Source organism: Sarcophilus harrisii, chromosome 1 (genome assembly GCF_902635505.1).
Source record: "Sarcophilus harrisii chromosome 1, mSarHar1.11, whole genome shotgun sequence".
Taxonomy (NCBI): domain Eukaryota; kingdom Metazoa; phylum Chordata; class Mammalia; order Dasyuromorphia; family Dasyuridae; genus Sarcophilus; species Sarcophilus harrisii.
The window spans coordinates 585,139,489-585,211,577 of NC_045426.1; the positions used below are offsets into that span (position 1 = coordinate 585,139,489).

Genomic DNA, 72,089 nt, shown 5'->3' on the forward strand with positions numbered 1-72,089 from the left:
AGAATAGAGGAGTAGATGAAGCTGGGCTGGCTCTGGATGAGGAAGGCCAGAGAGCACTTGTTACAGGTAGAACCTCATCTGGAATAAAAATTTGCATTTGTAGACACTTTGAAGATATTCTCTACCCCAATTTTTCGTTATAATATATCCTAGTTTGTTATCCACAAGAATTAGCAATTCCCCCGCCCTGTTTTAGGCTGCAATGGTAGTCATTTTAGGGGTTCATGTTTCCTTTACAAGTCAGCTCCTTGAGATGATATTTGTTGACTTTTTTGTTTGTTGATCTTAAATGTGTACATACTGGTTTTTGTTGTATTACTGAATCTCACATAAGTAGTGAAACTGGAGCAAATATGAAGAGTATATAACTTGGATTACTCACAATGATGGTATCTAGTTGAGAAATGTTTCTTCTGTGTTTAAACAGAGCTAAATTATTTCTTGTGAGATCCTTACAATTTTACAATTTGGTTTGCCTACTCAGCTTCACTCTAGTTATCAATTCTTTGTGCTTAATTCCTTTTTCTTGTTTGCTACTTTCTCTGAACATACTTGACCTGTTATTAAGTTTGGAATTCTAGTAGGAGTGCCTTTTTAGTGGCAGAGAATCATAGAGGGAAATCTGGGGTGTTTTATGAAAAGTTCCTGAACTTCTTAAGGAGATTTTTCTCATTATAGGCAAAGAAATTTCAAATTTCAGTTCAATCCTGTGTAGAAAAAGACACTCAGAAAAAACTCTGGATACTCTGGTCCAGAGGCCAGATGGAGGGTTTCTCTGTGTTGAGAGAATCATGGAAGAATTTTTGCCCATGGCAGTTGGTTTCTTGCCAATGGGGGAGGGACTGACTTCTAGTCAACCCCTAGGTCCCTAATCAGTGTTCACACTTGCTCTGGAATTTTTGTTGGGCCTTATCTTTCCTTTCTGAAATGAAAAGCTTTTCTTTTCTGTTGGAATTAATGGTTATAAGAACTCTGTGAATGTGGATTCAGAGCAGGGGTGCATTAATGGAAAAAGGAATGTCTCAACCCCCCAGGACTCCAGGGGCAAGCACTAGGACAAATGATTTATCTTTGTCATCTGAGGGTAAGTCGGAAGAGTAAAAAATAGCTTACTCTGAGTCCTAAATCCTGAGAGCTCCACATGGTCTGAGCAGCTGTATAAAACTTCTAAGATAAAAAGCTGATTTTATCTTTTTTTCTTTTTTCTTTTGTTGATTGAGGAAGGCTGTTTTGAGCATCAAGAAAGGCGCTTATTGAGTACTAAATAAGCTGCAACTTTTCATAAATTTTGTGTAACATTCTTTGTTGAATCTGCATAAACCCTGTATTTGGGGACAATTGTAATTTTCATCTGTATATAGGATTGTACATAATTGCGTCTCATCTGTTTTGAGACTTGTATGGCACTGGAAAAGCAGTGCCATATCACCTTTCACTCAAAGGACAATGCTTATGCTTTCTAGGGAATCCCAGGATTACTTTTAACTGGGGACAATGACAATGTGTTCAAAATATATCCTGGTTGATTTGCTTAAAACAACAAAATATTCAAACAAAGGGTAGAGTGAAAAAACTGGCTACTAAGTCTTGTCTCTATGGGCATGTAGTGTGCCACCCAAAGCAGCTGTGCAGAAAGAAGCCAGAGAGTCTCCTTCCTAGGGTGTATTGAAAACATATAATAGAAGTGTCTTCAAGAGTCACCCCAATCCCTCGGAGCTAGAATCCTAGGGGGAGATGTAGAAGTCTGACTTTACAATAGCCCAGAGATTATTAATTTTATAAATATATGTAAAATAAAATACAACTTAACTGGGGGATGGGTAGAGAAGAGACATTAGTTGCAGGGGATGGCAGAAATAGCTTCATACTTTTACAATGAGGCTACAGACCCACCCTGATTAGAATTAGTGAATTCTCTTAAGAGGTGTTTATCAGATTTGCATTAACCTTTTTACATATAAATCACAACTCCAAATAGCACAAATCCACAAATTCGAATACATGCCACTTCAGGGGATTCATTATTTATATCGCTTGGGTCCTAACTGTATAAAGTAAGAAGTTATAATGCATAAGTAAAAAGGGTCAAAGGGGGCTTGGCAAATGCAATCAAGCTAAGTGTTGGTCAATTCAATAAGCATCTTTAAATTGTCTACTATGTGTCAGACACTGTGATAAACACTGCTCATGTGTATTCAATGTGTCTATTTGTGGCATTAATATAAGTGGAGCAAAATACACATTGTTGCGTTGTGCATTCAATGTGTCTATTTGTGGCATTAATATAAGGTGGAGCAAAATATACATTGTTGCGTTGTGCATTCAATGTGTCTATTTGTGGCATTAATATAAGTGGAGCAAAATACATTGTTGCGTTGTGCATTCAATGTGTCTATTTGTGGCATTAATATAAGCGGAGCAAAATACACATTGTTGCGTTGTGTATTCAATGTGTCTTTGTGGCATTAATATAAGCGGAGCAAAATACACATTGTTGCGTTGTGCATTCAATGTGTCTATTTGTGGCATTAATATAAGTGGAGCAAAATACACATTGTTGCGTTGTGCATTCAATGTGTCTATTTGTGGCATTAATATAAGTGGAGCAAAATACACCTTGTTGCGTTGTGCATTCAATGTGTCTATTTGTGGCATTAATATAAGGTGGAGCAAAATATACATTGTTGCGTTGTGCATTCAATGTGTCTATTTGTGGCATTAATATAAGTGGAGCAAAATACATTGTTGCGTTGTGCATTCAATGTGTCTATTTGTGGCATTAATATAAGCAGAGCAAAATACACATTGTTGCGTTGTGTATTCAATGTGTCTTTGTGGCATTAATATAAGCGGAGCAAAATACACATTGTTGCGTTGTGCATTCAATGTGTCTATTTGTGGCATTAATATAAGTGGAGCAAAATACACATTGTTGCGTTGTGCATTCAATGTGTCTATTTGTGGCATTAATATAAGTGGAGCAAAATACACCTTGTTGCGTAGGGGATAAATTAATTGGCTACTAGTTTTAAGTACAACCTTACATTGAGGTTAACACAGCTCTCGGCATCTGGCAGGCACGTAATGGTTGCTGAATGGATGGAGGGATTCAGAACCCAGGGCCCTGATACTGCCACTCACTAGTCCTGTGACCATATAAGCAGGTCCCTTATCTCCGTGCCTCAGTTTCTCCATCCGTTAAAAAAAAAAAAAGCCTTTGGGCAAGATGACCTTTTCCACGCAGAACATCCTCGCCGCCCCCCAACGGGAGAAGCGAGCTCAGGTCTGGGCCGAACTTCTTAAAGCTAAGGGGGAGAGCGGGCTCCTCCGCCCCCGCAGGTAGCAGAGCTCTTGCAGGGAGGTCCGCAACGCCATCGGGCAGGCGCAGGCTCCCCGTTCTCTTCAGGGGGCCTTTGGGAAGGCCGGTGCGCAGCCAGAACTTAGGCCGGACGGGGAGCAAGAGTGGCAGGAAGCACAAAAGTCACTTTTACCGTGGCCCTCTGCGTGAACGCGACACACACTGAATTCACAGGCAGAGTTCAACGCCGCCGCTCTCGCTCCTCTTTAGTCGTTGGCCCCGCCCCGTTTCCCCGGCCTCAGCTCTTTTCTCGCTCCCTCCCCCCGCTCCGCCTCCTCGTTGTCCCCAGACCCGCCCCTCGCCCGACCGCAGGCGCCGCTCGGTGCAGCGCGCGGGCGGGGCGGCGGCGTCGGCGGGCGCGGAGGGGTCAGCTGACTTGCTCGGATTTGGCACGTGACTCGCGTCGCTCGGTGCTCGGGCTGAGGGAGCCCGAGAGCTGGGAGATGGAGAGCTGAGCTGCTAGAGTCCTCCCGGGTTTCCCGCCTCCGCCGTCTCTTTTCTTCCTGCCAGCACCTCCGGTGAGTGACAGAAGCCCTGGCGGACGGAGGTGCCGGGGTGCGGTAGCCAGAGATGGGGTCGGGTGGGCTTCTTCCTTGGGCTGTCAGGCCGGGACGATGCGGCGGCGACACTGGCCGCCCGGCGCTTCCTCGCTCGCAGCTCGGCGGAGCAACCGCCCTGCGGCCGTGCGTCGTTGCTCCTCCGCCTGCCTGCCTGCGTCCCCAGCTGCACCCTGCGAGAGGCGGGCTTCGGACCGGGACCCGAGCGTCTCCTTCCTGTCCTCTGCTGCTTGTCTGTGGCCCAGACGGGCCGGGGGCTTGGGAAGATTGGAAGGCAGGCCTGAGATCTGGTCACCGGGGCCCTGGGCCCTTCATTTGCGCAGTCGGGGGAAGGGCAGAGGTCACCGGGTTCCTCGGGAGTCTGATTTGCCTGGGATTGCAAGGTCACGGTTCGGCCATTGCAGACTCAAAGCCCCTCACTTTGTGGGGAGTGCAGGGTCATAGGGCAGCCCCGGATAATTGGAAGTCCGAGGCACGAAAGCCCATCCGGGTCCCCTTCATTGGACCAACCCGGGCCATTTTGTTCCGTAACATCTATTCCTGCGTTTCTCTAATCAGTCTTGTCCATTTCCTTTCTTTTTCATTAGTTCCTTCCCTCTACGTGGAATCTAATGTATCTGTGCCTTTTCACGGCCACTCTGGCTTTCTTCAAGATTCAGCTCAAATCCCACTTTCTGTAGCAAGTCTTTTTCAGTGTCCTTCCCTTCTTTTCCTTCTGTGATTATGTCCCATTATATGGCATATTATCTTATATATACAATTTTCTTTTTATGTCTCCTTTCCTATTAAAATGTAATTCCTTAAAGATGCAGGGAGGAGCTTTTTTGCTTTGCTTTTTACCCCCAGTCCTTGGGACCTAGTAAATGCTTAATAAACGACTCTCCATGAACTACAGGCTATATCACCTTGAGATCCTTTTTTACATATTCTCAGAGTGGTGGAGTAGAGTAACATTTTAACTGGTCTCCCTGCCTCCAGTCTTTTCTAGTGGATAGGACACTGTCAGAATGATTATTGTAAAGCTCTAATCTTTATTCAAAAAGTATCTTGTTAAGTAATGTGCCAGTTGCTGGTGATAAAAACAAAAACTTTCTGACCTCAGGATGCTTATATTCTTTTGCTGAAAAACATCTAGTAGCACTCAGTTGTTTATCAAATAAAGTCCAGATGATAATTTGGAGGCAACTAGGTGATGTAAATAAATAGAACTTTGGTCTTGGAGTCAGGAAGATCTCAATTCAAATCCATCCTCAGAAACTATAGTTGTGTGATCCTAGGCAAGTTACTTAATTCTATTTGCCTTAGTTTCCTCAGCTGTATAATAGAGATAATAATAATTCCTATCTCACAGAACTATTGTGAGAATCAAATGAGATAATATTGTAAAGTGCTTACCAGGCACTGTGTTTGGCACGTAGAAGGCCATATAAAGTTGTGTTCCCTTCTCTTCCCCTAATTAAAGGCATCCAACAATCTGACCTGAATCACCTTTATCTTTCCTTATCTCCATTCACATAATCTATGTTCTTGTCAGATTAACATAGTAAACTATTTCCTGATATCCCTGTGTCCAAGTCTTTTCTCTGCTTTCACCAGATTCTCTATTCAAATTCTTCATGTGTTTAAGGGCCTAAGTACAGGTTAACTGTGCTTATATACTGTAACTACAAAGATGGAAATTAAAAATATTCCTTAGAAGGTTTAAGTAGAACAGGAAGAGTGATCAGTTTGGAATTAGAAGGATGTTTTGGAGTTAGAGGACTGGTTTCAAATCCTGATTTTCTAACTGGGTAGATTAGACTCCTTTCCAATTCTAAATCCTAGTGCTACAAAATGTGACTAAATAGCTTCTTATGGAGATACCTGAGTTAGAAGCTCCTGAACATATAGAACAAATTCTATTGTCTTTTGTTTCAATTTAAGTCAATTGGTATTTTGCTTCCAGCTCTGCCTGAAGCCCAGTCCTATGCTTGACCTTTTACCTAGCAAATTACCATTCAGGATGTTAGTTCTTCTCATATGTCTTGATTTGAGAAACAGTGAGCTTGTGTCCTTTGTTGACTTGTAAGGGGAGAGAATTTTAGGCTGAATTTTCTTTTAGGGGAGTAGGAAAATTGTGATCTTAATGACTTTACCTCTTTTTTTATACTTATTTTTAAAATATATTTAACTACCATTCAGGCAGCCCTTGAATTCTGAAGGTGGTGGGTTTCCAGAGGTTCATGGTAAGTATGTTAGAGAGGGAGAATAAGTTGAAAGACACTTCTGCAAAGATTTGCTATGCAAGTCTTAACTTAATGTTTTGTTTTGTTTTTATCAAGGAATTATTTCAAAAGTTGTGGAAATAATTTAAAGGGTCAGAAAATAAGTTTTTCCAGGCATTGGATAAAAATAATACTTCTTGTGATCAGAGTTATTATGAGAGAGTGACAATTATCTAGAACATTTTTCCTTCCTGAGTGTTGGTAGAGAGGCAGGAAAGAAAATAGAAAACAAATCCATTTATTGATACAGATACTGGGTTTCTAGACATCTCATATGCTTTTCACATCTGTTTTTTCATTTGTATATAATTACAAATTTCCATATGCAGATGCAATTTAGTTTATAGATGGGAAAATTGTTTTATTTAAGGATGGGATTAGAATTTAGGTCTTATAACTCTTCCCACTGTCCCTCATGGACACTGTCCACACTGTCTCCCATGGAGAGCAGGGGGTTCTTAACTGTGTGTGTGTGTGTGAGACAGAGAGAGAGAGAGAGAGACCCCTTTGGCAGTCTAATGACTTAGGAATCTTTTCTCAAAATAATGTTTGTGGCCTACTTCTTAATTCAAGGAAATGCTAAATTTCATTTAGAGGTTAATGAAAATAAAGATGTGATTTTTTTTTCCCCTTCATCCAATTCATGGACTCCCTCAAAAGTCTTAATTGATACTTTGAAAGTTTATGGACCTTAGGTTGAAAATTCTTGCTATAGAATAGACTGTTGTACTGTGTGTGTGTGTTCATCTTCATTATATGACACTAAGACCCAAATAATATTTGTCTTATGGAATAGCATAGTAGAAGAAAAAAACAATCCATGAAATTTATAGTAAGAAGACTTGGGATTTGAGTTCTGTTTCTTTTTTGTATTCTGGGACTTTGGACAAACTAATTCTCTGAGCATCAGTTTCTTTCTTTAAAAAAAAAAAAAAATTCGTACAATAATACTTGTACTATGTACCTCTCCACAAAGGATAGTGCTTTCTATATTTTTAGCAGCGCTATATAAATGTTGTGTGGCTATAAAATTTGATTCTGGGCTTTAAAAGAGGCAAGTGAACATCTTCAGCTGGATAGCACTTTGGAGTTGACAAGAGGCTGCCTTAAAAGACATAGCTAAAGTGGGTCCAATATCTGGGAAATCTGGAGCAAGTGCTAGAAAACAAGATGATATAGGAAAATAGCTGTTCATCACAGACCTTAGGCATGTAGGGTATCTGAGATTATACTGAGGATTGGGTTTAAGGTTGTGTATCAAAGATATTTTTCTCTGGGTATATTTTGCACAATCTAGATAAAATCAACAGCAAAAATAATAAGAATTTAACTAATATTACTATAAATTCTGTGTGAGATAAATGATTAGTGTATACTGTACTTCCGAACATTGAGTGGAAAACTGACTTTTGTGAATTTTACAGAATATTGGGAATAAATATATTTATTTTTAATAATGCCTTTTGAAATCCTGCAGCTAAATATTAGAATTTTACTAATATGAAATAAAATGTTAGCTCTATTTAAATTTAGAATTTTTCCTTTGTCTTTTTATAGACCTGAGTAAGCATCAACAAACATTTTTAGTCTAAACCCCTGCTATTGTAAAATTTGTTCATCATTAGTGTTTTCAAGATTTCCAAGAAATATGTATTATTATATTCTAGGCAAGCTAGTAATGACTTTCAACGGGACGAATTTAAAATTTCTGATTGGCAAAAATGAACTGGGAACTGAAAATTTCAAGCTCTGCTTTGTAAAATTAAACATACTTTAAAAAATTGGGCTTCTCTTTTAGAGAATCCTGTGAGTATTATTTGTTCCATCAGTATGATTATTTGTTGAAACTAAGCCTTGTATCTCTGTTTAAAATAAGATAAGTTGTGAAGTGCATTGGAAGTAAAAATGTTAGAAAGGTAAAAACAATGCTCTGTCTTCAGATATGTTTATGTCTCACAAGTGATTTGAAAAATATAGACTTGTATATACAAGTACACTTCTTCATGGTACAGCTGACAATTAAGGGTTATGTTTTTGCCCTGGCTCTTGTAAAAAAAGAAAAAAAAAGTTTGACTTTGCAGGATTTGAAGCCCTGTTCTCCAGGTTCTTAATTTTGTATCTATTTTTTAAAAATATGAACTCATAAAATCTTTTATTAAAGAATTTTTGATCACATATTGCAGTGATTGGCAAATATAATTAATTTCTGAAATAGGGGTGCCCCTCAATATAAATTAGATTGATTTGTAGAATTTTAGACTTAACCAAATGATAAAATAGGGAATAAATTCATTTTGCATAGGCTTTAAATTTTTTTTTTTATTTAGTCATTTTTGTTTTTACATAATCTTTATATCCAAGTATGTCCTTTTCCTTTTTCCTACTCAAGGAGCCATCTGTTATAACAGAAGAAAAAGAAAGAAGGGGGAAAAAAAAGCAGTTCAGCCAAACTAAGTAGGATATCAACTAAGCTTTTAACTTGGAAAAATTTTGATCCAGAATATCCTGTGATGATGATAGCATTTACTAGCAAAGGGTGTTTTTTTCAGTGCCATTCTACCAGACATTATAAATTCCCAAAGATATAAGGAAAAGGGAGTAGTAATCAAAGAGCAGCAGATATAGGTTCACAGACTTTCTAGGCAAGGAAAAAATCATTAGATCTAGGAATATTCATTGGCAGAGGGGAAATCCAGAATTTAGGATAGCACTATAGGAAAAGAAAGAAAATTAGGCTGCTGGATTAATTTAAATTTGCAATTCCTGGCACTAGTGTAGTATATCTTTCTCTTCAATGAAAATTCTCATTTGTTTTGTTAGGAATTTTTTTCCCCTGTAAGAGCACATGAACCCTCCTTTTTATAATGGAAGCCAAAGCGGAATTATGTTTCAGAGATTCACATTAGAACTACTCTGGGGAGAAAGAAGGTTGAAAATATATGCGTAAATAAAGTATATTTGCCAAGGATGGAATACAATTTTTTAAAATATTAAATACAATTAGCTGTTAAGAAATGAAAATCAGTAGGTCTTTAATAAACTTAGATAACATTTAAAATATTTCATTTAGAACCAAGAGAAATACATAAGAAGCATCTTCATTTGTAAAACACATATATTTTGATGAGTAACATGAAAATTTTCATTATGTAAATTCCTGAAATTTTTACTTGACAGTATATATGAAATCATTATCTAAATCATCAGAAGTGTAAACAAATTTATGAGCAAGAACTAAAAGATTAAGAGATTTTTTATTCAGGGTATCATTTAAAAAGAATCAAATTTTAAAAAATGTTTGATCTTCATTACATTTACATGTTTTGTAGCAATCACTCTAGTAGCATGCCTTCTGCATGCTTTAGTTATGATAAATGATTCATAATATGCTATACTGTTACAATTATGCCTTGTGCCACAACTAGAAAGGAGTGTGTTATTTCATTTGCATTTTGAGGTTATTCAGCTTCTACTTCGTTTTGAATTGTTTTGATAAGATTTTAATAATGTTTGCTAACTTGGTTATTAGAAAAAACAAAAGGAAGTTATTTGTACGCAGCCAATTTTTTTTAAAACTGTAGATATTATTTTCACTATACCTTCCCCACTCCAGTTTTTTAAGCTGAAAATTGATTTGCATTTCATAGTGAAAAGCATCAAAATAAGTGATATTTTGGATTACTGGTTTCAAGAGGGATTACTTGAAACCTTTGTGGATGTTCTAGGGAAAGGATCAGTAAACTAAAGATGTATAAGATTTTTTGAATAACTTTTGAATAAAAATGGTTTTTATATCTTAAGATAGTTATGTAATTATACAAAAACATTTTAAAATTAAAGTTTTAGATTTTAAAATGTAAAAATCATTCTTAGCTCATGGGTCATACAAAGACAGGTGGAGAGTCAGAGTTTTGCTGATGTCTGTTCAACAGTCTCTTTCCTTGAAATTACTTTATATATACTCACATATGGTATATACTGTTTCCCCTTAGTATGTAAACTCTTTGAAGACAGGAGTTACTTCAATTTTTTTTTTTTTTTTTTTGGTAGACTCAGGTCAATGTCTGGCCACTGGTAAGCATTAATAAATACTCTGGTGAGACGTTAAACAAATACAAATGCATATAATAATTAGCTTATAAGGTGTTTTATACACATCTGTGAAAAATAGCATGGAGAAAGTGGAGAAAACACTGAATTTGGGAGTAGAGAAGATTTATATTTCAGTCTTGTCTCTGATACTCTGTGTGCCCTTAGATAAACCATTTAATTTCTCTGAACTTCAGTTTTCTTATGTCTAAAGATGGAACAATATATAAGAACTATCCCCACAGCAGTTATAAAAATCAAATGTAATGTGTATCAAGTACTTTGTAAACATTAAAATACTATGTAAACATGAGCCATTGTTATTCTCTTTTGAATCTCAACAGCTCTATTTGGTAGGTAGTGCAGACATTTTTATCCTTATTTTATAGAAGGCTCAGAGAGAGTGATGTATTCAAGGTCATACAGTGGCTGCAGTGGGACCCAAATTCAGCTAACCAGGTAACTAACAGTGCTATTTTTACCATATCATATTGCTGTTTGCAATACTTAGAAGAATGTGTTAACTTTTAGTGTTTAACTAGTGAAATGGGGCACTGTACTCCTTTTCAGTGAACTTATCAATTCTTAGAGGGAAAAAAAGCAGTTTTTTGGGATTCTCATATGTGAAATCTAGAAAGCCATTTGGGAGCACTTCCTTTGATTTAATAATCTTGTGTTAGTGATCAGAGGGGAAATATAGAAGTTGGGAATGTTCTAAAGGCACTTTGGCTAAGGAATCACTAATGAAGAATGGGTAATATTAATCAAGGAAAGCTTTTTGGAGGAGGTGATACGTGAATTAATTTAAAATAGAAGGGAGTTGTTTCTTATGAGAGTGACTAAGTAAAATATTAGTTTTAGGAGAGACTGGAGATCCAGGACTATCACTATAAGGAAATATTGACTAAAACAATTTAGAAAGGAACTTACAAAGTAAACAGACCCCGGCAAGAGATTGAATACTAAAGGCAATAGGAATTGATAGGTTTATTTAGTTCTGCTCCAGACCCCTTATTATATAGATTTGAAAACAGGGGCTCAGGGAAGTGATATAACTAGTTCCAAGACACACAGATGATAAAGTTAAGATTTGTATCCATATCGTCTAATTGAAGCCAGAGAGGCCTCTTCCTACTGTAACATTTAGCCTCTCAGCAAGAAGAAAACAAAACTTATAATCATGACTGACATTTATATAGCATTCACAAAATTACATAGGATGTCTCATTTGATTCTTCCAATAGCCCTCTAGGTTAGTAATACATGCATTCTTTCCATTTTATAGATGAGGAAACTGAAGTTTAGAATATTTGTGATTGAGTGTGATTAGATGCTTAAAAGGCTTGCAAGCTTTCAAAGGAATTAGGCTGCTATAACCCAGGCTTTTGGAGCAACGCAGCTATGTGGTTTCTAACTTCCTCTCCTACAATTCCCCTTTTGGAAAGAAATAGTTAATATCTATGAGAAAGTACAGCAATTATCTGAGTAAATAAAACATATTTGGTTGAGATTGAATAAGATCTTTTGGCCTCCAAACTAATTTTGGCAGACTGCTTTCATAAATTCACCTGCCATTCTTGTTTGGTATCTGTGATTTACTGTTCTGCTTTCCCAGAAATCTTGTAGTTGCAGTTTGTTCATTTCCTGGGAAAAGCAAAATTATTAATCTTCATCTCATAGTTTCTTTATTCGATCTTTTATCTTACCAGAATTGGTTAATTTGCTAGCTGGTGAAAGTACATCTATTTTTGAGGATTTACAACTATATGTAGAAGACATGAAAATGAAGAAGTGACTTAAGTTTGGGAAAATACTAATTTAAAAGTATATATATCAGTAAAGGTTTTGAAATTTAAAAATCCAATATTAGATCTCTTGCAGAAACTGACAATATCATTTTAGTTCGTGGTAATGGTAAAATTAAATATTAAACTATTTAGGTATATTAGTAAAAGGTGACAATTTCTTGTAGAAATGAAATTACTATGGAGCCACACAAATGCCTTACCTAATATATTCATTTGATTATTAAGAGTGTTGACATTTATTATTGTCCCTTCACAGGTATTGTCTTAAACTTGTTCTTTGCCTTCACTTTTAACCTCTTCAGCACTCAAGTATTCTTGTAGATTTTGATCCTTCTTCTAACATCACTTTCCTTTCCTACCAATAATTGACTTCATGGTTAACTAGTTCTATCTATTTTGTCTCCTCTCCCCAGTTCTCCTAATCTATATCTTGCCACTGGACCCAGATGGTTTTTTTTGGGGGGAAGAGGCTGATGACTTTGCACAGCCCTCCCTCACTTTTTTCTCCATCCTTCCCTGACCACCCCCTGCCCAAGCAGCAGACAATCTAATATTAGTTATATATAGATTTGTTTATGCGCGCGCACACACACACACACACACACACACACACACACAAACATATTTCTCTTATTAGTCATGTTGTAAAGAAAAATCAGACTAAAAGGGAAAAAAACACGAGAAAGAAAAAGAAAAAAAAAAGATTAAAATAATATGCTTTGACTTGCGTTCAGTCTCCATAGTTCTTCCTCTGGGTTGGATTGGCATTTTCCATCCCAAGACTATTGGAATTATCTTGGATAACCACATTACTAAGAAGAACTAAATCTATCATAATTGATCATCATACAATCTTGCTGTTACTGTGTACACTGTTTTTCTGGTTCTGTTCACTTCACTTGGCATCAGTTCATGTAAGTCTAGGCCTTTTTGAAATCAGCTTGCTCATCATTTCTTGCTTTTTTTTTTTTTTTTTTTTTAAAGCTTTCTGTTTTCAAAATAATATGCATAGTTTTCAGCATTCACCCTTGTAAAATCTTGTGTATTAAATATTTTCTCTTGCCTTTTCCCCCGACCTCCTCCCTTAGATGGCAAGTAATCCAATATATGTTAAACATGTGCAATTCTTTTATACATATTTCTGCAATTATCATGCTGCACAAAATCAGATCAAAAGGGAAAAAGAAAGAGATCAAAAAGCAAGCAAATAACAACATCTTTAAAAAAGATGAAAATACTATGTTGTGATTGGCATTCAGTTCTCATAGTCCTCTTTCTGGATGCAGAAATGGCTTTCTCCATCACAAGTCTTTTGGAATTGGCCTGAATCACCTCACTATAGAAAAGATCACTTCCACCACAGTTGATCATCACATAATCTTGTGTCTATGTACAATGTTCTCTTGGTTCTCCTTACTTCACTTAGCATCAGTTCATGTATGACACTCCAGGCCTTTCTGAAATCATCCTGATGATCGTTTCTTAATAATGTTCCATAACATTAATATACCATGACTTGTTCAGCCATTTCCCAACTGGATGGACATCCACTCAGTTTCCAGTTCCTTGCCACTACAAAAAATCCTGGAGATAATTGTAGTCCATTGAGCTGATTGAATTCATGTTTGGAATTGCACTTATAAGAAGATCAGTTTTACAATTAAGTAGAGAATCGACTGGATTGGGGGCGGGAGGAGGAGAGACTAGTTGGGGAGGCCAAACAGAAGGCTATTGCAATAGTTCAGATTTGAGATGATGATGATTTTGACCCATGGTGGCAGTGTCAGAGGAGATAAGTAGTAAATACTTTATTGTTTTTCCTTTGTTTTTGAAGAAGACCATGACATTGGTGAGATAGTGTCATAACATGCAGTGAATTGGGTTTAAGTAAGTGAGGGCTGTGCAAAGTCATCAGCCTCTTTTTTTTTTCCCCCTCGAGAACCATCTGGGTCCAGTGGCAAGATATAGATTAGGAAAACTGGAGATGACCCTGGATGCCGGGTGTATAGGAAAGATTTTACAAAGGTAGAATCAATCATACTTTGCAACAGATTGGATATTAAGGGTGAGAGTATGTGGAATTGAGGATGACATCCAAGTTGCAGGCCTGAGTGACTAGAAAGATGGTAGTGCTGTTGACAATATAGAGGAATTTAGAAGAGGGGAGCGTTTGAGAAGAAAGATATTGAATTTCATTTTGGACTTGTTGAGTTTAAGATGTCAATGGGACAATTAGTTCCAGGTATCTCTTAGGCATTTCGAGATGTCAGATTGGAGGTTAGAGAGTTTAGGATTGGATGAGATTGATACCTGAATATTATCTACCTGGATGTTATGATTGAATCAATAGGAGCTGACAAAATTACCAAATTAAATAGTATAATGGAGGGAAAAAAAGAGGACTTTGGGTTAGTTAGTATGGCCTGGTTGAAGATATAGCAAAGGATACTAAGAAGGAACAAGAGGAAGACCATGACAGAGCAATGTCATGAAAACCTAGTGAGAATATAATGTCAATGAGGGGGAGAGTATGATCATGGAGAAGTGATTGACAGAAAATTTTGAAAACTTACCTTTTCTAAGTAGATATCACTTTTTGATCTTAAGTCCCAACATTTTAATTATCTGTGGGCAGACATTCTCTGATCTGAAATCCAAACCTAATCTCTCTTTTTTTTTTTTTTTTTTTTTTTTTTTATTTAATAGCCTTTTATTTACAGGATATATACATGGGTAACTTTACAGCATTAACAATTGCCAAACCTCTTGTTCCAATTTTTCACCTCTTACCCCCCCCCCACCCCCTCCCCTAAATGGCAGGATGACCAGTAGATCCAAACCTAATCTCTTGTCTGACCTCCCCAACTGCCTTTTGAACATTTCAAATTGGCTGTTCCATAGATATCTCAAACTTGGCATTTTCAAAACACAATTGATCTTTTTTTCCCTCCAAGCCCCTCCTTTCTTTACTGCTTTTCTTCTTGGTGCTTAATCCCTTTCAAACTTTCTTGTCTCTTCCAAAGACTTTGCTTAAGCAATAATCTCCCTTTTCTTTTATATCTTCCCTGTCTTCTTTCAGTCTGTTTATGAATCTATTCAGATTTATTACATCCATTAAAAAAAAAACTTTCATAGGATCATAGGTCTTGAGTTGGCCTGAAGGCCACTTAGTACAATTCCCTCATTTTAATGGTGAGGGAAACAGATCCAGAAAGCTTAGGTGATTTGAGTATGGGCATACAAATAATCACCAAAATTGCTATAAATATTTTTTGTGCACATAAATCCTTTTCCTTTTTGTTTTATTTCATTTGTGATACCAACATAGTAGTGATATTGCTAGGTCAAAGAGTAAGCATGATTTGTAGTCCTTTGCTCATGGTTCCAGATTGCTTTATATAATGGTTGAATCAGTTCATATCTTCACTGACAGTGCCTTCATGTCTCATTTCCCTCAGATTCCCTCCAACATTTGTCATTTTCCTTTTCTGTTTTATTAGCCAATCTAATGAGTATGAGGTAGTATTTCAATTGTTTTAAATATACATTTCTTTAATCCATACTGAGAGCATTTTTTTCATATTGCAATAGATGACTTTGATTACTTCATCTGAAAACAGTTCATATCTTTTGATCTTTTATTAATTAGAGAATGGCTCTTATTTTTATAAATTTGACTTATTTCTCTATATTTTTTAAAAGTGAGACTTTTATTAGAGAACTTGTTTCAGTTTTTTTTTCACAGTTAGTATTACCGTTATAATATCCACTATTGCTAACTATCTTTCCCATTTATTGTTTTCTCCCTTTCACCCTGTTCATCCTCAAAAGTGTTTTGCTTCTGACTACTCCTTCCCTAAATCTGCCCTCTTTTCTATAATTTTCTATCACCCTACCTACCTTGTTTTATACCCTCTCCCTCCTACTTTCCTGTAGGGTAAGATAGTTTTCTATATCCAATTGATGAGAACTTCTGATGAGAATAAGATTTGAACCAATTCTCATGAGAGTAAGATTCACTCCCTCTCTTTTACCTTCCCCCTCTTCCCCTCTATTGTAAAAGCTTTTCATTGCCTCTTTTTATGTGAGATAATTTACCCCCCACTCTACCATTTCTCTTTGCCTGTCTACCAGTGCATTCTTCTTTTATCCCTTAATTTTATTTTTTTAAATAAACCTTCACATTCAACTCATAGCTATGCCTTCTATATATACATATACTATAGTATACTATTTATACTACTAATAAGAAAGTTCTTGTAAATTACAGGTGTCATCTTCTCATGTAGAAATGTAAACAGTTTAACCTTACTAAGTCCCTTATGATTTCTCTTTCCTGATTACCTTTTTATGCTTCTCTTGAGTTTTGTATTTGAAAATAAGATTTTTAAAATTCAGCTCTGATCTTTTCATCAAGAATGTTTGAGCATCTTCTATTTCATTTAATACCCATTTTTCCCTCTGAAGGATTATACTAACTTTTCTGGAGTAGATGATTCTTGGTTGTAATGCTAGTTGCTTTGCTTTCCTGAATATCATATTCCAAGCCCTCTGGTCCTTTAATGTGGAATCTGCTAAATCTTGTCTTATTCTGATTATGGCTACACTATACTTGAATTTTTTTTTCCTGGTTCCTTGCAATATTTTCTTCTTGACCTGGGAGCTCTGGAATTTAGCTATAATATTCCTGCAAGGTTTTTGGTGAATTCTTTTCAATTTCTATTTTACCCTCTGATACTAGAATATCAAAGCAGTTTTCTTTGATAATTTCTTGAAAAATGATGTCTAGGTTCGTGGCTTTTAGGTAGTCCAATAATGTTCAAATTATCTCTCTGGGATCTATTTTCCAAATCAGTTGTTTTTCTAATGAGATAGTTCACATTATCTTCTATTTTTCTATTCATGTGGTTTTATTTTATTTTATTTTTATTTATCATAAAGTCCTTAGCACACATTTGCTCAATTCTAATTTTTAAGGAATTATTCTTTTAAGTAAGTTTTTGTACCTCCTTTTTCATTTGTCCAGTTCAACTTTTTATGGAGTATTTGTCTTCAGTGAATTTTTGTGCCTCTTTCCATTTGACCAAAACTGCTTTTTAAGTGGATGTTCTTACTGGCTTTTTGTACTCCATTTACCATTTAGCTTAGTCTGTTTTTTAAGGTATTATTTTCTTCAGTGGTGTGAGAGTGTGTGTGTATAAGTGTGTCTCTTGTTGACTTGTTTTTCATGATTTTCTTGCATCATTTTCATTTCTCTTCCCAATTTTTCTTCTATCTTTCTTGTTTTTCAGAATCCTTTTTGAGCTCATTTGTGGCCTGAGGACCAATTCATATTTTCTTGGAAGCTTTAGATGTAAGAGCTTTGATTTTGTTTTCTTTTCAATAAAGTGTTTTGATCTTCCTTGTCATCCTATTAACTCTCTGTGCTAAGAATTTTTTCCCCTGTTGTTTGCTCATTTTCCCAACCTATTACCTGACTTTCAACTCTTTGTTAAAGTAGGGTTCTGCTCCCAGGGTGGAGGATACGCTGTCCCAGGCTTCAGGAGTTTTGGGCAGCTGTTTTCAGAGATCGTTCTAGGAACTAAGTTTTCATTTCTTCCAAAGTGGTATCATCTAAGGAGAGATGTTTACCACTCTCCTGACCAGTGCTTTGATCTGAGTCACCCCAAGTATTCTTTTCTGCTCTGCAACTATGAGGAGGATCCCTGCTTCACTATGGCTGCAAACTCTGGTGTGCTAGTGCCCCATATCTTCTGGGACTGTGACCCGGGTTTAAGTATGGGCAAAGACTGATTGTTCTACCTCCCTATTGTCTGTGGGCTGAGAGCTTGGAAAGCCACTGCTGCTGCTCCTGATTCAATGACTTCCAAGGCCTACTCCTGGGTGCTTGTGGCCAAGGCTGTGCTGGTGTGGTCTGCATTGTATTGTGCTCTCTTCTTACCCAAATGTGACAGATCTCTCTTGCCAGCCTTCTCAGTTGTCTTTGGTGTCTGTAGGCTGAGAGGTCTGGAAACCTCCACTGCCTCAATCACTCTAAAACCGGTTGCTGGTTTGCTAGGGCCAAGGGCTCTTGTGCTGACTGCTTCATTCTTATACTGGTATAACTCACCATTATTCCTGGCCTTCTAAGTTGTCTTGGGTTGGAAAATTGTTTCACTTCATCTTTATGTGGATTCTGCTGTTTTAGAATTTGTTGAGAGTCATTTTTTAAAGATATTTGGGGGAGAGTGCAGTCAAATCCCTGCCTTTACTCTATCATCTTAACTCTCCTTAGCAGATAGCTTTTAGGTCTTTCTTCCTCCCTTCTTCTCCCTTTCTCTCTCTTTGCTTCTCCCTCTCCTCCTTCTTTTCTCATATATCATATGAGCTCTCTCTCCCCCTCCTTCTTCCCTCCCCTTTCCTTGAAACATCTTCCTTGGTGTTATTCCCTGACTTCCCTTCATTATGAGATTCAGTCAGCAGAAAAATGGAGGAGACTTGTATTTATCATAAGTGATTTATTTTGGCTCACATACCTCCAACTAGCAATTATGGAAAGCAGGCTTGCAACTTGCAGTTTAACTAATATTCTTTGCTTCTTCGTGAAAACTGTAGCACTCATTTTTTTGGATTTCCTAATTATATAAGAGAATAAAAATATTGGATTTCAGGGGTATAGGGGAATCCTCAAAATATATTATGGTTTTGGACCAATGTGGCAGGTATTCCAAGATAATTTGGAGGCTTAGATAATTTGTAAGTCGAGGCAAATTTTGTTATAATTGTAATGCTGATTAAAATGAGCTAAATTCCAAGAGAGGAAGATGGCAAAGAACAAAGCTCAAACAAATTAATTTATAGGGATTGAAAAACCTAATTTATATAAGGTTCTTTGTACAGGACAAAGAACAAACATGTAAATGTTTGGGGGTCAATATGATTGGTTGGAAGTATGGTAGTGGGGGTTAACACTCTCCCTCCCTTTTTTTTTTCCTCAGGAAACTAAGAAGTGCTTGTTGTCTGAATCCGGGTGTGAGATTGCAGTTTAGACTTTTGGATGACATATCCTCAAAGAATAGCTTAGTGGAATAAAGATATGAGGCCCAACTTCCTTTCTTTCACACACTTTCTCCAAGGTTGTGCCATATCATTCCTAGTGGTTAAGGTGAGATAGTTTGAGAACTGGACTACATCATTCCCAAGACTAGGTGACCTGGGGGTTTCTTGAAAAGCATTGGAGTGTCTACTATTATTGAGGTTTCTATTATATCAGAAATATATACTTATCTGATTAAGTCATGTCTTGTATAAATCTGCTAAACATCCTCAATTATCTTTTCTTCCCTTCCCCCCCAAAAAGAATGAAAAGCATTAACTTTTCCAAAACTGATCCCTTCCTTTACCTCCCTTCACCTCTACCACCCCACCCCCACCCTCCCACCCCCGAAATGTGACAGAGACATTTCTACAATAGCTGACTGGAACAAATAGCTTCAATTTTGTGCATTTTTGACATTTTAGTTCTTTTTTGTATAAATCTGAAAATCATAGATTTAAGAAATGTCAGTACCAACTGGATAATGAACCTTAGAAGCATAGAAGCTGGGAAGTATATTAGAGATTATTTATTTCAATCAACATATAATTCCTTTACAGCATTTCTGACAAAACGGTCACCTCTCCTTTTTGAAGCCCAGCTTTAATTGGTAGGCAGATTATCTGGCTCAGTACTTCTTCCCAGACAAACCTTTATTGGCTCAGTACTACCATGAATTTTGTGTCCTGGAGTCTGCTGTTCATTCTACATTGTCCAGTTTGTGCCCTTTTCCATTCAGCACTTCCTGTGCCTGAAGTTTTAATTTGGTTTTACTTCTCTCTCTTTCTATGGAACTGACATTCTCCCTGTATGGGAGAAACTTATTTCCTAGCATGTTTTTCTGGGACCAATGAACATATGAGGGTGTATTAGGATATTGTTGCTGATTTATGAGGTCAGTGAAATAGATTGACTAAATTTAATGTTTTCCAAGTGGAAAAATGAAGTCTCTTTGTTTATCTTAGTGTTTCCAGCTGGGCGTTAGTGGAAACTGCCCTGGACCAAAAGTCAGGGAATTCTTTGTCTGCTTTTAGAATTAAATAAGTGACCTTGGATAAATTACTTTAAATCTGAGTTTTTTTCCTCATTTATAGGTTGAAAGTATTAGAGTAATTGGCTTTTGAGGCCCTTTCTAGCTCTCTTGGTCTATGATACTAATATCCCAAATTTGTAGACTATAATTATTAGTATGAATAATTTATTCTAACATAATTTTATGTGTTGCTCTCATACAGGAAATTTTGTTATTTTATAAATTTGGTACTCCAAGTATTTTTATCTTTTATACTTAATCTGTATTCTTTAAAAAAATCCCTTTCCTGGTGAATTAATTTAATCACCATTTATTATTTGGAGACATTAATATTTTGTATGTATTCAGACTGTGAAATTGTTATATTAAGAAGCTGATATAATTTGGAAGTAAATTATATGTAACTGTGTCCTTTTTTATTTCAGTATTAATATTATTTTTGGAAAAATTCTTTGATAAGCATGAGTGAGTTCTGGCTTATATCAGCTCCTGGGGAGAAAACCTGCCAACAAACATGGGAGAAACTACACGCAGCAACAACCAAAAGTAATAATCTCTCTATTAATTCAAAGTTCAACATTCCTGACTTAAAGGTAATTGAATGAATGTATGCTTGCATGCATGAAATAAATGCATTCATTTAAAATCTCTTTTAAAAAGTTAATTTTGAGCTAGGTACAGGGGATTCAAATAGAAAAGACACATCCTACTATCAAGGAGCTAATATTCTAATGGAGGAGGGAGAGAGAAGAGGTAACAGCTTATGAGGCATCAGCTTCAGAACAGATGGAGAGGCCCGTAAGATGGAGTACATAGGTAGTAAGATTTAATATTCCTTAGTATGCAATGCCAAGTGCTTCATTTCCTGAAATATCCAGTATAAGCATTTCAGTATTTTATTTCCTCATTATTAAATCAGGAAAAGGCTGATAGTATTCAGTAGAGCTTTTCATAGAGAAAAGATAGTTGCATTTTGGGGAATTAAAGCATAAACCAGAATTTAATTCTCTGTTCAAACAGTTTTTGAAAGAATCTCCCTACTTTTGGGGGACAATATTAATATTTTACTTTTTAAAAAACACATTTCAATGGTGTTTGAGTAGGCATCATTGCTGCATAATAACTGAAGCATTCTGAACTTATTTTTCTACTTGACATTTCATACTCTGACTTAAGTTCAGTTTTATATATAGTTGTCTGGGATCTAATTTCTCTGCTACAACTAATGTGCTTATGGCTATCTATTAGGGTGTGTACATACATATAAATTTAGTTATTACTTATTATTACTATTCCTAGGAAGAAACTAGAAATAGGTCTTGAAATCAAGCAGTATTTTTATTATTAACATCTTTCTTTAAAATTGAAGTGTAGAAGGATGAGATACTAGTGAAAACATTTGATTTATTTATAATTCTTTGATGTTTTGAACTGAAAAATTTCATAGAATCATGGACTTAGAATTAGCAGGCTCTTCAAGACCTTTTAATTTACTCCCTAATTTTACATGTGAGGCAGTGAAGTCCATGGAAATTAAGTGACTTCTGTTGGATTACACAGGTTGTAAGCAACAAAGTTAAGACTTGAACCCAGCTCCTTTAAATCTAGCGAACTTTTCACTGTCCATGATGCACTTTCAAATTGCTGAGGAATACTTCCGAATATCATAGTACATTTAAAAATAAAACAACTTGAATGTGTTTTTGTTTTATGAAATTGAATATATTTGCTAAAATTGTGTTTCAGGACTTCATCTATATAATTATACCTTAACATTAAGTGGCAAAAACTGTTCTTAAATTGTGGCTAAACACAAAATTTCAGTTTTTCAAACATTGCTGTAATTGAGGTTCCAAATTTTTGTGCAATTTTATGATATCCACTGCTGATGTTTTTCATACATCTATGTTTTTCAGTATTGCTCTCGAGCGACAACAATTAAGTGACTTTCAACAACAACAAACACTCCCCCATCTCCTATCTCCCCCTCCCCCCTACAGCATAAGTAAGACAACTTTGATGAGAAGTAGAGGTCCTGGGATACAGATTCCACTTATAGTTTTGAAGTAATGTTTGCACTTTGCATTTAAGAAGAATGTAAGATGGTTTGATTGAGAATTGTCAGCTACAATACAATGACCATGAGCAAAACTTTGGAACTGCTCTGAATCAGGTGTTTTCTAGTAAAGCAGTTTAGCTATAGATGACTAGAAAACAACAGTCAGCCAATCAACAAGCATTTAGTTAAGTATTTACTTGAATGAATGTTCAGGCACTGTGCTAAATCCTGGAGTTACAACAGAAAGGGTGAATGTAGTTCCTGCCCTCAAAGATCTCTCATTCTAATGAGGGAGGCAACATTTATATGAGCAGATATGTCCAAAGTAAGTCAGTTAGCATTTATGAAATATCAACTATGTGCCAGGCACCACTGTGCCAAGTTCCAGAGCTGCAAAAGACCGTCTTTTGTGTCAGGCAGCTCAGTCTGTTGAGTGAAGCAACATTCACATGACTCTGTACCAATAAGATATATACATAATCAATAAGAGATAATCAAAAAAAGAAATTCACTAGCCTAAGAGAGAAGGCACTAGCATTAAGGGGGATTGAGAAAACAACCTTGTACAAATTAGAAATTTAAATGAGACTTGACCGAACACATGAAGCAAAGGTGAGAAGTGAGAGCTACTCAAGAAGGTCAGGTAATGAAGTACATAAATCCAGAAGAAGGAGCTAAGAGCACAGGAGTCAGTGTTGCAGGGTATCCTCAATACTTAGCACAGTTCCTGCCACATAATAATTGCTGAATGTATATTTGTTGATTGGTTAATAGAAATAGAATGAGACTCAAAATACTGCTTTTTTTGTCTTTGTCTTTTAGGTTGGCACACTGGATGTTTTAGTGGGATTATCAGATGAATTGGCCAAACTGGATTCATTTGTGGAGGGGTATTTTTTTTTTTTATTTTTTTTTTTTAATATTATGGAGTAGTACTTATTTACAACTTTTAGCCATTTAAGTTTAACAATAGATAATGCTCATCTAGATCATTTTGGAAAATGGTTATTTTTTAATGCTCAAGTTAAAATGAAAGGCCACCAGCAAAGACCATTTTAGGAAAGTTTTATTTCACATGCATTTCTTTTAATTCTGAACTTCAGAATTATACTGCAATTTTAGGTGAACCAGTAATTATATAGAAGTCTATTAACTTTACACACCTATTCTTTTATGAATTAACAGAAGCACTGTCTAGAACTGCTGTGATTTTTGTCTTTCGGGATTAGCTATTCTTACAAGATTTGGGGGGGGGGGTTAGTTTGATAGCATCATTTAAAAATTCACATTATATACTGGTCCTAAATATAGTTATAGCCACCAGTCAAGCAATTTTTGTCCCCTAAGACAATGGCTAATCCTGTTCCTTCTGTTAATTTTCTGTGGTTATCCCTTTTTGAATGAGCAGAGTTAATGGAGGTATCTTTTTCCAACTTCCATGACTTCTTCATCTAAAGAAAATATTTCTTTATGGCACTAGGCTTCAAAAGATATATCAACTAAGGCTCTTAATGATAAAATAAATAGTTCAATAGCATAACTTATTCTTAAATGCAAAAAAAAAAAAAAACCATCACCTAACAGGCCAGGTAGTAATGAAAATAACATTGATTTTCTCGCTGACATTCAATTCTTACACTAATACCTTAAGAGCAATAAAATCTGAGGGATATTAACTCCTTTACCAGATTTATAGATCTTATAGAGCAGGGCTTCTTAAAGTTTTTCCACTCACAACCCTGTTTCGCATGAGAAATTCTTATGTGACCCCAGGAAAAGAATAGGTATACAAATCAGACATTTACTGATAATAAATCATTATTTTGCTACCCATTCAGTTACGGACCCTCATATGGCGTCGCAAACCACAGTTTAAGGAGCTGGGCTCTAGATTAAGTAACATGCCTTACATAACTTTGCATGACACAGAACCTAAGAAACAGTTTCTTATACCTGAATTTAATTCAGCTCAATTCAGCTAACATTTAATCAATAAAATATTTCTGGAATTAATGGCTCATTTAATAACTTTTTTTCATTCTTCATGTTTAAAAACATTTCTTATTTTATTTTTAATTTATGGCATACAACAAACATTTCCAAAACATACTGTAATGAAAAAAGATGGTTGCACATGAAATTTTGAATTTATTTTATCCAACTTAATTTCCTTTTAAATATATCATGAATTATTTTCAGTTTTTTTTTTTTTTTTTTTTTTTGAGGCAGTTGGAGTTAAGTGACTTACTACACAGCGTTACACAATCAGGAAGTGTTAAGTGTCTGAGGCCAGATTTGAACTAAGGTCCTCTTGACTTCAGGCCTGGTGCTTTATCTACTATACCAACTAGCTGCCTTTCTTTTTTCACTTTTAATCTATCATATCTTGCTGAAGGTATTTCCAGTGTATGCCTAGATTCCATTCTTCCATCTTAGTTCTTGTGATTATGTATTTTATTCAATCTTGTGATCATTTAATATGTGCAATGTTAAACTGTTTTATGAAGTTGCAGAATTTTAGAGAAAGAAGGAATCTCAGAGATCACCTAACCTAACTCCTTTATTTATAGATGAGAGAAAATATTCTAAATTCTTTTCAGTTTTGCTTTATGATTCTTATTGACCATTGGTCTTAGTAATTTTTGATGGATTAATCATTCAAAGAGGTTAGGTAATTTATTGGAGATGGAACCAGAATTGAAAGTTCAGTATTCTTTCTATGAAATATACCTCTCCTATTAACCTTCTACCTGCTTTACTTTTCAACTAATATCAGACATTGTTGCTAAAGTCCCTTTATTGTTCAACTTCATGCATTTTTTTTTTGTTGAGGCAATTGGGGTTAAGTGACTTGCCCAGGGTCACACAGCCAGGAAGTATTAAGTGTCTGAGACCAGATTTGAACTCAGGTCCTCCTGACTTCAGGGATGGTGCTATATCATTGTACCACCTGGCTACCCCAGCTTTATGTGTTCTACTTTAGTTAAGGAATGCATCAGATCCAGTAATTTAATATTAAGAAAAATCAAAACAAAAATCTTATGGTCCATCTTACCTTTGAAATAGAGTTTGTAGAAGATAAGAACTAGATTTGCATATCATGTTGTCCATTATGGGCACTGCCATATTAAAAGAAGACATAGTTATTCATGATTATATGTTTTTATTGTACAAGTTTATCATTTTAGGTCTTATTTATTTGTACTATCTATTTCTCTAAAATAATTTTTGCCTTATTTGTTTTTTCCTCACCAAGAGTTGTTAAAAAAGTGGCTCAATATATGGCTGATGTACTAGAAGATAGCAGAGATAAAGTACAAGAAAATCTGTTGGCCAATGGAGGTAAGCTAAGTATTTTACACAGTCTCACTATTTCATAAATTAGATGAGTCACTACACTTAAAAAGCAAATGACAAAGTTAGCATGTAACATTTTGTATATATACCTTTATGTGGCAGAGTTGATTGTGAAAAGAATTTGAATGAATGGGCCCAATTATACCCTTTGAAATGTCACAGAAAATGTTCTATATGAGTGCTTTTATACCTTTGCGTTTTCCACAGTTCTCTTTACTTACTGCTTATTTAAAAGTAAAACTCAGGTTGTGTTTGAAAGAGCAAAAAGACCTCTACATGGTCCTAATTCAACACTCAGTACTTACTGTAACTTTTAATTCAAGAAATGCAATACTACCTGTGTCTAAAAGTGTAAAAACCTTTCTTAGCCTGAAGGGACTTACTTGCCACACTTTTAAGTTACACCAGGGAATCAATTACATAGCACAGGTAGACCATATTTGTCCCCATTGTATTTTAATATGTTAAACTCTTTTTTGGCTAGCAATAAGCCAGATTTAGTCAGAGAGCTGGAGTTTGCTAACCCCTGTGCCGTCATGGTGATACAAAAATAAAATATATCCTGCCCTCAGGATTTTGCAGTATAATAGATGTTCTAATGCATTAAGATAAGGAATTATGCTTAAAATCTGATGCTCTCTAACTTTCTTTCTTCTCCACTGGTGTGGCTATTTTATATATCCTTAGCTACAATAGATACTTTGACTAACATGTCAGCTATTCCTAGGGATAGATGCATTTTTTTAACAGAGAGGAAGTGAATAGATTTGGGGAGGTGTATGGGTCAGGATGGGTAACTTTGGAAGCTTATGGGAGCGGAATAGAGTGGACTGTCTACACCTCTTCTGGTTGATTAAGGTAATTTGGTAAAGAGAGGCCATTTGTTAATCAGAGCCTACTTTTTAATTTAAAGATTATGTGATACTTATCTTGTTTATGATTTTACTTCACTTGTCTAAGGCTTATCCTAAAAAGGACTCATCATCAGATTAAAAAGGTCTTTTAGGGTTATTAATAAGTAATTAATAGGGTCTTATGTAAATTGGAGAGGCCATATAATTAGTTTGTTAAAGGTTAGAATTCTGATTCCTACATTTTTTTTTAAGTGTAACCTTCAAACTTCTATAGTAATTTATGCTAATGAATTTATGGTTTATGTTACAAGGCCCTTTTTCTTATTAAGATAATAAATATTAAGCTTAAAATTTCATTGTTGAATCTTTAGTAACTAAATTTAACTTATTCCTATATTTCAGTTGATTTGATTACATATATAACAAGGTTCCAGTGGGATATGGCCAAATATCCAATCAAGCAGTCCCTGAAAAATATTTCTGAAATAATTGCCAAGGTAAGATCAGAGTTAAGATAGGACTTAAAATTTTTTATTTATTGGATAGATGACTAATTTTGATTCCATTTTGCAAAATTAGTTTGCTCAGGCCACTGATTGAACTGCTAAATAACATTACTGAAGACTAATTAATTATATTTTTATTTCATTACTTGAAAGTACATAAAAATATACTTTTCTTGGGTTTACTCAGGATACATTATGTGCTCATTAAATATAATTTTTATTTTTATTGTAAATTAGTCAAATCCTAAGGAAGAGAAAAAGGCTTAAAATAAACGAACCAGATACTTCTGAAATTGTCTCTAGAACAAATGGTTTCCCCAGAAATTTCAATGAGTCAGGGTAGTTAAGTGCCAGTTCATTGTTTATCAAGTTGTAATGACCTGAACAGTTTGACATCAGTTAGGACCTAAAGTGTCTTATTTAATTGCCCTTGCTCCCATTAAATTCTGTTGTATGGAATGCTGTTAAATTAAATGTTAATGAAAACAGAAATCAAGAAGAATTTTAACTCAAGTCCCTTTTTAGTATTTCAGTAAAAATGAACTGTTTGATGTTGTCTTTATAACCTAATTTCTTAAACTGTGGGTTGTGACTTCATATGGGCTCTTATAACTGAATGTGGAGGTTGTGAAATTATGATTTATTATCAGTAAGCATTTGATTTGCAGGTCATGTAAAAATTTCTGGTGTAAAGAGTTCATGAGTGGAAAAAGTTTAATTCCTGCTCCAAAATAGGTTGCTTATATGTTAATAATAGTAACTATCATTTCTTTAGGGCCTTCAGATTTGTAAGTACTTCATTGTTAGTTATTTGATCTTCACAACAATTCTGTGAAGTAGATGCTGTTATTATTTTCCCATTGGGGAAGTTGAGACTTAGAAGGAGCTAAGTGAGCTCTCTAGACCCATACAGTTTTTGAAGCAGCTGTTGAAATCAAATTTTCTGATTCCAAGTTTGGCATACTGTGGCACACATTTATTTTTGTTTGATGTATATAATAAGCATTTTTCCAGTGCTGGTTTTTCAAATTATTGAAATGAAAGAATAGAATAAAACTATAAATCACAAGAATTTAAATTTGTAAAATTTTAAATTTTTCATTTAAAAATGAAATTTTTATTAAATTGGAGGTGGAGCCAGGTTTAGAGTAGGAGTTTTTTGGTTTCTAACCCCAATTTCTTTACACAAGACCACACTTTGCTTGAGGGGGCACTTTATAATACTGAAAGTAGATTCTTTCTTCTATAGTCAATTGTTTTTTTCTGTGTGAATTGTCTGCTTTGTGAAGTATTCATGGCAAAGTTGTCTCTGCCAAGCTGGCTTCTCCTTATCTTCTGTTTTGTCTCCCTTTTAACAAATCCTTGACTCCTGTTGCTATATACCTGGGTGTGAAACAGATTTTATTGTCGTGAGAGAGACAATTCAGGAGGTAAATAAGCCATGCCAGAGAAAAATCTGTAGAATGAATTTGAAAATGAAACAGAAAATGGGATGGGAGGGATTTTTTTTTTTTTAATGGGCCAGATTTCTCTTTGGTTATCATACTATATAGTATTTACTTAAGATGGGAAAATTTGTTTAATTGAAAAAATAGAGAGATAGTAATAACAAGGAGAATAATACTTTATGAAGTGCATTTTGGTATACTTGAACCAACTTTTGGGATTAGGATCAGTTCTATCATACTTAGTGCTTTTGAGGCGTTAAATCTATTTACAACTTATAGTGGTATTGAACATTTTTCTTTTTCTTGCATAGAAAGTCGTAGAGACATATCCTTTCTATGAATGCTGAACCAGTGGGTAATTGAAAGCAAAAGCATAACCTTGCTGCCTTAGAGCCAGTACATTTAGGCATTTCAGAAGCCGGCAGTTACTGACAAAAAGGAAAAAGATGACCCATAATTCACTTAGTCTTAATAACTTGTCATAATTGACAGATTTATGTCTGATAAGGATAGAATGATTCTGATATTGCCTGCCTCATTTTACAGATAGGAAAGTAAGACACATAGATTTGTAGTTTACTTTATAATGTATCTATTACTGACTAGTTTTGAAAAGGCAGTTATATTATTTGATCCCCCCCCCCCCCACCTTCTATCTGGTTTAAGTGACTAAAGCACATTTAGTCCTTTTGCTAAAATTGTATTATGGAATGATGTCACATGATCAATGAGTCAGATCTTTAATGGTCAGATGAATTGTCTGCTTATGTTATTTTTCCTCCCATGATTTTGGATTCGGTCTGGGACAAATTTGTCATTTCTGTGATACTTGGAAATGGCACTTAACTGTATATCCTCAATTTCATTGAGACTGTCTTCTAACATAATTTGATGCAGTAATAGTATAGAATTATTACTGAATTTTTCTAAGTAATTTATTTTGGAAACATATAGTCTTTTACTGATTTTCATTTAACATATGTTTAAAATATCATATGAAATAAAATGTCTTTTTTTTGATGGAATAAAAGTATCACAGTATTTTGGTTTAATAGGAAACCAAATGTCTGGCTTCAAATTCTTTAATGGTATTTAAGTGTAGAAATAAGAAATTTACTGATAAAATTTCAACTTTTTTTTTTTGATTTTTTTTCTTTTTTAAAGGGAGTAAATCAAATTGATAATGACTTGAAAGCCCGAGCATCTGCATATAATAATCTGAAAGGCAGTCTTCAGAATTTGGAAAGAAAAAATGCGTAAGCCTCCCTATTCTTTATTTGAATATAAACAGTTGCTGGACTATTATGAAGAGTTTTGAAAAAGACATGGTCACACTCTAGTAACCCCAGCTTTCATATTTCCATGAGAAAATGGTGTTATTTTGACTAATGTAGAAAACTCATTAAGAAAATTTTTATAGAATTCACAAAAGCTAAAAGATAATGAGAATAAAATTTATGATGCTTGTTTAATAAATAATATCATTAAAGTCAGAAATGCAAAGATTTTACAGGCAAACTTTGTGCAGTTATTCTGAAATTTTAATGTCCCTATTGAATTTTAATAAATAAAATATTTTAAATATACAAGGCGTATTATTTGCCACTTAAATGACTCTTGCAAAATAATTTCTTGTAAAGTGAGAAATTGCTGGATGCAGTATTTCATGCCAATAATCCCTGTCACTCTCAATCAGTTCAGGCCTTTTGAGCTTCAATGGGCTAAGGAGGTCTGTCTCTGCATTAAGTTTAGCATTGGCATGGTGATCCCCCAGGAAAAGGGGGTCACCAGGTTGCCTCTTTTGTTGTTGTTAAGTCATTTCAGTCAAGTCTTGATTCTTTGGAACCCTTTTTTAGAGTTTTCTTGGCAAAGATATTGGAGTGGTTTGCCATTTCCTTCTCTAGCTTATTTTACAGATGAAGAAACTGAAGTAAACAGGGTTAAAGTTATTTGTCAATAAATAGTGTCAAATAATTAATAAGTTTCTGAGACCAGATTTCAACTCAGGAAGATAATTTTTCCTGATTTCAAATCCCGTGCTCTATCTACTTCACCATCTAGCTGCTCACCAGGTTTTCTAAGGGAGGACAAATTGGCCTTAGTTAGAAATGAAATCGATCAAAACTCCATGCTGAGGGAAGATCAGCTTTCTACTGCCCATAGTAGCCCATGTGTTTTCAGACCCAATCTTAAAAAAAAAAAATAAAGAAATTCTTACAAATGAAGATTTTTGCAGTGAAATAAGTTTGTATTTTTAAATCTTTATTTTTTTGCATGCTATGTGATTATAGCAAATGAGGTGGTTAATATTGGGGTTGGGAAAGATCAGGAAATCTTATAGTGAAAAGCCATAACTGAAAGACTTAAAAATGTGAATTTAAGAATTATTTGAAATGGGACATGATTGTTTATTAGATTGAAAGGTTAAGATACAATAGTAGATATTAGCAGATTTATTTTAGAGCAGGTATTCCTAGCCTGGGGTTTGTAAACTTGTAAAAAATATTACATGGTGGTGCGGTGGACAGGACATCTGCTCCAGTCTCATACACTTAATACTTAACTAGCTGGGTGATGCTGGGCATGTCACTTAACCCCAATTACCTTACCAAAAAAAAAAAAAGGGAACTGTATTTAACTGTATTAACTGTATTTAAGTGTAATTGGTTTCTGCTGTAGTACTATATATACATTTTATTTTATGCATTTAGAAACCTTACTCTGAGAAGTCCATAGGCTTTACAGACTGTCAAAGGGTCTGTGAACTTTTGCTTTAGAAGGAGAAAAATGTTGTAAATGTTTGCTTCGGATATGTATTATATGATTTGGTGGAATGAAGTATTGTAAAAATACAATAGAGAGGAATGTTGAATAAGAAAAGTTTCAGTCTTGGTTGTCATTAATTGTTCTTTATTAAAATAGTATTTCTGACATTCATAGAATGTTATTCATAATATCAATAAATGATATAAACAATGTTCTTTCCTTATTTCTGTTCATTTTATATGTGCATGTTTCCAAATTTAATGGCTCATTTGCTCTTCTTCCCTCCCTTTTTCCGTCTTCCCTTTCTTCTACAGCGGAAGTTTATTAACTAGAAGCCTTGCGGAAATTGTAAAGAAAGATGACTTTGTTCTTGATTCAGAGTATCTCATCACATTGTTGGTGGTAGTTCCAAAGTATGTGCTCATAACTCTTAAAATGCAAGAAAAAAATTATTCCATTTTTCCTTTATTTTAGTTTGAAATTGTTGGATCCCTTAGTCTATGAAACTAAATTACAAAATTTTGATTCTTCCATATTATCCACCACAGGAGAATTTATGATGGAAACCCAGTTATAAATTGAAATAGTCTATTTACATACATAATTTTAAATGTATATTTTTAGAATTATTGAAGAATTTGTTTAGATTTTTAAATTCTTGTCACCTTTTCAAGGAAAATAATTTTATTGTTTTCTAAGAAATCTTTAAAATTAAGCTGGTTTGTGTCCCTAAAATTAAGGTCTTAAGAAGATTCCTTTCAGCCTGTGATACCTGTTAAACTAAAGTTTAGTTGAAGTCTACATGATCCTGTCTTCAATACTTAGCTGTTTTCTCAAAAAAAGCTGATTAAGATTAGAAGTTAGCAGAGCCATTTATACTAATTCCTGTATTTTATCCTGTGGTCTTCCAAAAATGAGATCCTTAGTGTTCAGGCTAACAAGAGAGCTGCCAAGTAGTAAGTTTCCTGTCTTTCTGCCTCATATTATAATCTAATGAGGGGGAACCTCCCAGCAGTACAGCTGATTGAGAAGGAATGTAGAGTGATGATAACCTCATTGAGCTCACTTGTACCTTCTGCTGCTTGGATTGGAAGTAGTTTTATTTTTGTTCAGAGAAATTAACTACAGAATTCAGCATCAACTTATGGAAATAAAATTTTGATTTTTTGAAATTGGAAGATCAGACTGTTGTTAAATTTTTTTTTTTAGATCAAAGCTTCACTAGTCCTAGTTAATGTCTTATATATGTTTATTTGCATATGTATTATATTTGTATAATAAGTTAAGGGTGGGATCTGTGATTTCATCAGCAAAAGTGCCCTCTAATGTGGGTAAATATTTCTCTGTAATTGAGAGCCCAAAAGAGTTTCCCAGACAACTGAGAAGTTCAGTGACTTGTCCATGTCTCACGGCCAGGATGTGATGGGACTTGAACCCAGGTATTTCTGCTTTGAGGCCATGGCTGTCCAGAGTGCTATACTGCTTCTCACATGTGGTGTGTAATGTATAAAAATACTATTAGTTTTATGGCAAAAGCATTTATACCTTAATCTTGCTTTATAAATAAGGTTTGCCATTATACATGTTTGAAGGCTAGGAGACATTTTTGTTTTTGATTGATAGCTTGTTAGAGTGTTTAATTAAAAACAGGCTTCAAAGGCACCTTGCTTGGAAATTTAATCTATACTTATAACTCTCTTGAGGGTCAGAAATACAGTCTCTATGACCTACAGAGGAAATTGAACAATATTCTATGGGGTTACAGTCTTTTTTTCACTTAATCTATGTAACCTTGATGTTCCTTGCTTTAAATAGCTATAGCTTTTTCCAGTCCTCCAAAAGACAATTGAAAGAAAATGATATTCTAGACATGTAGTTACTTTACTTTAAATGAAGCACAGTTAGAAATAAGATTAGTAATCAAAAATACATACTTTCCATCATATTCTGTAAACTTAGATTTATGATCTGCTTTTGAAACATGAAATAAAGGAGTTCAGTCTTGTCCTATAGGCATTTGAAGTTCACTTTTGCTAGAAAAGTTGAAGACTTTAATTAGTAAAGTAGGTTTTGGACATTGGGGAACATATGTTCTTTAAATCTCTGAGAATCTTTTAGATATTCATAATTAGTTACTTTATAGATTTATTTTAAAGTAAAAATTTTTACTCTTTTCCCAACACTTGTTGCATGCTTCTTTTTTTTTTTGTAGATTAAACCACAATGACTGGGTTAAACAATATGAAACATTGGCTGAGATGGTAGTTCCAAGGTCCAGCAAGTAAGTTCTTATTGCATTGCTTTTTAAGGATTCTTGATTTTGTGAGTATAATTATAATCCAGCCTCTCAGCTGATGGATTTAGAGAAATATGGAAAGAATTGGACTTATGAAGGAAGATACTATCCACCTTCAGATACTATTCACCACAGAGGACTACTGGAAATAAATATAGTACAATTTTATATATACCTATATAAATGTATATGTATATATGATTGTAGATATTTATGTGTAGGTATGTGTATATAAATGAGTGTGTGTGTGTGTGTGTGTGTGTGTGTGTGTGTGTGTATTTGTTGTTGCTTCCAATATTTTCTCCTTAACCTGGGAGTTTTGAAACTTGGATATGACATTTCTGTAAATTTTCCTCCTGGGGAAAAATTCTAGTGGATTTTTTCTATTTCAACTTTACCTTATTTTAGAATTTCAGGGTGGTTTTCCTTGGTAATTTTTTGTAATATTTGTGTGAAGATTCTTTTTTTTTTATCATAATTTTCAGGCAGTCTTGACTATTCTCATTATTTCTTCTCAGTCTGTTCTCTAGATCAGAGAGATATTTCACATTCTTTTCTACTTTTTCATTCTTTTGATTTTGTTTCATTATTTGTGTCTTAGAATGTCATTAGCTTCCCTTTGTCCAATTCTAGTTTTCAAGTTTTTGGTTCTCTGTTTTAAGTTGGTTGACTTCTTTTCATTCTATTCTTGATTCTTGGATTGCTTTCATTTTTTTATCCTGATTGTTTCTCAGTCTCTTTAATTGGATTTTAAAATCCTTTTTAAGTTCTTAGAAATCTTTAGTACCATTTGACATTTCTGATTGAAAAATGAGAGACTTTTTTTTTTTTTTTTAGCTCCATTATCTTCTCTTGAATAACATAGTAAAATGACTTGGACTAAATTACCTCCATTCTTCCTTTCACTTTTATTTCCAAAAGCTAAGCCTTGTAAATAGAAGGGGCAGCAGAGTAAAAACAAATATGATCTGTCTGTTGTAAGCTGGAGCCCCTGAGCTCATAACTGAAACTCATTCTCTTAGCTGATTTTTTTCCCCTTTTAGAGTTCTTTCAGAGGACCAAGATAGTTACCTGTGCAATGTTACCTTGTTTAGAAAGGCAGTGGATGACTTCAGACACAAAGCCAGAGAGAACAAGTAAGAACATTTCTTTCAGTACTATTTAATTTGTTACAGTATTTCTACACATCATGGACTGTTCTTTTCTTTTTCCAATTTCAGGTTCATTGTCCGTGATTTTCAGTATAATGAAGAAGAAATGAAAGCAGACAAAGAGGAGATGACCAGACTCTCCACTGACAAGAAAAAGCAGTTTGTATGTGAATTTTATGATTAAGCATGAGAAAAACTTATGTTATGATGTTATGATCAGACCTAAAGAAAAACTAAAACTTACTTTTTTTTTTTTTGGCTTAAGATATGTTTTTTGTGCATTTTTTTAGTATATGATTTACTGAAAAGATTAACCAAAATGAAATGTATTTAGACAGTTAGTATAGAATAAAGGAAAGAATAGTGAATTTGAAGGTCAAGCAAGATAGTTTTAGATCCTACCTTGATACATTGCATGCCACTGTGGAGAAGTCAACTAACATTTTCTCATTCGTAAAATGAGAATAATACATTTGGACTTGCCTCACAGAATAGTTATGAGGAACAAATGAGATAAAGTATCTAAACCATTTTGTAAACCTTAAAAAAGTGCTGTATTTACTTTAAAAAAGTTATTCTCATTTTTTCAGTGGCGTTCAACTAGAATTGGTCTGGGGACAACTCTCTTCTTTTTATTTTTTATATTTAGTGTTTTATTATGCATTGTCATATAAATGGAAAAAATAACTGTAGTAATAAGCAAGTTAGGAAGAAAAGAGGAATTGGTAGGAAAGACATTGAATTCAATTTTATACATGCTAAGTTTAAGTCTTTAAGATATCCAGTTTGAGATTTTCAGTAAGCTGTTGGAGATGAGTAACTAGAGGTTAAGAGACATATTAGGATTGGATAAATAGGTGAATATCTTCTGGGTAGAGATGATGTTTGAACCCATGAGATCTGATGAAATCACCAAGTGAAATAGTGTGGAGGAAGATAGAAAGGACAGAGCTTTAAGAGACACCCAAGGATAGTGATTGCAACCTGGCTCAAGATCTAGCAGTGGAAGACTGAGAAGGAGTATTCAGACAGGTAGGAGGAAATCTAAGAGAGAGCAGTATCATGAAAACTGAGAGGGAAGAGAAACTAAGGAGAAAGGGGAGTTTGAAAGTGATGGAGGGGGCAAAGGGGTCAAGTCAGTAAGTATTTATTAAGTACCTACTGCATTGTAGGTACTGTGCCAAGTTCTGGGAACACAAATAAAGCAGAAAGAAAGACAATTCATGTTCTCAAGGATCTTATATTCTAATGGAAATAACACATAATAAATGGAGGACGTTCAGAATTGGAACTGGGAGAGGAATGAAGACATGGATGACCTTAAAACAAAGGTTTTGGGTGGAGTTGTTGGATTAAAAGAGGCAGCAAGAGTGGAGTGTGCTTCCAGTGTGGGAAAATGATAGGAATATAGGCAGAGAATTTTCATGTTGACCACAGAAACAATCAGGAAGGATGATAATTGAGAAAAGGTATTAAAGTTGATAATTAGGAGATTATTAGTAACTTTAAAGAGAACAGTTTTAATTGAATGATGAGACTAGAAGCCAGACTATAGAGAGTTTAGAATAAGAGGAAAGTGGAGTACCAGTTATGCAGTTGGCATCCTCATTGTATTTATTCATAAAAGGAAAGAGAGATCTTGGCCAATAATTAGCAGAGATTGGATGTTTTTTTTTTTTAGTAAGTTTTTTTTAAAGATGAGAAAAGGCATTAGCTTATTTGTAAGTAGTAGAGAAGCAGCCAGTAGATAGGGAAACAGTAAAGATTAGTGAGGAATGATAGAGGAGCAATCTGTTGGACAAATTGAGATGGAATAGGATCTCTTGTATGTACGAGTGTTTGCCTTTGCAAAGAGAATGGATTAGTGTTGGATGGGTGAAGGAGAAGCTAATGGAAGTCATCCTAGCTATGTGAAATGAGCAAGGGAATAAAAGGATGCTCCTGTTAAATGGTCTTATTTTAAATTTTTTCAATAAAATGTGAGGAAAGGTTCTCTGCTGAGAGGTGATGGAAGTGGAAGCCATAGGAAGTTTGAGGAGGAATGAGAAGGTGTGCAAAAGCTGCTGTGGTGACTAGAGAGGTGTGATCAGATTGCTTTGCTGCAGTGAGAGACCAATTGAGATTTTTGTATCATAAAATTTGTAGTGGCTTCAATACATAAATAGAAGCAAAGATTGTAAACAGTTTTCCATGTAGATATAGTAGTTGTAAATGTTGAATGATTACAGAAGACATTTTGACAGAACAGCAGTCTGATACCCAGCAAAGGTATGTAGGAAGAGATGAAAATACAAATTAATATTCTTTAATCTTTCCTCTCAAAATTAAATGCTCCAAAATTTTCTAGAGATCACATCCTTACATACCTCATAACTCTTTTTCCTCTTTCCTTTTCCTTTGAACAAAGGCACACTTGGCAAACATATCAAATAAAACTTGTCTAGGTGAGCCTCAGGTTTAGTAGTTAATGTTAGTATAGCTCAGCACATACAGAAGCCACCGCCAGGAACCCCAGTGGAAAGCTGGTAATTTAGAGCTTCCTTGAATCTGATTGGACATGAGTTCACACTGAGTAAATGGAGAACTTCTGCTTTAATTTGTTCTTTCAGCAGAGTGATTGAAATTAGAACCAGTTCTACCTCCTAAATGGTGGAAAATAAAGAAGTGTTGACAGCCTGTGCCCTGGTCATTAAGCTTCCAAATTCTGTACAGGGCCAGATTGATGATATCCTTTCAGATAAAGTAGTGCCTCTGTGTATAGTTATTGGCAGCATCTTCCGTGTTCAAGGTGGTGATAGGTTTCAGTATGAAATTCATTATTGGCAGTTGGTTTCTGGTCTGCTGACATGGTCCTGGGGGCATGCTTGTCAGTGCGCATTTCACTGAAGGGTTTGAAGGAAGTACCCTGGCCTGTCCAAAGCAGTCAGAGATGCATTCATGCAATACGAAGGGACACTAGGGTTTGCTGGGTTAAAAAGCAGCTTGGCAACGTTATTGCATAATAAATGGTGAAAAGGATAGTTTCAGCCAGGCATGGTGGCACACACCTGTAATCCTAGCTACTGGTGAAGCTGAGGCTGGCAGATCAGTAGTCTAGGCCAACCTGTGTTTAGCCAGGCCACAGAATGGTGAGCCTTAAAGAGGGGGGTACACACGAGGTTTCCTGAGGAGCTAACTGGATTAGTTTGGAAATTTGAACCTTTCAATTAATATAGTATGTTCCAAAAGTCTTAGTAAAGCGTTAAACAATTTTAAGTTTCAGCTGATTAAAGCTGCACTAAGACTGGGACACTCTGCATAGAACAACTTTGCAAAGAAACACAGCTTTGAGAAAGTTAAGAAAAACTCTCATCTATGAACTGGCCAACTACAATTCTAGAGGATAGATGACAATTGTTACTCCCTAACAGAGACGTGACGGATTTGAGACAGAATGAGATACGTGTTTTGGAGCATGATAAAGATACAAATTTCTTTTGCTTGCTTATGCTTATTTATTACAAAGATCCTGTTTTTTTCCATTGGGAAGAATTTGGGGAAGGAAGGTGTTGGGGAGAGGGAAGCTGGTGATAGAGTTGACCAAAAAAAGGAAGGAAAAAAAAGGCCATTAAGCAGTTTTTAAAATTCACAAAAGAGATCAGGAAGAAGTTCAGAAAGAAATAGATGAGTAAGAAAACTTTGTAACATGTTCAATAGCGAAGAGTGACATATGATGAGGAAAGAGAGAGAAGAGGGGCTCTTGGCAGTTGACTTTAATTTTTCCAATGACAGATGAGAGAAGGTCCTCAGTTTGACAAGATGGGAGAAGGGGCTACCATGGGAAATTTGGAAGGTTTGAAATAGTTATCTTTGTGATTGGGATAGTAACTTGATTAGAGGGATATAATAGCAAATGAGACTGTAACATATATTGGTGGTGGACCTCATCACCATAGTTGTGTGATTTTTCTCTTCCTCTATTCAGTAGCACATGCATAGAAGCCAAAGCAGGAAATGGGGGAAATAATCCAAGGTTGAGGCTGATATGGGCATGACCTGTGATAGAATAAAGAGAAAAGGACCTAACTGAAGTGTAAAGAGCATAGTGTGACTGAACTACTTACCAAGTGCTGAAGGTGATAGTTAGTGTACACTTAAAATGTTTTAAAGTCTGTAAAGCACTTTCTTAATATTAATTAAATAATTATATTACTTGTATTTGGTTGGAATATTAGGTAGATTATTTAAAGTGTATCTCAAAATATGTCTCTTAATCAGAATTTATAATATGTTATGATAATTGTGGGTTTTATTATCTGAATTTACATGAAAAAATTTTACATTGTCATTTCATTTCATTCAATCTTCATATTTCATTATATTTTCATTTCCTATAGAAAGGGGCTATAGATATCTACTCTCTTCCACTAATTTTTCAGATGAAGACCTCATTTTATTTGTCTTCTCCAAGGTCACACAATTAGCTCCTTCCCACTATTCTTAAGAACTTGTATGTAACTTGAATTCATTTTTTAAATGTATTAGGGAATCTCAATATTTAGAGGAACCATAAAGTTTTTCTTATCCAGTTTTAACAAATATCTCATATTATCTGCTTAGTACACTTTGAGTTTTGTCCTTTGGGCCTTAAAGTAAGACACGTGTACTCAGTATCATTTTTAGATGTCAATTCAACAAGCATTTATTAAATACCTGCTATTATTAAACATTGTAGTAGATATGCAAGGAAACAAACAAACAAAAAAGACATGATTCCTGTCCTCAAGGCTTAGTTATAAGCCTTTTATATAATTGTAATATAAATTACATAGTGGGGACAGCTAGGTGGTGCAGTGTATAGAGCACCAGCCTTAAATTCAGGAGGACCTAAGTTAAAATCTGGCCTCTGTCAATTAATATTTATTAGCTGTGTGACCCTGGGCAAGTCATTTAACCCCAATTGCCTCAGCAAAAAAAAAAAAAAAAAATTACAAAATGACATTAACAAAGTAAAAAGTGCTGTGAAAGTTTAGTGGAATAAAAATATTAAATTGCAATCCTTTCTCATTATGAATCAATTTCCATATGTTAATGTCTATTTTCAAGTTATAGAGAGGTGGCTAACATTTTAGTCTTTGCTTTAGATCAGAATGTCAGATAGTGATAATACTTTTAAAAATCTTGCTAACTGGGTAATTTGCATGTTTCTGTGGATTCTAGATAAGTAGTCTTTATTTTATAAATGTTTGGTTTTATTAATTATCATTTTCAAGAGCAAATGACTGGTTGTTCTTTCTATAGGGACCACTAGTTCGGTGGCTGAAAGTGAATTTCAGTGAAGCTTTCATAGCATGGATTCATGTGAAAGCATTAAGAGTTTTTGTTGAATCTGTTTTAAGGTAAAACATCTTAGTTGTTTTTACTAAGTCTAGCTCATGCTTTGGAATTGTAAAATTGGGGGAGGACAGATATAGTACTGTGTAAATAAGCATTTAAGCAGACTTAAATATTATATAATGGATTTGGTTGTGCCAAAAGTCATGATGGAATTGAAATGTACCTCAAAGAAAAAGTCTCATACCCTAATATAGTTCCGGATACAATGGATATATTCATTCTCTGACACCCTACTAGATAGGAGCCTAAATGTACTTGATTATTTGTTTCTCTTGTGACCTCTCATCTTGAAAGATCAAAAAGGTATTTCATTTTTGTTGAATAAAAGACTTAAGTTCTAAATATTTTTAAAGATAAACTAAATCATAATATAATAAATATTTGCTGATTCTGAGGAAAATAGACATTGAAAGCACAGTCGATTTTCTTGTGGTACATGTTTGTGATATAAATAGAAGTAAATCAAACACTTAATCATATTTCATATTAATTCAGTGACAATAGTTTTTCTATACCTCAGGCTTGAGGTCTATATTAGTGTTGCTACTATTAGAAACATTTTAATTGACTTATTGCTTGAGTGCTCTCATTGTTCTTATTTGTAATTATTCAGATCATCATAATAGATGCAATCTCATGATCATCGTCAAAAAAGTATTTATTAAACAGCAGCTAAGTGGCCACAATGGTTAAAATTTTGGAGCTGGAATCAGGAGCAATAGCTCCAAGTCTGGACTCAGAAATTTATAATCTCTAGTGACCCTGGCCAAGTGATCAAAAGAACCAAACCAAACCAAAACACAAACTATGTCTGCTTCAGTTTTCTCATCTATAAAATGGGGATAAAAGTAGCATACCTACTTTCCAAAGTTGTTTTTGAGGATAAAATAAAATATTTATTAAAAACTTTGTAAACCTTTAGTTTTAGTGCTTTGAAGTAATACATTTATATTCTAGTCATCATCATCATATTATTATTAAACAAATACTAAATTTCCGAGAAAGCACACAGTTTATTTAAAACATTGAATTATGCTTTAAGTAATATGAAGATAACTTTCATCTTCAAGAGAGAGAATGTAGTTTCTAAAGGGCAATTAAGAGAGCCAAATTAAGTATATTCCATAAGCATTTGTTGCTTATTTGAAAATTCCTATTTTAATGAAATATATTTATTCACTCTCAGAGATAAAGGTGCATTGAGGTCTGAGAGCCTGCATTTTCTTAATAGCATTAGCTGTTTGTAAATTTTATCTTTTTTTTTTTTTTTTTTTAAATAATTCAGATATGGATTGCCAGTGAACTTCCAGGCAATGCTACTTCAACCTAATAGGAAAACCATGAAGAAACTGAGAGAAGTATTGTATGATTTATACAAACATCTGGACAGTAGTGCAGCAGCTATTATTGATGTAAGTATATTTATGTCTCTATCATATTAAGAATGCAATTTCTCAAAATCATTGGATGATTCTCAAATTCAATATAGATCTTTAAGAATGATTGAAAAGTAGTAGTAAATGTGGCCTCTCCTTTAAAAGCCCTTAATTGGTTCTCATACTGAAATTATACATATGTACAATTTAATTTTGTTCATTGTTATAAACTTAAAGTTCCTTGAAGTTAATATTAAGCATTGTTTTTTAAACCCCTTTAAAATTATTTTGTCCTGAGCCAATATTACAATAAAATAATTTTTTTTGTCTTCTTAAAAATTGAATGTATTGTACATCTATGCATCAAAGAACTTTAAAGAATCCACTTAAAAGTTAACCTCCTTTAGGTCTATGTGTTAAGGTCATACAGACATTATATTTTTTATTACTGTCTTAAACTATTCTACATTAAAATGTTTTTTTTTTTTTAAAACAATTAAATTCCATTGCCTACCTTAGGACACACTGTTCCCTGGACCTTAAAACCACCCCTACATTTCTATTTCTTTGAATCTTTAGTTTCCTTCAGAGCTCATTCAGTTATCAACTCCTATAGGAAAGCTTTCCTGAACTCCCTCATGTGATTTCTCAAATTATCTTGTTTTACTTAGCTATTTAGTTGTATTATCCGATAACATATACACCAATGACTGTTTCTTTTTTTTTTATTTAACTCCAGGGCTATGTATATATTAGATCCTTAATTATTTGTTGAATTGAATTCATTTGTTTGCATGTTGGCACTAAATCAGTGGCTTTTTCTTATTTTCCTGAGATAGTAAAATACCCCAACATACCCTGCTTCAGAGTCCACATGTTGGCATGCTCATTTTGTTTTATGTTTAAACAATTTATATTTGTTTTATGTTTAAACAATTGTAGTCTTGTGAAAAAAAATCAGCTATTATGCATTGTGTGTTAGATGTTGTTACTGTTATTCTTGGAAATTTTTATAGCAGAATACACAGCATTTTGAATGAAAGAGATTTCTCAATTTGTTAAGAGTGTTCAAGGCTGAAGTAGGATTTATAACACTCTGTCATGAAGAATCTTTATACCAAGTTGATGTGGTATTTCAGAGAGATATGTAATGAAGTACCTTCATTGTTTTTTAGTAGTATTAAAAACAAAATTTATATAACACTTTTTCTTCTCTGAGAAGTAGTTACTGCAAATATTATTATTACTATTTTACGGATATAGAAGCTTGGTTTCTGAGAGGTTAAATACATTTCTCAGGATCACACAATTAGTAAATATCTAAAGGAAAGGATTCAAATAAAGGTTTTCTGATTCCTAAACTTACACATTTGATATCTTGCCTCTCAAATGGATGTTTTATGCAAATAGTAGATTCTCATTTTCTCAAGTGTTAGAGAACCTTCAGGGATGCTTGCAAATTTAAATAATATTATCTGATTGCAGTACACATTTGAGTAAAAGCACCTTTTTTGAAAAATAGTTTTTATGGTTAATATCTGGTTGTGTCAGATAGAAGACATTTACTTTCCTGAGATTTCCACTTGAAGTAAAGTTTGGGTTTCTCATGACTATCTCAAAAGAAAGAATTCAGAACTTGCAATCCTTGAACTACACTCTGAGGTTTAATATTTGTTGCTAAATTGATGTTTAGTCAAAAACAGCAGAAAGCCTAAAGTAACCTGGAATAGTATTTTACTTTTTTTTAAAAGAATGTTTTCGAGCACCAGCTCTGAAGTCAGGAAGACTTGAGTTCAAATCTGGCCTCAAGACACTTTTAACACTTCCTAGCTGTGTGATCCTGGGCAAGTCACTTAACCCCAGTTGCCTCCGCAAAAAATGAAAAAAGAAAAAAATAGAATGTTTTCACTTTGTTTTCTCAATTATATTTAAAAACAATTTTAAACATTCATTTTTAATATTTTTTAGTTCTCAGTTTTTTCCCCCTCTTGAAAAGGCAAGTATTTAAATATAGGATTATACATGTGAAATCATGTAAAATATATTTACATTTTAGCCATGTTGTAAAAGAGAATACAAATAACAACCAAAAAAAAAAAAAAGTAAAGAAAGTTCAAAAAAAGTATGCATTTAGACTCCCATCAGCTTTTTCTGCAATTGATATATTTTTCATCATTAAGTCCTTCAGAATTATCTTGTATCATTGTGTATTGATCAGAGTAGTTAAGTTGTTTATAGTTGATTATGGTACAAATTGCTGTTATTGTCTTCAGTGATGTGTCCTGACTCTGTTCTTTTCACTTTGTATCAGTTCATATAAATCTTCCCATATTTTTCTGAAACTGTCCTGCTCATAATTTCTTATAATACAAGTGTATTCCATCACAATCATATACTACAACTTGTTTAGCTGTTCCTCAATTGGTGGACAGCCCTTACAATTTTCAATTCTGTGACACCAGAGTTGCTGTAATATTTTTATACATGTAGGACCTTTTACTTTTTCTTTTTTTAAAAGAGTATTTTGAAGTTTCCCCCAATTACATGTAAAAACAACTTTCAGCATTTGTTTTTAAAACTGAGTTCCAAATTCTTTCCTCTCCTCCCTATTCCCCATTGAGAAGGCAAGCAGTTTAATATAGGTTACGTATGTGTAACCTATTTTTATATTAGTCATGTTGTAAAAGAAAACATACACCAAAATAAAAACCCAAGAAAATTAAAGAAAGTTAAAATGCTTTGATCTGTTTTCATACTCTTATCATTTTTTTCTTTGAGGATGAGTAGCATTTTTCATCACAAGTCCTTCAGAGGTGTTGCAGACATTGTGTATTGCTGAGAACAATTGATCATCTTAAAAATATTGCTCTTACTGTGTATATTGTTCTTCTGATTGTATTCATTTCACTTTGCACTCAATTCATGCCAGTCTTTCCAAATTTTTCTGACCATCTGGTTCATCAGTTCTTTTAGCACAGTACTGTTCCATTGAATCACATACTACATTTTGTTTAGCCATTCCCCAATTGATGGGCATCCTCTCATTTTCTAGTTCTTTGCCATCAGAAAAGAGCTATAAATATGTTTGCATATATAAATCCTTTTTTTTTTTTTTTTTGCTGTTTTGTTTTGTTTTCTGTTTTGGGATACAAACCCAGTAATGGTATTGCTAAGTCAAAGAGTATGCTGGATTTTATAGGCCTCTATGCATTGTACCAGATTGCTATACATAATGATTGAATCAGTTCCAAACTCCACCAACAGTTCATTTGTGTCTCAGTTTTCCCACACCCCCTCAATATTTATCGCGTTAATTTTTGATCCTATTAGCCAATTTAATGGTGGTGAGGTAATGCCTCAGAATTATTTTAATTTGCATTTCTCCATTCAGTAGTGTTTTAAAACATTTTTTCATGTGGCTGTAGATAGTTTTGATTAGTTCATCTGAAAACTGTTTATATATTCATCAATTGGGGAATGGCTCTTATTTTGGATAAATTTAACTTATTTCTATATTTGAGAAATGAGGCTTTTATCAGAGAAGTCTGTTATAAAATTGTTCCCCAATGTTCTACTTTCCTTCTAATCTTGACTGCATTGGTTTTGTTTGTGTAAAACTTTTGAATTTAATATAATTAAAATGATCAGTTTTATATCCTGTAATGTTGTTTGTCTTTTGTTTGTCATACATTCTTCTCTTTTCTATAGGTCTGATAGATGTAATATTCCATATGCCCTTAATTTTCTTTATATTATCACCCTTTATTTCTAAGTCATGTGCCCATTTTGATCTTAGCTGATATGTACAGTACAGTGTAAGATGTTCATCAGTACTTAGTTTCTGCCAAATTGCTTTTCATTTTTTCCAGCAATTTTTGTCAGGTAGTCAATTCTTTTTCCAAATGATTGGTTCTTTGGCTTTATCAAACACTAGGTTATTATGAACATTTACAGGTATTGTGGACCTAATCTATTCCACTGATCTACCACTTTATTTTCTTAGACAGTACCAGATTATTTTTTTTGATTACTACTTTTCCCCCCCCCAATTACATGCAAAACATTTTTTTTTGGTTATGCATGTACATTCATTTTTTCTTTTCTTTTTTTTTTTAAACTTTAATAGCTTTTTATTTACAAGTTTATATGCATGGGTAATTTTATAGCATTGACAATTGCCAAACCTTTTGTTCCAACTTTTCCCCTCCTTTCCCCCACCCCCTCCCCTAGATGGCAGGATGAAATATATTAGAGTATAAATTAAATACAAAATAAGTATACATGTCCAAACCATTATTTTGCTGTACAAAAAGAATTGGACTCCAAAATATTGTACAGTTAGCCTGTGAAGGAAATCAAAAATGCAAGCGGGCAAAAATATAGGGATTGGGAATTTAATGTAATGGTTCTTGGTCATCTCCCAGAGTTCTTTTGCTGGGTATAGCTGGTTCAGTTCATTACTGCTCCATTAGAACTGATTTGGTTCATCTCACTGCTGAAGATGGCCAGGTCCATCAGAATTGATCATCATATAGTATTGTTGTTGAAGTATATAATGATCTCCTGGTCCTGCTCGGTTCACTCAGCATCAGTTCGTGTAAGTCTCTCCAGGCCTTTCTGAAATCATCCTGTTGGTCATTTCTAACAGAACAATAATATTCCATATTATTCATATACCACAATTTATTCAGCCATTCTCCAATTGATGGGCATCTACTCAGTTTCTAGTTTCTGGCCACTACAAAGAGGGCTGCCACAAACATTCTTGCACATACAGGTCTCTTTCCCTTCTTTAAGATCTCTTTGGGATAAGCCCAGTAGTAACACTGCTGGGTCAAAGGGTATGCACAGTTTGATAACTTTTTGAGAATAGTTCCAAATTGCTCTCCAGAATGGCTGGATGTATTCACAACTCCACTAACAATGTATTAGTGTCCTTGTTTTCCCACATCCCCTCCAACATTCTGCATCATTTTTCCGTCATTCTAGCCAGTCTGACAGGTGTTGTACATTCATTTTTTACCTATTTCCATATGATTCATTTTGGGAGAGAAAAATCAGAAAAAAAGAGGAAAATGATTTGGAAAAACTGAAGAAAGAAAAAAGTGAACATAGCAGGTGCTGATTTATATTAGTCTCTATAGTTCTCTCTCTAGATGTAGATGATTGCAGGGGGTCCAGCCTCTGCAGGGGGTCCAGGGAGATGCGCAGGAAGAATAGGGTTAGCATCAAAGGAAGACAGGGGTTGTGGGGTAGTTTGAGTGAGGAACTGATGGAAGTGATGCTCCCACTTCTCTCAGGCTCCTTCAGACTTTATTTTTATACTATATCATGATCATATACTTTTCTTTAGGTCAACATAGTCTTCAGACATGTCTGACATATTGACCTTTGTATGTTACTACATTTGACATTTAATATTTGAGTAAGTTTTTTATGGTTAAGTGTTAATTATTGATTACATTACGCAAAGCCAATAATGAAAGGTAAATGTCATACAAGGTTAAATGTCAGTGAATTTTGTTAGTTTACTTATGTCTTCTTTGTCAATTCTAGGGATTGTTTGATTCTTGATTTGAAACCATATACATAGGCATTTAGGGCAATTCCCAGTTATATTTTAACCATCTTTTGGTTCTTTTCTGAGTCTACGTTGGTTAACACCATTATTTCTTGGACCTTTGGATTCTCTCCCATGGAGTGAAAATGCTTTCCACAGTGTTCTCTCCTTTATCATTTGTCTCAATGAGAGATTAGTTTTATTAGGACAGAATATGCATGTGGAGTCATTTCTAGTTAACTTGCTCAAATTCTCATTGTCACCAGATTTTTTAGATAATGTTTTAGTGTTGTAATCAAGCCAATTATAAATAATATTATAGGAAATAGTAGTCCACTAATGAGAATCATCGAAGGAAATGTTGTTCCTGCATAAGTGCTGTGCACATTTGATCCCAGTGTTGGGTTTTGCCAGTCAGCTTAGAGATTGCGGCTCCCAACAGATTATGTTTTCCATCCAAAGTTTATTGGGACTATCTTGGATCATTGAACCACTTAGACGAACTAAGTCTGTCATAGTTGATTATTGCACAGTCTTGCTGTTGCTATGTATAATGTTTTCCTGGTCTGCTTGCTTCATTCAGCATCAGTTCATGTAAATCTTTACAAGTCTTTATAAAATCAGCCTATTCATCATTTTTTATAGAACAATAATAATTCCATTATTTTCATATACTATAATTTATTCAGCCATTCCCCAAGTAATGATTATCACTTTCTAATATAAGTTGAAATCCAGTTTTGCTAGGCTGTCCTCTCTCATGTTTTTTAAAAAATTGATTTCCTTGATAGTCTTGATATTTTTGACCTTTTCTTCATTTTTGAAAATTTTTAGTGATTTGAACTTAAATACAAAAAAGATCAAAAAAAGAAAACATTTCCTTTATTTTTTCCCCTCTTTTCCTCCATACTTTGCCCTAGAGAAGGCTACCTTTGGATATGAATACATAAAACCATACTATCCATACTATGTACCTTCTTTCATAGGTCCTTTGTAGTTTAGTATTTATAATATTCAAAATGAATTAGTCATTCATAGTTGTTCTTAGGACAATTCCTGTTACTGTGTACATTATTCTCTTGATTCTGCTCATTTCACTCTTCATTATTTCATGCAACTCTTAAATCAACCAGTTTTTTATTATTTATAGTACAGTGGATCTTTTGTTTTTCAAGATGAATTTTATTTTTTATAACTCTCTAAAGTGATTTTTTTGGTAATTTTATATGGCACTAATATAAATTAGGTAGAATGATTTTTATTATATTTGCTTGAACAACCCATGAACAATTAATATTTTTCAAATTGTTTAAATCTGACTATATTTATATGAAAAGTGTTTTATAATTGTTATTATATTGTTCCTGAGTTTGTCTTGGCAGGTAGATTCCCAAGCATTTTGCTTGAGTGCAAGTTATTTTAACTGGAATTTTTCTTTCATCTGTTCCTCATATTGTTGACAATGTATAGAAATGCTTGTGATTTATGTGGATTTATTTTATATCCTGCAACTTTGCTGAAGATTTTAATTGATTCTGCTGGTTTTTAGTTGATTGTCTGGGATTCTCTAAGTATACCATCATATCATCTGCCAAAAGTGATAGTTTTGTTTCCTCAGTGCCTATTCTAAAACTTGGAATTTCTTTTTCTTTTCATTGTCATGACTAGCTTTTTAAATATAGGAATAGTACTTTTCTTTGAATGAAACTGTTACTAGTCCCTAAAGATAGAAATCAAGAACCCACTTCTCCAAAGATTTCTCCCAAAAGTAGCCTATCCTTGATTTCCACAGGGGTTGTACACTGATAAAAGAGTGCTTTTATAGCATCATCTCTATAATAACTCTACAAGTTGGAGTTTGTGTGTCACCTTTCAAATAGATCGTGATTGTTGATTAAAATCCAATTAACAAAATTGTGATTAGTATTAATAACAAGTTTATCTGTAAGATTCACTTTGCCTATTTAAAACTCTCAGAAGGAAATGAAGTCTTTAATGAGGAGAGTGATTTTACTTTATAGAATTGCCCCAAATATGCCATTTAAGTTTTTTATGCTACTTAATCATATCAGCAATGAATATCATATGTCATTTATAGTGGGTAAAGTTTTTATTGATATATCATAGTTCTGAACCAGAAGCCTCATCTGATTGTCATATTGAGAAAATAGACTGGCATCTTCAAAATTCATTTATTACCAGAATGTTAAAATTGAAAGTAAAAATTCTTTTTAAAGAAATAATAGAAAATATTTGTTCTATTTCTAGTTTTAAAAGTGTTAACTTAAATTTTTTTTTTTTTTACTTTTTCAATAGGCTCCCATGGATATTCCAGGCTTAAATCTCACTCAACAGGAATATTATCCCTATGTGTACTACAAGATTGATTGCAATCTATTGGAATTCAAGTAAAAATGGTCCCCAATACTGACAATCCTATCCTAGTGTTGGTGTATGTGAACAGAATTGAGATTGAAGTATGCCTATACTTTTAACTCTCTATTAATCCAATGCTTGCTTCTTATTCCCATTCCTTAAGTGAATTTTCCTATAGTGGTCCATCTCTTGGTATTTTCTTTTCAAAGAAGAGTATATGTATTGTTGCTTTGTATTGATCAGGTCTGTAAATGTGTACTGAAAAAAAATCAGAGTTTATTTATAAACAGATTAGTATATTAAAAAAAAAGGTTTTCTTCATTGATGTAGTGGTATGCATTCAATAAACTTGTTACTATTGTTCACAAACACCTTGTTTATTGAGGAAAAAATATAAACATTTGTACCATTTTGTTCCTTGTGTTTAGTAGCTATAATTGTTAAATGGTTATTGAATTGTGATGTTAAAAAAAAGTGACAATATTCAGGTATGTGTTTTCTGAATATTTCCAACAACAATCTGTGAGCACTGTCAACACCCACAGGCGAGAATAAAATTACCTGTGCAAAGGTGTGTGGTGGTTTGCATAACTTCTCTAAAAGTTGGTGGAAGTGTTCCCTAATTAAGATCATTGCTGACTAGCTGCTGCTGTACCATTTTGAGGTATTTGTTACATACTGCAAGGGGGCAAGTTGTCTTCTATTCACTTGGTTTTTATTTTCCACAGATTATCTTACTGTGCCAAATTTGCTTCATATTACAGTGTGATGTTGGAGTTCATTTTTCAAAACATATGGGCATTTATTCCAGATATAAATTTTGGTATTCTTAAATGATTGAGAACTAGGTCTAATTTTGAATAAAGTCCAGCAAAACTATATATCCAGTCAATTGAGTTATTTTCAAGTCATTAAAAAGCCTTTTAGCCTTTTATTAGTTTTATTAGTTACAAAGGGATCCCTTCCTTTTTTTTTTTTTTTAAGAAACCTGATGACTATATTAAGCTACAGTATATAGCAGTAAGAAAAACAACCTGACAACATTCAGAAGAAACTCTTAAAAGATTTAATAATGGACTTTTTGTAAAGGAAAAGCCCTTCAAACTTAAACATTGAAAAGATGATTTTCTTTGGGAGGTAATATGGTTGAGGTGGTTTTTAGTCCCACTGTAGCTCATCATTTTAGCCTCTTATTACTAGTGAGATAAGTCTGTCATCTGTTTTTTTCCCCTGTGGTTTATGTTTTTACTTATTTTAGCCACTAGCACTTTCCATCATTTTTTGTCTTCATCACTATGTGACCTGTTTATCTTTAATAAAGTTCATTACAAGATCAAAGAGCAACAGAAATAATTACCCTACAAACTTCTCATGGAAATCAATGTTTTGAATATTTTACTAGACTGGTTTGAAGTTGAAAAATTCAGCAATGAGTTTGGAGAACCTGCTGCATACAAAGACTACTCTTAAATACCTGATTGGGTGTCATGTATACATGTGGTGTAATCTAACAAGGGCTGATTACAACACTCCCATCCTCTTCTTCCACAACCTCCACATCTTGGGGGGTGTAGTGGGGTGTGCAGGTTGAGCAGCAGCTCCAGCCAGGCCACAAAGGTGACCACCAGCTGCCATTTTTATTAGGTCCCTGTCTTTTATATGTTGCTCTAAAGTTTTTGAAAATAGGGCCTTTAAAATAGGCCATTTATTTCATAAGCTTTGTGGTAGTTATTGTACAGTTTTGCATAGCAGTGTTTTGGGGGAACTCTTATGTTGGGGCAGAGCAGATTACCTCTCTTTTTATCTTTTTTTCTGATTATGTAGGAAGGCTATGGCAATGAGCTGTTAAAATAGAGAAACGCACTTTCAGTTCTGCTCCTAATATCTTGGTTTTTTCAACATTTCTGAAAATTTTCCCAGCTACTGCCATACATAAGGTTTTTGAAAGCTTGCAAAGTGTTTTTTTCACAATCATCTTATGATTCAATATGGGGATTCAGATATCCCCATTTATAGGAAAGGAAACAGAAGAATTTCAGAGGAGTCAAATGACTTTTCATACAGTTACACAATCAGTTTTAGTATCTGAGCAGAATGGGAAGCCACCTGACAGTGGGTTTTTTCCATTACATACTCTGCTTCCTCCTCCATCCCAGGTATGTGCATAACAAATATTTTAATGACAAAAGTAATTCCGAGTTTATTTTCCCCATATCAGTTTGGTTTTTGCATTGTTTTGCTTTCAACATTTATTTGAACCTTCTTTAGATTTCTCAGAACAGTGCTAAATTGATTAGAATTTTTGTATTTTCTAATATAAAAAAATGACATTCAGATTTAAATCTAAGTTCTGTTACTTTGATATTGATAATAAATTTAGCTTGTGCCTTAATAAGAAGCTTAAATTCTCTAAACATTGATTTCTCCCTCACCAAATGGGAACAATCTCTCTACCTCAAGGGTAGTTGTAAGAATCACATTAATCAGTGAATCAATAAAGTACCTACTATGTACCAGGCACTATGCTAACTAAGCAAGAACAGTCCTCAAGGAGACCTAATGGGTAAGACAGCAAATATATGCAAAGTTTGTATTGGATAAATAGGAAGGCATTAGGATTAGAGGATGTGTAGATTTTTTTTTTAGCTGGGACTTAAAACTAGGGAGGGAGAGCATTTTAGGACTGGGAGGCAGCCAGAGTCACTACGTGGTATGTGTGTGTGGGGAAGAGGGGTGTAAGAAATCTAAAAGTGGGAGGGCCTGGATAATGAAGAACTGAGTACCCAAAGAGCATTTTGTACTTGATCCTGGTAGTGAAAGGAAGCCATTAAGATTTGTTGACTGGGGATTCTCAGTGACTGATTGGGTTGCAGGAGGGGGAGACTCTGGGCAAGCAAGTCCCACCAGCTGGGGGCATGAGGTGATGGCCGGCCTGCATTAGCATTGGGAGTGTCAGGGTGGGAGTGGGGTCTATTCTAGAGATGTTGCAAAGCACATGACAACATATGGATAGCGTTCATCGATGTTTATTTTTAAAAAATCAAATCTGTGAGCTCCCATGTTAAAATATTTTTTGACCACAAGAGGGTGCTCCAGTTCCATAAAAACATGTACAAGTTACTTGAGATTGCTTTTATCTAGTGATACTGACTTTAAAATGTAAAACCAACTGGAAGAGAATATGTTTATTATGTTTAAATTTTGGGCATTTTGTTACAAAGAGATATTAAAGGGAACCTCTCAGGGAAAGTGCATTGCACATCTTTAGTGTTTGAGAGTTTAATAAGGGCCCATACTCTTCACTTGGGCCAAGGGTCATTGAGTTTCCTCAGCCAGAGAATGCCAGGCCTGATGAGCCCCACACTTCCTTCTATCTCTGAAGTCTGGTGTCTATGAGCCTAGTACACATACTCTGTTGTAGAGAAATGTCTCAGGTTATCCTTTCTGTAAATTCACATCCCTCCACCTTTTCTTTATTCCTCACCTCTGTTGTATCAGAGAAGAAACAGTCACATACTGCTTCAAATTCTATTATACAGTTGATGTTTCCCTCTGAAAACCAAAAGGACAATTGCTTGACTTCATTCTGTCCTTTCAGTTGCTCTATGTTATTGACCATGTCCTTTAGCCCATTTTCTTTTTTGTGACAAATCAATAGCCTAGACTTTTGGATCTTAAACCTGGAAAACGCACTTATTGTGGAAGTCCAGCTTTCCGTAGTTCATAAATCAGAACCAAAGGAACATAGAGGTGGTAGTTATAAGATTTCTGGGCAGGAGATTGCTGTCAAATTAGTGTTGACAATGATTCAGTTTGATGTACATGCTTAGCAGTTAGCTTTTATTACAGAGGACAGCTGTGTATGCTTTGTATCTCTGTACATGCACATAAACCAATTGCAATAGAAATTAAAAGCAGTTTTAAAAAATATTTGTAATATATTTTAATTTTTTTTCAAAATACATGCAAAGATAGTTTTCAACATTTCCTTCTTGCAAAACCTTGTTGCAAAATTTTCTCTCCTGCCTCACTCCCCCTGGACAACTAGTAATTCTATATATGTTAAATATGTGCAATTCTTCTATACACACATACCTACAATGATGCTGCACGAGAAAAATCAGATTGTAAAGGGAAAAAAAAATAAAAATGCAAGCACACAACAAAAAAGTGAAAATACTATGAATGCTCAGTCCCCACAGTCCTCTTGGTGCAAATGGCTTTCTATCACAAAATCATTAGAACTGATCTGAATTACCTCATTGTCGAAAAGAGCCAGGTCCATCAAAGTTGATCATCGTATAATTTTGTTGCTATGTACAATGTTCTCTTGTTTCTACTCACTTAGCATCATTTCATGTAACTCCAGGCCTTTCTAAAATCATTCTGATGATTGTTTCTTTTAGAACAATAATGTTCCATAACATTCATATACCATAACTTATTCAGCCATTCTCAAATTGATGGGCATCCACTGAGTTTCCAGTTTCTTGCCATTACAGAAAGGGCTGCCACAAACATTTTTGTGCATGTGGGTCCTTTTCCCTTTTTTATGATCTCTTTGGGATACAGGCCCAGTAGAGACACTGCTGGATCAAAGGATATGCACAATTTGATGGCCCTTTGGGCATAGTTTTATAATGCTCTCCAGGATGGTTGGATCAGTTCATAACTTCACCAACAATATATTATTATCACAGTTTTCCCACATCCCTTCCGTTTATCATCTTTAAAAACAATTTATGATGGGAAATATTAAATCAGTTGAATTGAAAACATGTTATTCTTATAGCAGTAGATTTGCTTTTTCAGTCAATTTGTATTGACTGCTGCTTACAAAGCAATGTTGCAGAGCACTTTAGGGAGATATATAGGAAATAATAGGGACAGTCCATGCTCTTGACATGATATACCTTTCTCTTCATTGGTTAGTGGAAAGATATAAAATGAGGCCTTGGCACTTTTTAGGAGAAGAAAAAGTGTTGGGCTTGAAGACTGCAGAGACAATTTCAATTTATACTTCTGGCACTAGCTAATTATGATCTAGGACTCTAATTTCTTCATTTGATTCACAGGAATCCTCATGTCTGGAATATCCATATCAAAGACTTACTGTGAAGAGCAAGCTAGATAATATATGAAAAATGTGTCCTAAACTTTTCACTGTGGAGTAGAAGTTACTTTGAACTTTCTGTACTGATGCTGTGTTTTTTGTATGAAGATACTATTGATCCACTGTTAGTAGAATATACAGCTATCTTTCAGTAGTGATTTATTTGCATTTGATTTCATTCACTTTCCACCCTTCATCTGATTTTCCTTGTGACCTATGGCATTCATTTAGAAGAATTGGCCAAAGAGAGAGGTATTGTCTTTGTTAGCATAAATGAGCAAATTGATCAGAGTGGATTATCAACAATCCACCTGTGGATTCATTAATGAATTAATTATTAATTTATTATCAGTAACACAACCATTATTTAATAGTTTAATTTATGATGACAATTTAATAATTATTAACAATTATAATTGTTAATATTAACAAATAATAATAATAATTAATTAGCCAGCTTGGTTAAACAGCATTTTCCCACCAAAGGACAAATCAGTTAGGGTCAGTTTGAAAAAAAGGAATTGATAGGAAAGAAGATTTTTTAATTTAACTTAATTTTGCTAAGGCATTTGGGTTTAAGTTACTCGCCCAGAGTCACACAGCTAGGAAGTGTTAAGTGTCTGAGACTAGATCTGAACTCAGGTCCTCCTGATTTAAGGGCTGGTGCTCTATCTACTGTGCCACCTAGCTGGCCCCAAGGAAAGAAGATTTGAAACCTCTTTGGAGAAAAATGAAACTGAAAAGAGATGATGAAGAAAAACCAAAAAAACAGGCTCTTCTCTCTCAACTCCACTTTATTAGGTACCCTCGACAAAAATGACAGCTAGTCTTTTTTTTTTTTTTATTTAATAGCCTTTTATTTACTAGTTATATGCATGGGTAACTTTACAGCATTAACAATTGCCAAACCTCTTGTTCCAATTTTTCACCTCTTACCCCCCATCCCCTCCCCTAGATGGCAGGATGACCAGTAGATGTTAAATATATTAAAATATAAATTAGATACACAATAAGTATACATGACCAAAACGTTATTTTGCTGTACAAAAAGAATCAGACTCTGAAATATTGTACAATTAGCTTGTGAAGGAAATCAAAAATGCAGGTGGGCATAAATATAGGGATTGGGAATTCAATGTAATGGTTTTTAGTCATCTCCCAGAGTTCTTTTTCTGGGTATAGCTAGTTCAGTTCATTACTGCTCCATTAGAAATGATTTGGTTGATCTCGTTGCTGAGGATGGCCAGGTCCATCAGAACTGGTCATCATATAGTATTGTTGTTGAAGTATATAATGATCTCCTGGTCCTGCTCATTTCACTCAGCATCAGTTCGTGTAAGTCTCTCCAGGCCTTTCTGAAATCATCCTGTTGGTCATTTCTTACAGAACAGTAATATTCCATAATTTTCATATACCACAATTTATTCAGCCATTCTCCAACTGATGGACATCCATTCAGTTTCCAGTTTCTAGCCACTACAAAAAGGGCTGCCACAAACATTCGTGCACATACAGGTCCCTTTCCCTTCTTTATAATCTCTTTGGGATATAATCCCAGTAGTAACACTGCTGGATCAAAGGGTATGCACAGTTTGATAACTTTTTGAGCATAGTTCCAAACTACTCTCCAAAATGGTTGGATTCGTTCACAACTCCACCAACAATGCATCAATGTCCCAGTTTTCCCACATCCCCTCCAACAATCATCATTATTTTTTCCTGTCATCTTAGCCAATCTGACAGGTGTGTAGTGGTATCTTAGAGTTGTCTTAATTTGCATTTCTCTGATTAATAATGACTTGGAGCATCTTTTCATATGACTAGAAATAGTTTCAATTTCTTCATCTGAGAATTGTCTGTTCATATCCTTTGACCATTTTTCAATTGGAGAATGGCTTGATTTTTTATAAATTAGAGTTAATTCTCTATATATTTTGGAAATGAGGCCTTTATCAGAACCTTTGACTGTAAAAATATTTTCCCAGTTTATTGCTTCCCTTCTAATCTTGTCTGCATTAGTTTTGTTTGTGCAAAAACTTTTCAGTTTGGTATAATCGAAATTTTCTATTTTATGATCAGTAATGATCTGTAGTTCTGCTTTGGTCATAAAGTCCTTCCCCTTCCACAGGTCTGAGAGGTAAACTATCCTGTGTTCCTCTAATTTATTAATAATTTCATTCTTTATGCCTAGGTCATGAACCCATTTTGACCTTATCTTTGTGTACGGTGTTAAGTGTGGATCAATGCCTAGTTTCTGCCATATTAGTTTCCAATTTTCCCAGCACTTTTTATCAAACAGTAAGTTCTTATCTCAAAAGCTGGGGTCTTTGGGTTTGTCAAAGACTAGGTTGCTATATTTGTTGACTGTTTTATCCCTTGAACCTAACCTATTCCACTGATCAACTAATCTATTCCTTAGCCAATACCAAATGGTTTTTGGTAACTGCTGCTCTATAATATAATTTTAGATCTGGTACAGCTAAGCCACCTTCATTTGATTTTTTTTTTCATTAATTCCCTTGAAATTCTTGACCTTTTGTTTTTCCATATGAATTTTGTTATTTTTTCTAGGTCATTAAAATAGTTATTTGGGAGTCTGATTGATATAGCGCTAAATAAATAGATTAGTTTAGGTAATACTGAATGACAGCTAGTCTTAAAAGTTTTGCTAAAAATTACCCTGTACCATTTTTCTCTAGGCCTAAATCTGAAGCATCTACCAGTGAAGAATTAAGATTAATGAATTGAGTTTGGTGACCAAAGGAACTCCCCAGACCTATACCTTGTCTGCTGAGTCCCATTCCCATTGTATCCATTAGGCAGCTGTGGCAGCTGTGTTATAGCAAATAATTTGGCCATGATAATATTGTATAATAAGCCTTCTGATATTAAGACTACACTGATCTTTAATAGAAGGCCTTTAATAGAAATTCGCTCCTTGAGTGTTTTCATTACATGACATTATTCAAATGTGAAAAGTTTTAAAAAGAAACTTGTCAGGCTCACCCAAAAAGTGTTTTACTAGTCTGTTTAAATTTACATTGTTTGCAGCCAAACATGTGTATATGTAAGATACATATATATTCTATCCTTTCTATATTCATCTTATCATACTAGATAAACACAAATATTGGCAGATTTAAAGTACATTCACATTTTCTTGAACAGATATACTTATAAAGATTCAGTCAGATTTCCGTAAGAAATATTTATGTTCTCCAAGTGATTTCCCTGGGTCTGGCCAGGTGTATTTTAGATCAGGGACATGCTGAGGTCCTTGACCAAAACTGTTTGAATTGGTACGTCAAGATGAATTATATGATAATCCTTTAGTTCCATTACCCTGTCTTTTGGAGAAAATTTTGTTTCTGCTTTTACTATTCTCTATTATCTGATTTCTTCTCTCTTTTCCTGCTATCCCCCCACCTTCTATTTTTCCATATTAATAGATGAGGAATGTTTTATAGTTCTACTTTGTTAGAACTTCCTGTCAGGAAACATCGAGGCCTCCATTTCCATATAGTTAGTAGGATTACTAAAGTAAATTTTAACCCAGGAACAGATTGCTGCAACTCAAATGTCAGTCTCAATTTAGCTTGTTAGGGTTGCTTTTAAGATATTTGGAATAAATTTTAGGATAAGTAAATTGATTTCTCCAGAACTGATTTGAGAGAGAAAAATTCTAAAGAAACAGTCAGGGTACTTGTACATGAATCAACAGGCTAAGAACAGTGTGAATAGCAGAATATTTTGGAATGGGGCCTGGGTGATTATGTAGTTAGATTTGAGATCAGTGTAAATTTTTCCATAGCTATAACTTCTCAGATTCCATTTGCCTGCTTGTCCCTAAGCCAGCATTTCTCTTCCAAAATAAGTTATTTTGGAAGGTTCTTATCTTAGTAACCAGACATAGCATTCGGCTCAATTTCTCCTGAATGGGGAAATTAACTTTTAAGCCATCATATACTTCATCATATACATATAATAAATGATTTCTATTTAACTAAACTTCCCAAACTAATCAAATTCTCACAGTAGAGCAGCAAGAAACAGAATAGCACTTACTGAACTCAGAGAAGGGCTTTTCTTTTTTTTTTTTTATTATAGTTTTTGATTTACAAGATATATACATGGGTAATTTTTCAGTATTGACGAAAACCTTTTGTTCCAACTTTTCCTCTCCTTCCTCCCACCCCTTCCCCAAGATGACAGGTTGACCAAGACATGTTAAATATGTTAAAGTATAAGTTAAATAAAATATATGTATACATGTCCAAACAGTTATTTTGCTGTACAAAAAGAATTGGACTTTGAAATAGTGTACAATTAGCCTGTGAAAGAAATAAAAAATGCAGGTGGAAATAAATAGAGGGATTGGGAATTCTATATAGTGGTTCATAATCATCTCCCAGAGTTCTTTTGCTGAGTGTAGCTGGTTCAGTTCATTACTGCTCAATTGGAAGTGAATTGGTTCATCTCATTGTTGAAGAGGGCCATGTCCATCAGAATTGATCATTATATAGTATTGTTGTTGAAGTATATAATGATCTTCTGGTCCTGCTCATTTCACTCAGCATCAGTTCATGTAAGTCTCTCCAGGCCTTTCTGAAATCATCCTGCTGGTCATTTCTTACAAAACAATAATATTCCATAATATTCATATATCACAATTTATTCAGCTATTTTCCAATTGATGGGCATCCACTCAGTTTCCAGTTTCTGGCCACTCCAAAGAGGGCTGCCACAAACATTCTTGCACATACAGGTCCCTTTCCCTAGAGAAGGGGTTTTCTATTTCCTAATATTCCTTTCCTTTCTCAAATATCAGATTGGTAATTTTTCTCATGCTAATCCTTTTTAAACTTTTTATATCTTAAATTTCAGTGTCCCCTTTCAACAAAATTGCCTTTTTTTGTAAAAATGATCATTTGAAGGAAAACTGCCTGCCAGAAACTTTCCTTAACAAAATCTTATCTAGGTGATCATGTTTCTTAGAGACAACTAAGTGGTTGTAGTAAATAGAGTATCAAACCTGGAATCAGGAAGACGTATCTATCCTGAGTTCAAATCTGGCCTGGTAGACTTTAAAAGCAAGTGCTCCATAGGAAAGAGAATACTTTATAAAAGATTCTCCTTTTGTGGTCTCCTACACTTTAATTCCTCCAGAGAGATTTATTGCCTTTTGACAAACCTGAAAAATCCTTCATCTCCATGACAAATGTATTTAACCCTCATTCCTTTGCTTTCTAGGAAAAAGTCTCACTTCTTCCCTCAGTAGTACCTTGTCTCAACTGGTTCTCATCAGTTGTCAGCAATGGGAGGGAGAAAGGGTTTTGTGTGTTCAGGGAGAATTTAACTCAATACTATAGACAACTGCTTTAGATTTGGCCTTCACCTCCACCAATCACTTTATCTCATTTTGTCCTCAGCTAGTCTGGCAAAGTAGATGAGTTAGTGACTGACAAAGAAGGAAAAGAGACCCAGAGAACCAGTCAAAGTTGGAGATGGGAACAGTGTCTCCTATGGCTGTAATCCCAGCTAACAGAGAGCTTGAGGCTGGTAGATTTTTTAAGATCCAGAGTTTTAAGTCTGGTATTATTATGATGAGACCTTGGGAATAGAGAGGGAGTAGAAGATAGGATAAAGGAAGGGGATAACAGACATTTGTCTAAGGAGGGGCAAAGTTGTCTAGGTCCCTTTTGTTAATCAGTAGTGAGATTGACCCACTGGATGAACATCTCCCCCAGAGTGAGAAAAGACCCAGTATTTTTCTTTTCTTTTTTTTTCCTTTTTCCTTTTTTTTTAAAGCAGGAAACTGACATATTAATCAGCTGTGTAGTATTGAACAAATTATCTCATGTTTGTGGATGGTGGACTAATTCAGGATTTAGCATCAGAAAAGGACATAGAGGTCTCCTCATTTTAGATTGAAGTTTTAAGTGAATTGCTTAAAACTCTAGAAGACAAGGTTTGAACCCAGTGTAGACCTCTTCCTCCTGTTCCACTTCTCTTTTAGTACCAATGCTAGTGTTTTCAGTCATGGTATAATACAGGCATAATGTAACTCTGACCAATATTTTTGTAATGAAACTGAACCCCACTATAACTTGCAGAGTCTTGCTCTAATGCATTTTTTTGTGGGACCAATTAAAAGACATCAGCTAATGGTGTCAAACTCAAGTAGAAAGGATCCCTTTTGGCAAAATGTTGACTTAGAAAACCACAAATGAGTTCTATCTGTGTTATATTTTTATTTATTTTGCTAAACCTTTTCCATTCTCATTTTAATCTGGTTTGGGATGCCCAAGAGCTGCAAGTTTTGATATCTCTATAGCAATGCCTGGAATAGGGTAAAGCAGATGTGGGAACCACAGATATTTGTTTATATGCTTACTACCTCTTCCCTTTTCTTGAGCAGCAGTGAAGCAAATGGCAGGAATCAGGGTGTAACAAAGAATACAAGGGGTACAGCTACCATGTTCTAGTTGCTCCTGCTTCCTTTAGCAAGCAATAAGACTGAAACTGTAACATAAAAATGGGACACAATTTGCCCCATGACTTTGGAGAGAAGAATTACAATTACTTGTATCTAGGATAAGATGTATACATCTAGAGTAGCATCCTATATGAAAGTTGGAGTATCAGTTGTGTGCCTGGAAACTTTACAAATGAGGAGTAACTTTTCAATTGATAGCTAATTATTTAGATGCATTTAAGTGACTTTAACCACAAAATTTCAGAATCCTAGGGTAGAAAATGACCTTCTTAAATACCATCTAGTGTAATCAGAGCCTGAACAAAATTTTCCATGTTACCTTAGTCTGCAAGTGGATATACAACCTTTGCTTGATAGACCTTCTCTGACCTGTATTAAATGATAGCTCAGATCCTATTGGAACCTGTAGATCATCACAGGTTACCACTATATCACCATTACTACTTTCTCTTCACAAACTTTAACTCTTCCCATTAGGAATAACTTTATTAAATATATATATATATATACACACACATATATATATATATAACACATATATAATATAAATAAAATATTTATTATTTTAGTTATGAATATTCATAACTATGCTTCTTTGTGGCACAGAATTCTTCTTTTTATATCCTGTTCTTTGTTTTATATAGGGCCTCTGGTTTCATTTATTTTATTTTTAAGGCATATTTGGTACTCCCAGGTGAACTGGAGAACAGAGACATTCTTTGAACCTCTTTAGCTTCCCAGGATTTTCCCATAAAAATAAACATCTTGCACTCTATGCAGATGTTGAGTGTTTATTCAAGCCAATGGTACTTGCCCAATGACCCAGTGACATCATGGAGACAAAACAGCTCAACATAGGAAAGACAAGTCAAAAGACATGAGGAAATGTTAACTTGTTTACTGCATTTGTGACATGCTTTTTAGAGACTTAAGTTTGGCTCAGATGAGTTAACTCATACATTCAGTCCATGAACAAACCATATGATACCTTTTTTCTTTTTACTGACCTTGATTTCTCTTGAATTTGGATATCCCTTATAAATGAGCTATAGCTGTATCTTGTAGAGGAATAAACCCCTTGAATTTTGTGAAAGTTTCTTAGATCCCAAGCATGACCACAGCAATAAGCACAATAAATTCACAAAAACCTTCTTTGGAATGAGTCAGATTCCTCCCACTGCTCTTGCTTTCTCAACCAATTTTACTACTTAGAAATCCCCAAACCTAAATTCAAGAATAGAGTTAACACAATATGGCTTTGCCTTCCCATCAGGAAAAACTGGTAAAATACCTTTACCATATCAAAAGCAAAGCTGGGAATTCACCTTTGTAGTTGCCATCTTCCTGAATCATAGTGAGGTCATAGTGAGAAGTCTTATGACTGCTGGGCTGCTACTAGCACTCCCTTCTCTCCTTTGTTCCCCTCATTTCCCATGACTTGATCTGCCATAGGGGGCTCCCCAGTTAATTGTCAGAAACCAACTTTGTGATTCAAGGTCAAAGATCTGAAGCAATTCTAATTCACAGTCACCAGATTTCTGGATACCTCTGCTAATTATAGAGAATATTCTTCAAAAATTGATTGAAGATATCCTTTAATAAAGTAATAAATAATATATACATTTTTACACAAGTCTTTTTATTCTCTTCTGATTTAATATGTACACACAAATCATTTATTTTGGGAAAGCATTTGCTGTTAAGAGATAAGAGCAAATGGCAGCTTGGTACATTTTACTTTTCATTTGCCTTTTTGAATTAAAAATTTGTCATGTACTGCAAAATTCTGTTTTTCTATTTTCTGAAGACAGGATCCTCAGTCCTTTATTGTTCTTGCTGGTTGTTTTTAATGAATCACTTTCTAGAAGAACTAATGTTCTAAAGAATAAATGTTCTAAAAGAACATTTGTACATTACTTCATGCTCATATATTTCTATTTGATAATTATAATCCTTTGAGATGATCAGTGGAAAATATCTACTTTATAAAGAAACAAGTTGATTAGGGCTATATATTGACCACAGTTGTTTGGTAAAATTAATTAGTGAATCCAACTGACTGTGGATTGATATAAAACCATTTAATGATCCATTCTGGATGTCATGTAGGCATCTTAAACTCAGCATGTCCAAAGCAAAACTCTTTTTCCCCTAAACCTCAACTTCCTTCCTATTATTATTTGGAACCTTTTGAGTAGTAACAAAAGCACATTGATTACGCAGTGATATACCTACCCATTTTTTATCATCAAATGAACAACATTGGTAGGAGCACAAATATAAAAAGTCTATACACAACCAATCAAATATTGAAGAGAAATTAAATTATTAGGCACAAGTTTTGTGAGTGGTGTGTAAAACCCTGACACAACACAGTTTGTCCACATAAATTAGTTCTGTTCTCTCCCACTAGCATTCTAAGAGACTTGCCATGGGTATGCTCATTTCCTTTGTGAAGATATAATGTACAACCATTTTTTAATGTTAAATTTTTTTCAGCTGATTCTGTCTTTGGAATTCTATTGGCCTACTCTTTATAAAGTTGCCTCATCTGATTTTGTTTTGAAATAACACCTACCTCCACCTAAATAGACTTTATCTTTATTGACACTTCCAATCCTTCTACCTCACATTGTTATCCCAGATAATCACCCCTTGTTTTGATTAGTTTAGTTATAGACTATCCTCCACTCTAGACTCTCTTGGACATTGCCCTACTTTTATTCATACTCTGTCCTTTCCATATCCATTCCCTATCGCCCCGATTGTATTTATCAGATGTTGGAGAAAGTTATATACAATGTTGTTTAGATTCAGTAAGGTTTCATATTATCTGATTCCAATTCATCCCTCATTAAGTGACTGATGAAATTTATATTGGTCTTTGAATAACTATTTCTTTTTTTATTAAAGCTTTTTATTTATAAAACATATGCATGGATAATTTTTCAACATTCACCCTTACAAAACCTTGTGTTCCAAATTTTCCCCCTTTCCCCCCCTCCCCTAGATGACAAGTAATCCAATATATGTTAAACATGTTCGAAAAATATGTTAATTCCAATATATGTGTACATATTTATACAATTATCGTGCTGCACAAGAAAAATCAGATCAAAAAGGGAAAAAATGAAAAAGAAAACAAAATGCAAGCAAACAATAATAAAAAGAGTGAAAATGCCATGTTGTGATCCACTGAGTAACTATTTCTAACCTTCCATTGGCTATTCTTTCCCTTATTGCCTACACCTCCTGTCTCAGCAGGGCCTTTCTTATTTTACAAAGAAATTAGGCCATCTGGTACGAACCCTCTCTTCTCCTTCATTCCCTGCCTCAGAGTCAGTCTGCTTTTTCACTTATCACTTAAATGAAGGGGACCCTTCTTGCCAAGACCAACCTTTCTAATTATCTCCTATATCCTATTTTATCCTGATTTCTTCAGAAATTTGCCCTATTAGTGATTCCATCCCTGATTGTCAAATTCTTCCTATGCTGGATCTTTTAATCACTCTTCATGAATATACTCATTTGCTCCATTCTTTAAAAATTCTCACTTGACCCTGATATTCCTTCAAGCTTCACGCTTCAAGGCTTGCAAGCTGGGTGTTGTCCTTGACTGCTCATTAACTTTCAAACCATCACTTCCCCACTACATATCCAAGCTGTTGCCAAGGTCTGTCAATGTTACCTTTACAACATATCTTGAATATTTCCCTTTCTTTCCTTTGATATTGCCACCATCTGGTTCAGCCCCTCATCACATATTTCTCTGGAATATTAAGATAGCCTGATTCATCTTACAGCCACAAGTCTTTTCCCCACTCTAATCCATCTCTCATTCAGTCATGATTTCAGTTCAGGTTTGACTATGTTACTCCCATATTCAATAAACTCCAATGATTTCCTGTAGACTCCAGGATCAAATAAAAACTCTCTGTTTAATGTTCAAAGTTCTTTAAAACCTAGCCCTCTTCACCCTCTGCTTTTCGAGGCTTCTTACACCTCACAGAGACTCTCTTTCTCTTTTCCCTCCGCCATGTACAGTGACATACCACTCCTTGCTGTTCCATGAACAAGACACTTCCATCTCTTTATTCCAGGTATTTTATTTTGGTTGTTCTCCCATGTCTGGAATGTTCTTCCTCATCCTCTTTACCTTCTGGCTTCCCTGATTTCCTTCAAATCTTAACTAAATTCCCACCAAGGAAGCCTTTTTCACTTTTAATTCTAGTGTCTTCCTCATCCTGATTATTTTCTATTTATCCTGTGTAAAGCATGTTGCCTCCTGTCTCCTCCATTTGACTGAGCTCTTGAGGGCAGGGACTGACTGCCCTTTACCTTTCTTTGTATTCCTAGAATTTAGCACAGTGCCTGGCACATTGTTGTTGTGTCCAATTCTTCATTAAATGCATGGGATTTTCTTGGCAAAGACACTAGAGTGGTTCACCATTTTTCTTCTGCAATGGATTAAGGAAAACAGATTAAGTGATTCCTCCATGACTATTGAATATTTGAGGCCAGATTTGAACTCTGCTTTTCCTGATTCCAAGCTTAGCACTCTATCCACTGAGCTGCCTTATGCCTGGCAAATAGTAGGTACTTAGTAAATGCTTATTGATTATCTTTTTTTAAAATTTTTTTTATTTAATAGCCTTTTATTTACAGGATATATGCATGGGCAACTTTACAGCATTAACAATTGCCAAACCTCTTGTTCCAATTTTTCACCTCTTACCCCTCACCCCCTCCCCCAGATGGCAGGATAACCAGTAGATGTTAAATACATTAAAATATAAATTAGATACACAATAAGTATACATGACCAAACCGTTATTTTGCTGTACAAAAAGAATCAGACTCTGAAATATTGTACAATTAGCTTGTGAAGGAAATAAAAAATGCAGGTGGGCATAAATATAGGGATTGGGAATTCAATGTAATGGTTTTTAGTCATCACCCAGAGTTCTTTCTCTGGGCGTATGCTTATTGATTATCACTTTACATAGTTACTAACTCACTCTTCCCCTCTCCCCAAAACAGCTCCACAACCATTATTCTTCCACATCCTTCCCACCTGTTTTGTTTCTGGCCTCTGACCCCATGTCTATGAAACTACTCTTTCCAAGATTATCAGTGATCTTTCAACTGCTAAAGCCTTTTCTCAAGCCTCATCCTTGACATTTCTTCAACTATTTAATCCCCTTTTGTCTCTTCCTTATTTCTTGATCTTCTATTATATTACTACTCAACCTTCTTTGTGAGAATGGAACCCATCTCCTGCATCTATGGGATGGTTATTCTTCAGGGCTCTCTCTTAAAGTCTTTTCTGTCCTCTAAGGGTTTAACTATTATTTCTATGCATATGAATCACAGATATCAATTTCCAATCTCTTCTGAGCTTTAGTTCTATATCACCAATTGCCTATTTGATATTTTCAATTGGATAGGCCAGAGATATTCCAAATTCAATATGCTCCAAACTGAATATCTTTCTTTTCCAAACTCTTCCTTTTTCCAATATTTCCAATTTCTGTCAAAGGCATCTTTAATAGTCTTGGGGTTGAAATCTTAGCATTTATCTTTAATTCCCCACTCCACATACCTAATCCATTATTAAATCGATCATTCCTATGTCTCATTTGTCCTCTCTGATTATGACAACTGAATCAGTTTGGGCTTCATCACTTCTTGCTTACATTATTTCAGTAACCTACTAATTGATATCTCTCTACTTCATCTCTTTTTACTCCAATCTATTTTACATAATGCTGTCAATGTGATTTTTTTCTTAAGCACTGATCTGATCATGACTTCCCTTCTCAAATCAATTTCAGGAACTTCCTGTTATCTCTAGGAATATAATAAAAATTTAAACTCCTTTGTTTAGTTTCACAGATCTGTTCCCAATCTATATTTTCAGCCTTATTGGTAAATACTCTTCTATGACCTTATCCAGCTAACGTGCTATCATATGTCCTAGAAATGCAATCCTTTCTTCTACTTTACAGAACTGGTATCTTTTAAGATGCAACTCAAGCACTATCTTCTGCATGAAGCTTTTCTTCTTCACACTTCCACAATTGCTAGTGATTTCCCTCCCAAATTACTTCCCAAACTCAGCTGCCATAGGTTCTAGTATTAGTTCTATATAGTGATTTCTAAAATCTATTCTCTTTCCTAAATACCCATAGAGCATTGGGAACTGCCCCCGAGATATCTTCTGGATGTCATGTATATGACAATATCTTGAACTTAGCATGTCTAAAATAAAACTAAATTTCCCCATACCTTGCCTTTCAGCCAAATCCTCCCATTTCTGTTGAGGGCATTACCACCTTCACAATTACCTAAGTTCATATCTTTGATTTCATTTTTGACACAACCTGTGACATGTGTGGAATTAGGGAAAGAGTGCTGAGTCTGGAGTCAGTCAGCCTGGATTTAAATTCTGGCTTCTTAAAACACACAGTGACTACATCATACTTCTAAGCAGAAAACCACCTTAGTCACCCACAATATGTCCCTGATCTCTATTTTCAACTTTATTTCATATTATTCTTAGCTAGAAAGGACTACCTGTTCCCTAAACTATAATAATTAACAATAAGAAGAAGACAGCATTTTTATAGCACCTATAATAGCCAGGAACTGGGCTAAGTGCTCAACAAATATTATTTCATTTTACATAAACACCCTGATTGTTGCTATTATTTTTCTCATTTTACAGATGAAGAAATTGAGGCAAATAGAGTTTAAGTGACTTTCCTAGAATCTTACAACTAGTAAATGTCCGTGGCTGCATTTGAATGCAGGTCTTCCTGACTCCAGGTTCAGCTAGCTCTCTATCCACTGTAACTTAACTGCCTCTGACCTTATTTCCCACATCCATGCACTCCCCTTTTCATCTCTGCCTCTTAAAATCCTTTATGTCTTCAAGGCTCAACTCATGCCTTCTCCTGTGTGAAACCTTTCTTAACACTTCTTTCTTCTCCTACTCCCATTCCCTATTATCAGTATTCTCTCCCTCTTCAATTTCCTTTATACTGTATTTGTTTGCAGATTTGTTTGTAGATAACATTGAAACTGGAGTCAGAAAAATCTGAGTTCAAAACCAGCATCAGTCACTTACTAACTCTTTGACAAGTCATTTAACTTCTATCATGGTTTCCACATCAGTAATATGCGGAAAATAATAGCACCCATTCACTAAGTTGTAATAGTATCAAATGAAATAATATTTATAAAATAGTATAGTGCCTGTCACACAGTAGGTAGTATATAAATGCTTATTTCATTCTTCTCTACATGTATCACCTTCCTCTTCTCTTACTCCTCCTCTCTATCACCCAAAATGGATGTAATGCTCCTTGAAGCCTCTGGGACTATTTCTTTTTTTAATTTGTACCTCATCACTTAGAATGTTTTCTTGTAATCTATCAATCAATCTATATTTATAAAGTATCTACTATTTGTAATTTAGATGAAGAACTCTGGAATTGATTGTGAGATATTATGGGCAAAGGACTTCCCAGCATGGTGCCCACATCAAAGAAAGTACTGTGCTCTATGAGTAAAATAGAAGTGCATTAGCTCAAAAGAAATATGAGATGAACAAATTTAGAGACATCTCCTGCTCCAGTTTTCATGTGAACAATTTGTGCTCAACCTGTGTTATAGTCTTCTGAGCTTATATTGGTCTGGTCAGCCACAGTCAGACACACTGTACCTTAACCCCAACACAGCAATGTCATTTTGTTCCTTTTTGAGCATGAAGGACAACAACCAACCATTTGTGAAGCGTTGTGCTAGGCTCCTGGGACACAAAGACAAAACTGGTGCTGCCCCTTCTCTCAAGAAGTTTACTCTCTCTTGAGACAACACATATCAAATAACCATAGACAAGATAAATATAAGTGAAGAGGTAAAATAGGCACTACGAGTGGTAATAGGAAATAAATTTGGGAGAGCAATAGATTGTAAAAGAATATTATATTATTATATATCAAAATAATTCTACATCTCTTCCTTATGCCTATTCTTCTTCCTTTCAAAAGACGGGCAAAAACTTTTTTGTAGGCCATTCTTTTTCTTGGTGTTGTCAAAAATCCCATTTGTTGATTGCTTGACTAAAATGTACATTCATTTTCATTGGCAGCACTCAATGCCTAGTATAACTACTTTACTACCTTTGTAATGTAACAAGTATTGAACATAACTGAATGTCATCACAAGACCTACAAGTTTAAATATATGAAAGTATAAGTTTCCTTGTAGGATCTGGACATTTTGAAATAATATTATATTGTTTTCCCAGTTATATGTAAAAATAATTTAAAAATCCATCTTAAAAAAATGTTGAGTTCCAATTTTCCTCCATGTCTCACTTTCTTTTCCCCTTCCCAAGATGGCAAGCAGTTTAATGTAGATTATACATATGCATCATGCAAAACATATTTCCATATTATACTTGTTGTGAAAGAAGGTGCAGACCGCCCCCTCCAAAAAAAACATGAAAAAAATAAAGAAGGCAAAAAAAATAGTATGCTTCAATCCACGTTCAGACTCCATCAGTTCTTTCTCTGAATATGGATAGCAACTTTTTATCATATGTTCTTTAGCATAGGCCTAGTTATTTTGAAAAAGAATCAGCTATCAGTCACCAAAAAGTTAGAATAGGGATAAAAACAAAGCCAAATTCTGTTTAAATGTATTAAATTAAATGTATCAAAGAAACATAAGTGGGATTTCCAAGTTCTATCGAGGAAAATCTTTGATAGGTCACTCAGATCAATCTTATTTTACAGATGAAGAAACCAAGGACTAGTTAGGTGAAATAATTTGTTTGTGGTTAAATCGCTAATATGTGTCTGTCAGGACTGGAACCTGACTCTGAACTCAGTGCTTTTCCCATAATATAAATTAAATAATTTTTCATTGCTCATTTGGGGATTGTTTAAGCAATGAGAACAGAATAAAATCAATCTCTATAAAGTACAATTTTGAAGGCCGTAGAGAGAGTAGTTTACATGATGTTCAAAGGTATAGAGGAAAAGATATATTTTTCCTGAAGCATCACAGTTGGTTTTACAGGACATAAATGCACAAAATTACCAAAGAATGATAATTAAGAACTAACTTGTCAACAGGTAAGGGAGCAGGTAGATGATGCAATAGATGAAGCACTAGACCTGGTATCAGGAGCTTATCTTCCTGAATTGAAATCTGGTCTCAGACACTTATTAGCTTTGTGATCCTAAACACATCGCTTAATTCTATTAGTCTCTGTTTCCTCATCTGTGTGATGTTTAAAAAGGTTCAAGAGACATAATTTCTGGATAATTTAATCATTTTATTAATAATACAAGCATGTTTGTTAATAGAAGGATGGTCATTTGCCTATCTTTCTCTTAGACCAAAGACAATAATGGTGATGGGTTCATGCTTAAATACCCATTGAAAGAAGAGTGTTCCTAAGGATGATAATCAAGTCTGATTGATTAACAATTAATTAATGAGGGAATGAATATACAATGAGGGGCTGGACCTGAACTTTGTGTCATTTACTTCTTCTTCTTTTTTCCCCCTGAGGCAATTGGGTCTAAGGGACTTGTCCAGGGTCACACAGCTAGGAAGTGTTAAGTGTCTGAAACCAGATTTGAACTTAGGTCCTCCTGACTTTAGGGCTGGTAGATAAAGTATCTACTATTGTACCACCTAGCTGCCCCATGTCATTTACTTCTTAAGTTAGCCCCAGTCATCGGCAATTCATTCAAAGAATTTATGGCCATCAAGTCTGAGTAAAGAACAATGGTTTCACCAACTAGGTGAGGTGTAAATAAGAAAGTCCAAACCCATCAGGAACGTCCTTAAAGAGAATGATCTTTAAAGGCTTCATTTTTAAAATATATAGAGAATTGACTCAAATTTATAAGAATTCAAGCCATTCTCCAATTGATAAATGGTCAAAGGATATGAAAAAGACAATTTTCAGATGAAGAAATTAAAACTATTTCTAATTATACGAAAATGTGCTCTAAATCACTATTAATCAGAGAAATGCAAATTAAGACAACTCTGAGATATCACTACATATCTCTCAGATTGGCTAAGATAATATTGGAAAAGACAATGACAAATGTTGGAGGGGATGTGGGAAAACTGGGATACTAACACATTATTGGTGAAACTGTGAACAAATCCAGCCATTCTGGAGAGCAATTTGGAGCTATGTTCAAAAAGTTATCAATACCCTTTGATTCAGCAGTGTTTCTATATCCCAAAAGAGATCTTATCCTATATCCTATATCCCAAAAAGATCTTAAAGGAAGGAAAGGGACCTGTATGTGCAAAAATGTTTGTGGCAGCCTTTTTCGTAGTGGTAAGAAACTGGAAACTGAGTGGATGCCCATAAATTGGAGAATGGCTGAATAAGTTATGGTATATGAATGTTATGGAATATTATTGTTCTATAATAAATGATCAGGAGGATGATTTTAGAGAGGCCTGGAGAGACTTACATGAACTGATGCTAAGTGAAATGAGAAGAACCAGGAGATCATTGTACATGGCACAATCAACTGCCAATTACATGACAATCATTTCTGATGAATGTGACTCTTTCCAGCAATGAGATGATTGATGCCAGTTCCAATGATCTTGTGATCTTTTGATAAAGATAAAAATAAAGAGAGTCATCTACAACCAGAGAGGGGACTGTGGGAAATGAATGTGTATCACAACATAACAAAAATGCAAGCAAACAATAACAGGAAGAGTTAAAATACTATGTTGTGGTCCACATTCAGTTCCCATAGTTCTCTCTCTAGGTAGAGATGGGTCTCTTCATCACTGAATGATTGAAACTAGTTTCATTGTTGAAGAAAGCCACATCCATCAGAATTGGTTCTGTTCATTTCACTTAGCATTAGTTCATGTAGGTCTCTCCAGGCCTCTCTGAAATTGTCCTGTTGGTCATTTCTTACAGAACAATAATATTCCATAACATTCATATATCATAATTTATTCAGCCATTCTTCAATTGATGGGCATCCATTCAGTTTCCAGTTTCTAGCTACTACGAAATTGACTGAGTAAGGAACCATCAGAGATATTTGAATAAGGATGTGATATAATAAAAATGGTGTTTGAAATCTTGTTCCAACAGGATTGTA

At 34.6% G+C, this 72,089-nt stretch overlaps 1 protein-coding gene across 3 annotated transcripts; it reads left to right on the top strand.

The window, feature by feature from the left end:
- Nucleotides 1-3,719: 3,719 nt before the first annotated feature.
- ATP6V1C1 (ATPase H+ transporting V1 subunit C1) lies at nt 3,720-50,190 on the top strand. Of its 3 annotated transcripts, none has more exons than XM_031947071.1 (14): nt 3,720-3,876; nt 10,658-10,727; nt 20,610-20,777; nt 23,066-23,133; nt 25,500-25,585; nt 26,857-26,951; nt 29,573-29,664; nt 31,489-31,587; nt 33,387-33,455; nt 34,514-34,606; nt 34,691-34,784; nt 39,902-39,999; nt 41,283-41,409; nt 49,250-50,190. In XM_031947071.1, the coding sequence occupies exons 3-14, from the start codon at nt 20,646-20,648 to the stop codon at nt 49,343-49,345; spliced, it is 1,149 nt and encodes a 382-aa protein (XP_031802931.1). In that variant the 5' UTR covers nt 3,720-3,876; nt 10,658-10,727; nt 20,610-20,645; the 3' UTR covers nt 49,346-50,190. The 3 variants fall into 3 exon arrangements, with proteins under 3 accessions (XP_031802931.1, XP_031802930.1, XP_003760346.1); XM_031947070.1 differs by lacking the exon at nt 10,658-10,727 and adding an exon at nt 17,368-17,429; XM_003760298.3 differs by lacking the exon at nt 10,658-10,727.
- The last annotated feature ends 21,899 nt before the right edge of the window (nt 50,191-72,089 follow it).

Excerpts from the sequence above, each read along its gene's own strand:
- ATP6V1C1 (XM_031947071.1), top strand. The coding sequence starts at position 20,646 with ATGAGTGAGTTCTGGCTTATATCAGCTCCTGGGGAGAAAACCTGCCAA. Across the intron at positions 34,607-34,690 it reads CACAAAGCCAGAGAGAACAA|GTTCATTGTCCGTGATTTTC; the intron begins GTAAGAACATTT and ends TTCCAATTTCAG. Across the intron at positions 41,410-49,249 it reads GTGCAGCAGCTATTATTGAT|GCTCCCATGGATATTCCAGG; the intron begins GTAAGTATATTT and ends CTTTTTCAATAG.